We start from the raw sequence: 69513 nt of genomic DNA, 5'->3' as shown, positions 1-69513 counted from the left end.
AAGCACCAAATGGCACAATCAAAAAAGTATGGTAAGGTTACTCATTTAAAAATTGGAATGTTGGATTCTCAAGAAGTTCGTCTGCTGGTTTCATGTCTGAGAAGTCCTTCTCTTGCAGTGATGCAGAGAGGTCATCCACTGAGAAGGGAATGCTGTAAAAAAAAAAACATGTTATATATAAGCATTTATTGATAAAGACTTATGGTATAAGCTCTTAATTAAGTTGTTTATTCATATAGGCTTGTAGCATGTGTTAGTAAAGCACTATCAAGCAGCCTCACCTAAAACTGTCATCCAACAAGAAAGAATCGCTATGAGGATTATTGGAGTCCATCCTCATGCTAGCAAGGACCTGAAGGAAGATTTAAATGCATCAAACATTTGTCATTTCAAGGATACTTTTTGCCATGACTGGAAAAATAGAGACACGAACTTACATGAGGTGATACGCTTTGTGTATTGTAGTTATCATCCCAATAAAGTGTACATATTTTACACAGCTGCTGGACATTCAAAATCTGTAGAAAAACCGGGCAAAATATGAGAAAAAACATATAAACTATAAAAACTATGATGGCAAGAGTTAAAATGTTAAGAGTATAATGGCGAGTATAAATGAGGGATGCAAGTCTCATGCACGGCACATGTGGGGTTTGAGACGTATAGACTTACAGGGCATAAATCATTAACGATTTCTTCGTACGAAATCCTATACTTTTGATGAATAACCTGTTATATAAAATGAGATGTAGAAGTAATTAAAACAAAAAAGTTAGATTTTGATCATTTCATTTAAAAGAAATATACATAGAAAAAACAGAAACTTGATCTAAAAGTAGAAGCAAATGACAAGTCATTTAGCTTTACTGGATTCAAGTTGTAAACAAACCTAATCATCATAGTTTTGGCCTTTCAGGGTATATGAGAATCAGGTAAATAAAATTAAAAGGAATTGGGATGAAAAGATACTATATTATCAAGCGAGACACACTTACCAAGAACCCAACAGCCTGTCTTATGTGTTTGAGTTCATCCCAAGACGTTCCTGCATACTGCAAAGTTAAGGAAGTTATTTTGGAGCTTTAATGAAATTGTGCACACCAGTGCTAAAATGGCATGTCATCACAAATTCAACATACCAAGTAACATGTGTGCGAAATCAAGTTTAAAACATAATAGTAAAAGTGAAAACAAATTACCTCCTCCTTTGCTTGGCAGCACCACAGCTCTAATTCAGCTAGTCCAGCTTTCACATATTCCCCATTGCTGAATGAGCAACAACCGGGACGAACTAGAAGACTAGAAACCATTTTAGGGAGGTAAATTGTTAACTTCACATTTATAAAACAAAAACATTACAATACAACAAAACAAATTATGTTAAAGGAAGTGTATCAAAACCACTTACCTATTGAAGAGTTGCACGTTGATATATGAGAATGTTTGACTGAAGATCTTTCGGATAAGAACTGGAGGCACCTGAAACCCAAAAGATTATTTATCTTCTTTCAGTAATTTTAAAAATTGAATGGACGGGGCTAACATGGAGGTAATTGCATAATATTCAGATGTTAATAATCGCAAAGCTCCTTACAAAGTTCTCTTTCAACGTGCATAAGAGGGCGTTGAGGGATGCGATAATATTCTGCCAATGAGCCATTGGGGAATCTTTACCAATGGACCGGGCAGAGCGTAACACTCCCTTTGATGTTCTTGGTGCCTGTATATCATCAACGAGGTTTGCATAAAGAAGAGAATAAAAAAATCTGACTAAAAGCAAAATGTAGACTCAATCTTTTTGAATTTTTAGAAAAGGGAAAAATGTGCATGGAAACATACTATGAGAACTATATCAGATGAGGCAACTGTTCATTTAAAACCAACATGAGTTTCCAACTAGATTTCAACACACCTGGATACATAGTGCAAGAACCGACGTTAACTCCTTCATCAAGTTATCTCGAATGATGCCATATATTTTCTCCAAATAGGCTGTGAGCTGCTGCTTGAAAAGTAAAGCAGGGTACTTAGCCTCTACCTTGCGTACAACCACTGATGAAGGGGAAACAAAGCTGGCAGATGAAGGGGATGAAAGAAAACTCTGCAATTTACCATTGAAATGAATAAGAGGAATATTTTAATTTTGAAGTGTTTATTGGAAATTAGAAAATATACAATTTAGTAAGAAATATTCATTACCTTAGTCATTCTTCCAAAGAGGGATGTTGGATTAGGCGGTTTTCCAACCGGAGTTGAATTTGTTGAATTCCCAGTATTCAGGCTTTGTTCAAGTAAAAACAATAATGCTGATAAATTTGACATCCAATAGGCCATAAGATCATTGTCATCTTGATCCTGCAAGGTAAAAAGAGAGTATGTTTGAAGAATCCAAATAATTTATTTTAAACAAGTGCTCTAATACTTCTTTATTATACCAGAAAAGAAAAGCACCATAAATATAGATCATCATCAAACATTTCAGTTGTCAACAAAAAAAAAAGGTGAAATACAGTTTAAATTGTCACAATTAATTGGATATTTGCATGGTGTATTTCATAATTAAATGCTCTTGTTCTAAGTTTAATTTATTTCCTATGCTTTTTCCCGGTGTTATCATGTCCCACAAAGTATAACTCAGAATAGTGTAGGAAAGTCACCTCAATTGCGGAACCAATCATCTGGATAAGGCGATCAAATACACTAGATCTTTCATCTTCAAATGATTTCCAGTGGAGAAGACATTTGTAAATGGTAAATGCAGCAATAGGCTTTCCATGGTTGAACCCAATATTTTTACTAACACAGTTGACAAGTGAGTCGAAACTCCCCTGCAGTGAAACAGGATTTTAAGATTGAGAATCGTACCTTTGATGAAAATTCTATGAAAACTAACAGCCAAATTCTTAAGCTTAAGTACATACATGACGTCGTTCACTGCATGATTTCTTCAATTTTGAGTCAGATTCGGTGCCAAGTTGTTTCACTTTCACAGGAGTAACAAATGCATCCTGTAAAGACAAATAATTTTATATTTCACTAGACGCGGTCGCTTGTTAAAAGGGACATAGAAATAATAGCAAACAATGTACTTACAACGTCATTCTGTTCTTCTGCTGCATGGTGACCATTTACCAACTTCTGCATATCACAACGTCAATATTTCAAACATAGGCGTAATAACAGAGAATGAGGACCAACGTAATTTAGCTGCTATAAATTTACCTCAGATACAGGAGTAGAGAAGTTCTCCGCTGTCGTTTTCATAGACGGGTTTAACAGAGGTTGTGTTTGAAGAATATGTTTTGCAAGTTCCATGTCTGCAAATTTCTCTTCAAGCCTATCAATATTAATTGAGAAATTAAAATGGTCATCGAGAAAAGGGTAACTGGATGATTACAGTTAGAACTAGAGGTGTAATGTTCAATCAAATATTTCTCTGATATTAGCAAAACTTAATCATGAACCATACCTTTGCATGGCAGTCTTCATCTGGATTACTTTCGATTCTGCATCCAAAGCTTGCTTCAACCTTTCTTCACTAACTTTAGTTTCCTCTTCATACCTTTTTTCTGTTTCATCAATTTTCTTTTCCAGTGAACTCACCAAGTTCTGTAAAAAATTCCATAAAGCATTATATTAGTAATACAATGCGACAACCTATTTTATGCTAAAATATCTGAAGCATACCATCAAAATACTAATACTTGAATTAAAACACAGATATCTAAGCCCAAAACCACCTCACCTTGAGTTTCTCGTTTTCACTACTTAGCTTCTCCAACAAAGCATGGTCAACAACTGGAACCTCTTGAATGGCAGGAACTTTCTCCTCCAATATTTTTGTAGCCTCCCGCTCCTTTTCAAGAAGTGATTTCGTTTCTTTGAACTTAAATTGCATCTCTAGCAACTCTGACTGTAATCTTTCATTTTCTTTTGTTTTGGCTTCTTCAATGGCCACCTATATTTAATATTAGAAGCTTATTGCAACGTCAGATACTAAATTCTATGCTACCACTTTCTTACATGTTTGACAGATAAAGCAGACAAAAAACTTTTTTATCAGTTAAACAAATCATTGTTGTTCCACTACAATATTTTACTGAATTTGGAGTATTTAATTCATACTATGTGAAATTTTCCAGTATACCACAGTTTAATGATTTATGTTAACAGTTAGTACTAACAAAATCTTAGTCATTGATTTACCCTTAAATGTTTTTCCAGCTGCCACTTCAATGTAAGGTCTTCAACTTGTTTTTCAAGCTTAGTTTTGGCATCTTGGAGAGCCCCTGTTTCTCTCGCAGCCTACAACCAAAATAGCAAAAATCTCAATCATTAAATGAGAAAAGCAAAAGAGGCCGATCGTCAATGCAAAGTCATTTAGAGCATCTCCAATGGTGTAACCCATTTTTGAGTTCTTTATGGGTCCCACTAGCCACATCATCTTAAAATAATTTTTATAATTTTTATTTTAATTGTATAATTCTAAAAAGTTATTATTGGGCCCACAACTTTACCTCATAAACTAATTTGATTGGGTACCACAATTTTTTCATAGTTGCATTGCAATGCAATGGTACTATGATGTGGCATGTCTAGGTGGAGAACTCAAAAGAAAATACCACCATTGAAGATGCTCTTAGTGACAAAACCTAATAATTTTAAATGGTTCCCCCTCCTTACCACAAAAAAAAGTCACATACCTTAAATTCATTCAAAATGTATTTTAATTGCATCTCTAGCAACTCTGACTGTAATCTTTCATTCAAAATGTATTTAAAGCCGCCAACTCTTAATGTTCATAGAATTATAAGCTCATTTTGTATAACTATCATCTCGATTCTCGAGTCATATCAGTAATATGATAATTATAACAATTTTACTTAAAGCTAATATTCATTGACCAATTCAAAGGTTTAACTTCTTAAAAAAAGGTAATTACCATCTTGAGTTTCCGCAATTCTCGCCGGGCAACTTTTCCTCGCCATGCACATTGTGTTGCAATTGCTGCCTTCTTTAATTTCGTGAAATGAAGTTGTGCCAAGTATTTCCTGTAGTGGCTCTGCAAGACACAAATTCATCAGATTTGTAAAAGCTTTTTAAACCAAAACAAATAAACTAAGTTCAGCCATTACAATTTTGCATACAATGGATGAACAACAACAACAGTAGTAAAAAATGTTCAAAATATCTTTTAATGATATCTTTTCCAAATATTCCCTACCTGAATGACAACAGTTGCAGCAGTTCTTCTTCTAAAGTGTAGGTCACATCGAGCACCCATTGCCCGCATACCAGTCTGGATAGAGACAGCAGAGACATACATTTCTTTGTACGCCTTCCTAGCAATATGCATGCGGAGACACCTTTGAATGAGCAGACTAGAAGCCTCCCGCCGTATTCCCTCGAAAACTTGCCTCACAAGTTGTCCTGCAATCAGTATAAAGCAAGCCATTGGACTTCAAAATTCGAAGTTGTTACTGTGAGCTAATATCTCGAGAAGCAAAGAGCGGATACCTCTGCATGCAGCTTGAATCTGCACGGCTGACAAACGAAGTGAAATGAAACTTTGATGTGCCAAATAGGAGCGGACTTTCCTCTGAATAATACTTGCTGACTTTCCTAAGATCTCACTTCTACGGGTATCTAGTTCTGCCATTTGACCAGCTCGAAGAAACACCTTTGTTTTACCAATCTATGCCAATAACCAGTCAAATTAGTCAGAAAAGGATAATATAAACTTGTGTGGCCAATCTGAAATCACTGAATGCAATGGTAATAGTCACCTGATAACCCTCAAGTCCAACATTCTTGAGAATCCTCTTGCAAGCAGTGGCCTCGTCAGAACTAGCATAATTATAATATGTAATAAGTAAACATTTTCAGACTAGCAACCAACATTCCTGATAAGGAGGGTGAACAACATACCTTCTGTCCAATGCTTCGGAAGCAAGAAGGCCAAATCGATCGACAAATTCATCGAAAGTTTTTCTAGTGGGATATCCAGCACAGCTAATCCTAATTGCTTCCATAACTCCCTACAACCAGATAAACTAATCAGCATAAACTTACATAATCTTTTGCTGACTTTCAACTACGACATGAAGTATATGGTAAAAAAACAGGATACAAACTGTTGCAGTCTTACCCCACAGCGCAGTTGCTGCAAAACATTTTTATTCTCAAAAATTGCCGGTTTAAGAAGATTATTAGGTTTCACACATCGAATGTAGTGTGGCTCGCTGGAACTTAGAGTTTCAAGTAGAGATTGCAATTGAAGCTGCAGTGCAAGATATATGAAGAGTTTTAACAATCCCAAAGATTAAGCAAGAAAGATACATTAGTTGTATTTTTATATAAATAAAAACACCTTAAATCCGGAGCCTATTGAAGAGAACTTAGATTGCTTAGAAGTTTCCACAGGTGAAGGGGGAAACAAGCCCGACACAAAGGAGCATTTGGAAGCATTAAGAAGTGCCTGGTGTTCCGCAACAACATAATCTTTGTTCTTGTCAAGGAAAAACTCAGTTTGATAAGTGACCTACAAAAAAGAATACACAAATCACATCAAGCAATCTTGACATGCATTTCGTCACATTATGAATCCTGTTTATTATATTTCTGAACTAAATTTATAATTTTACCAACTTACATCACCAGCATAATGGCATATTGTGAAGTCACTAGGTGATAATTTGGGCTTGCTAAACCTTTTATGGTCTTTGAAGGTCTGATACAACTTTTGGGAAAAAGTTTCATGCGTTGATCTAGGAAACATACTGGATAACACGCATATAACTAATTTATTTAGCATCCATAGAAATTGTTAAAGCGAATAAATATGGGCTCAGTATAAATGTGTACCAAGCTTCGTCCAAAAGCGAAATAATGCCACCAGGTTTCTGAAATGAATGCAAGGCAATTCAAAAGTTAAAAATATTCCAACTGATAAATATATATTCATTAATGAGTAATAATGTTTTCTCAAATAAGCGCTGAAGTTAAAACAAAGTGGTAGTTAAAGTAAAAATGTTTTCTCAATCAAATAAGCCCTGAAGTTAACTTTCCATGGGAGTCCATTGTAAGCAAGGATTTCTCCTTAGAAGGAATGAACATCATAGATAAAAATCATGCAAAGAGAGATAAAGACCAATCAGCTCAAGCATAGCAGAGTTAGAAAGAAAAACCTTTTCAATCAGATCCAGAATATCTTGATTATCCACAAATTCAATGTAACTCCAATCAATTTCTTCTTTTTTGTATTCTTCTTGCTCCATTTTGAAAACATGCTGTAAAACAAAATATTTGAGGGCAAAAATAGCATGTGGAGTAACAAAAAGGTGACGTGATTGTCTGATTCAAATACACAATCAATTATAAGCGGAAAATATATATCTTCCATAAAAATAAAAAAGAAACCTGATTAAAATGCTGCTGAAGCTTTTCATTGGTCAAATTAATACAAAATTGCTCAAAACTGCAGAGTACATGTGACAGACAGGGGATTAATATCAAAATCAGGGAAAAGAATGTCATTTCATAATAATGTAGATTAACAGGAAACCAAACTGGCAAAGCGGTTTTTAACAATACTCAAGTTTATTGGAGCAACTGTTGATTTGAAGAAACTGTTCCGTGCTAATTACACAATAAAAGGTGTACTAGTTACACACCTGTTAGCCTTGAAACTCTCAAAACCATAAATATCCAGCACACCAATTATGGATTTTGACTCGGGATCTTGGCCGATGGAATTATTTATTGTAGCAACCAACCTGCAAAAGAATGACGGAAAATTTACCATATGATACCAATACTTGGGAACGAACTGACCAAATTTGTAAGTACCTCTAACCAAGGTTCAAAAAAGCATATCTGACCAATCTGTTCACAGACTTACCAGTCAAACAGTCTTGTGTATACAATCTTAGCCAACGCATCTCGACTTTGTGCAGCAGCTTCTGGATCCAGCCATCTTGTAACTGTTTCATCACGAGTAACAAGTACACGTTTGCAAAGAGAATCTTCAAGTGCCTTTGCATCACACCTGAATAAAGTTTTTTAGTCAAGGTGGAAACGATATAAAATGTAAATTTTAAAATGGTGCAAATGTTCAATGTTTGCTCACATAAAAAGCTCAGCTGCAGTCTGTAGGTGGAACCGGGATTTATCATCTTTGGGCATAGATGAATCTATCTCCTCCCCTTTCACAAATTCAATGTTCCCAAGATGCAAAATTGCAGCAACAACTTTAAATATTGCATCCTGGAGAGATATGGAATAAATGGCAAAACAAATAATTGAGTTATAGGTCATACTTGAAAAAATTAAACATGAAACTAGAGAAACTCCAAATAAAATACCTGTTCCTCAGAACCTATTCCAACAACATCCATTGCGTTTCTTAAAGCGCTATATTCTTTAGATTCATCAACCCCGGTTAATTCATAGCAATTTGATTGATTCAGATAATGAAACGTTCTTGGATGCCCTAATTTGTACTTCTTAACATCCTGTAAAAATCACAAAAAAAGGTCCGGAAAAATTAAAATGCAAAATCCCAAAATGCCAAGCATGAACTTACCAATAAAGAACTTCCAAATATTCTACAGGTTCATTTGTAGACAGTTTTTTCTACCGTTAAGTAACTGCATTTTAATTTTATGAACCAAATTCCTAGCCTAAAAAACAAATCAATATAAAAAACTAAAGAATCTTGTTACCTCTGTAGGTGCAGTACAGAGCATGTAGAAGCAATGGTAATTCCTCTCAGGATCTGACACTTGGCAAACACGTGATTTTTCCAGAAGATAAGTTCTGATAGCAGCGCCTGATATTCTTCCTTTTTTATCAAATTGAATCTCCACGAACTTACCAAACCGACTGCAGAAGTCACAAGTGAGAAAAAATAAAGCACATAAGATGGTATGGCATAAACATTTGCACTATAGTCACAACCAGAACACTTATTATTTTTCACCTTGAATTATTGTTCCTCACAGTCTTTGCATTGCCAAAAGCTTCTAGGACGGGATTTGACTGTAAATCAAGGAAGAAAGTATGAAAAAAAGGTCTACTTTAGTTTGTTAAGATTGTTAGCAATGATTGAAATTTAACAAAATAAATAGGTTATGTTAATGAAATCAGCTTGCCAAACTAAATTTGTAAAGATATAATTCTCTAACCTCGAGGACTTTTTGCTCGACAGTTCTACCTTCAGCAACAGCCGCTCTCCCTCCCATGTAAGCAAGATATCGCATGAGTAACTTAGTACTTTCTGTTTTACCAGCACCGCTTTCACCACTCACCAATATCGACTGGCTGATTCCATCATTTATCATGAGCCTAAATACACATATAATTTATATAGTCAAACTTTATAAACTAACAGTATACTCTAATTACAGGATATGTATGAAAATTACCTATATGCTGCATCAGCAACAGCGAAGGGATGTGGACTTAACTCACCAAATGCTGCTCCTCTGTATTGCGCCATCATATGGCTATCATATAAATGAGGAAGCTTTATGAACGGGTTCACAGCAATCAATATATTCCCAGTGTAAGTCTGAAAGCAAACAGTTGAAATTGCACAAGTTAATACAGCATGAATGAAAACATGAAAAATCACACAATAGACACCGTTTAAGGAGCGTTGGGAACCAAAATGCGTACATAAATTTCATTGATTTCGTATCTTGATCTCAGATTACTTAGGACTCCAGGTTCATGCAGGTATGCGAGCTTTGTCATATCATCCACTCCACACGGTGGAACTTCGGTATCTTTATGATAAATACTGGAGGCTTTAACAACAACCTGCATATTGCCAATCATACATATGATGGGGACAAAATAAACAAATTCTAAAGCATCTGAAAGTTCAAAATTCTGAGTTAAAAGAAAGAACATATGTACATATTATGCTATCCTTCAAAGAAATCAAAACATTCATGTAAAACCGGTAATTCAAAAAACAGAGAAATGCATTAGTGAAGGCCAAGATTAACTTTGAGCAAATATTACAAAATGCACTCACCGCCTTCCCGGAAGTGCAAAGGACTTTGATTTGTTCTCCTTTAATCTCCAAGACCTCGCCATCTATCCAAGCTACATCAGAATCCTCCAACCAAACATGGGTCCCAACTATAAGATTGGCAGACGCAGCAGCCTACAATCCAAAATTTATGCACAATCAAGCAACTAGGGTAAAGCTCATAAAAACACCGGAAAATGGAAAGGTCAACTTTGGACCAAATTAAAGAACATAGAAAAAGAAGCTATCTATACTTAGATTTGAATAACCAATTCAAAACAGAAGATTCATTAGACAGAAAAAAAATCATAAAATTCAAAGTGAAATAACTGCATATCAATATAAACTATAGTTAAAATGAAAATCCCTAAGACTATAGAGTTGGATTCCTGTCGGCAAATCCTAGCTGAACTGGCAAAAACCGATATTGCTAGGTTGGATGTCAACACCGTGGTTCGAACCCTAGCTGGCTATGTTTGGATTGATGGACTAGAACGGAGTGAAGCGGAATGAAACAGCACGAAATGGAGTGAAGCTGAGCAGAATGTAATAGAGATTCCATTCCATTGTTTGTGTATTTTTTTATAATTTGACAATACAAAATAGAACAAATTAGTTCATTCTATCGCATACACCTCTAAATTGGGGGAAATGAAAACTAAAGAATAGAATGGAATAGGATGGAATGGATTCCATCATGTTCCATTCTATTATTTACAAATCCAAACAATGGAATCTTGATATATACCACTCGATTTCATTGTGATTGTGTGCATGAGTTTCTAGTAATTATGATCAATTCGTCTACAAAATAAAAAATAAAAAAATGGATTCCTACATTGTCAGCTAGCAATAAGAAAGGGCAACATTCATAAAAAAAGAAAAACAACCATTAATAATTGTAACGTTGATCAGTTCTAAGATAAAAAAGAGACCCTAATCTGTTTTCTATCATAATATATATTCGCAGGTGAGTTCAGTAACACAAGGAAAACAGCAGCAACAACTCCATTTGCCTCAACATAACGAACAGCACAACCTCATTATAATCAATACAAGAAAAAACCACACCCCCATTATCCTAAAAAAAATTCAATTCCAACAGACTTGAAATTGACTAAACAACTACCACAAGAAAAACCCAAATGAACAAGAACTAAATACCATATTCCAAGAAAGATCTGACGAAAAACTCAGCTTGCAATTGGATCCACCTCCAATGACAACTCCACCACTTGAAGCTCAAATTTAACGCGGTTTACAACAACTTTCAAATGCAGAAAACGGTGCACACGGAATAAAAAATGGTTATGAAGTGAATAATATAATGATAATGTGGATAGAACAATGAGAAGCTTAAAATGAAAAGCCCTTTAACAAAAATCAAACTTTTGAAGCATACTGCAACTGTAACAGCAAAGTTTGGTGCTGCAATGGCGTAATTTTCGTTTCTGAGAGTTTATAGCGTTCCTTCTATTGGTGCAATTAGACATGGCAATAAAACCCAGACCCACGGGTACCCACCCGAACCCGCCCCGAAGTTGACGGGGAAAACCCGCTTTGACTGGGTTCGGGTTCGGGTTTGGGTTTTCCCCGATTAGAAAACATGGGGATGGGTCGGGTAATGGGGACACTAGTACCCACCCCGAACCCGTCCCCGAACCCGCCCCGTTTATTTCAATATGTACATTATTATTTATATTTCATAATTTATATTATTAAATATGTGGCTAATATTTTAATAATTTGATTTGTATTTATTATTTTAAATATTTGAAATATATGTATGAAATTTTTTGAGATTGTTTTATTTTGTTATTTATAATGTAATTTGATTTTTGAAAAAGTAAATATTTTTATTAAAAAAATTGATTTTACGAAATACATGGTGGCGGGGCGGGGATACCCGAACCCAACCCGAACCCGTTAAGGACGGATTTGGGTTTTAATTCCCCATCCCCGTTTGGGTTTGGGGCGGGTAACGGGGATTGATTGGGGATTCGGGTTTGGGTTTGGGGGAGGTAAAAACCGTCCCCGACCCGCCCCGTTGCCATGCCTAGGTGCAATGTGGTACTAATATATTTTCATTTCCTTTTTTTTTTATACCGATTTTGGCCTTTGAATTTAAAGTAAAAAATAATTATTCATTTATTCTAGATGAAACTCACGTGACACTCAAACTCACACTCACACACATAATTTCATTGATAATTAAATTAAACAAATGAAAAAATTAAATGAAAAATGTTATTATAGGTATAAAGCAATGAAACGGTTCGTTTGTTTAAGCAGTAGATTTCCGTAAATGCCCTTTTCATGACAAATGTCACAATCAGACATGATATTGTTGGAAATTTAACATTAAATTTAAAAAAAATCAAAATATTTGAGGCGCTAAACTGTGTCCATGATCACATCATATATGGTAATGGTACCCACTTAACTCAAAATCTTCTATAATTAATACTTCATCTTTCTCTTAAAAAAGGTTTTGTTTAAACTTTTCTAACGTTTAAGACTAATTTAATGTATTAATAAAATTATTATTTACTTAAATATTTTTAATATAGTTTTAAATAAGAAATACAATGACTTTGACTAAATATTTTTAGTAAGATTTTTTTCTTGAATAAATATACATAAAAAAAAACTAGGGTGACAAGAATTTGAATTAAGAGTCTACGCATATAAAGTATTATTATTTTAATTTATATATTTTAATGCTTTCCTACTTTGTAAATATTTATGAGAGTATGAATTGATGAATAACAAAAATTTAGTTTAAATATTTTAAACAATGATGTCATAAGATGTCTTTGCACTCTAATTTTTTTAATAATATTTTAATAAATATAAATACTATTATTTTATTTGTGAGTCAACTATTGTCATTATTATATTTTTAGTTTTATGCATTATACATTAATTTTATAATTGTATTTTTTTTTCTTCTTTTTCCTTCCTCTCTCTCAAAAAGGGGTGATTTAGGATCAATTTTGATCCAAAATCACCCCTCCAAATCGTTTTTGTTTATCTATTACTTAAATAAGTGATTTTCACACCTTTTCTTTTTGTCTTTTTTATGATTTTGTGGGTCATCGTTTGTTTTGATTTCCCATATTTCTGTGGTGTATTTTGATTTCTCGTCTTTGTGCGGGTATTTTGTTTTTCCGTTTTTGTGCGGTGCTCATTTGTTTCAGGTTGAAAGATTAGTTTCGATCTAGTGCAGATTCAATCAATGACTTTGGTGCCGTCAACGCTACAGATCCGAAAGCATGATTATTTCGGACATCTCAATACAGTCAATACATTAATATTTGTAGGCATATGCAATTTGTCGTTTTATGCTATTAACATGGATGTTGTGGATTTGTTCGCAGATTCATCCTTTTTGTTTTTGGCGATTTTGAATTTGTATTGCAACGATGTACTCTATCGATTTGAATGAATGAATATCATTTATTTTCTGTCCAAAAAAAAAAGGATGTTTTTTTACAAAGGAATGTAATAAATGAAATTAATGTTATGTCATCTTATTTAAAATATTAATACTCCTTTCATCCTATATTATTTGTCACATTTGATCATTTCAAAGATATTAAGAAACAGAAATAAATGAGAGAAAGACAATAGTGATTTTACCAAATTATTTTGATTAACTATTGGTGTATTCAAATTAGCATTAATGTTAAGTGAGAAAAAGTTAAATTATGAGTATTTATTAGAGGGTATAATCGAAAAATTAAATATAAAATTATCTTGGTAATCTAAAGTGACAAGTATTCTGGGACAAATTCTTTTTCTAAATGTGACAATTATTTTGGAACGGAGGGATTTTTTTTTTTTGCTTTCGCACTCTAGTTCCTATGGGAAATGAGCACAAGCAATCCAGAGCTTGTGTCGAGTGGTATGGGCACTGGCCAAGCATTATTCCCAACTAAGAATCGAACCGGTATTCCTCGTATTGCGTCCTTAGCAGGAGCTCCTTTACCACTGGAGCCTAAGTGTTTGGTTAAAAAATTTGCATTTGAGTTTTATAATATGTTTGAAGTTTTGCATCCAACTCAATCGGATTCTTCGAGGAATACTGTTAAAAAGTTGTTCACATAACCTCTAAATCGTCGTCGTTCTTGAGCTCAAAATGGATGAACTTTATTTCTCCTTCAGCGCCAAGTGAAGGTGAACAGTACTGAAGCTTGACCACCTTGCAATTTTCTAGATATTACAAGAGAGAGTTCAGTGTCAGAATCAGCTCGACGAACAATATGTCGTGCGAGAGCCTAAATTGAAGTGGCATCGGGTAACCATTATTGAAGTAGACAAAAGCAAGGTGGGGTAGGTTTGAGTCATTTTTTATTGTGGCTTGAGATGTTGATGAAAATCTATAGAGACCATATTTATAGACTTTTTGGAGTAATATGCACTTTCGAAATAAGCCCTGAATCCTTTTAAATTTTGGATATCCACTTCCGAATTTTGCATAAACAAAATCAACATCAAAACAAAATCAGGGTCAATCTGAATTAATAACATATAAAACAACTAAATCGATAAGAATAAACATTGATTACATTAAATATAGATATATTATATATGTATTGAATCGTATTAGTTTTACATTGGTTACGACAATACATACAAAAAATGATCCGATAAATTATAAAATACAATGTTTTAAAAATCGAACTGGACATCAAACCAGTGAGGGTATTGGGTCACTGGTTTATTGGTTGAACCACTGGGTCACTGGTCGAACCACGTGACTAAACCAGGTTAAACCGGATAACTCAGTTGAATAGACCGGTCATTATAGCAAAATTATATACGTATAAAATTTGTCGAATCGGGTGATTCAGTCTCTACAAAATATAACTAGCACTTAAATTTTTTAAAAACATCATATTATAAAAAAATTTACAAATTCAAATTTTACACATAGGTATCACACACAATAAAATAATACATAATTATAAAATATAATTGCAAACAAAAGTTTAATCGCAAAATAATCTAATTGAATAATTGTTGAAAGTATTTTGGAGTATTTTTAGTTTATCGTTTCCACAGGGATTTGTGTGATATTACCGTCGTTCTACAGTTTAGATTGTCTTGAGTTAGAGTTACTTTGGATTTGGTTTTGTTAAAGATCATTCACAAATTTTAGTAGCAAAGATTTAAATAAGGAAAGTTATAAGGTTATAAAGAAGTAACAAGACTTGATTTCATCAACCTGATTTGTATGACTCCTACTAATCATGCATATGAACTTGTTATTAATCAATATTATCACGTATCGTTCGTCTATACCGTTCGTGTCCAAAACGGTATAGCAAGTTTTTAGTGTATTGTTAAACTAACATTTCTCAATCGATCAAACAACACAAATAACATTTATAAACTGATACAAAGTGAATATCAACCATTAATTTCATGTCTAGACTTAATGTTTGATAGATGATAAAGTTAGGTCAAGATGTAAATATTGTATTTCACAAACATTTAAACCATAGAAATCCAAGAATAAACAAACTATATCATCTATATTGATTCTTAACTTGTTCATACACAATATTCAATAGAAAGACATACAAAATGAAAGGAAGATTCCATCTTGCTTGATAGAAAAGGAATTTAGCTATCCATTGACATGGTAGTTTGCACAAGAAGGAAAGGATGAAGAATAGCAAGCATCTATGGTGATTTCTCGACGATCAATACTCCGATTCTTCGATTCTATGTTACTACAGTGAAATATGCTCTTCTTTTCTCTCAAAATGGTCTAACCCCTCAAAATATCTGATATGTACTTTATATAGAAAAACAAAATATCACAGAGCGCGCGTTGCGCCCTGCAGCGCGCGTCGTGCACATTCATTAAATGATCAAATCGCCCTACAGCGCGCTACGCGCCCTCCTTTCTGCGCGACGCGCACAACATTCTGCCAAAAGGGTCCAAAACAACCCCCAGGCCGCGCGACACGCGCTGATGCCCGCGACGCGCCCTTGAAGCTGACTTTGAATTTTCTTCTTTGAGATTATTTCTACTTTCCAAGTTCCACTTAAAAGATAAAACTTGTACAAAAATCAACTAGAAAATAGATTAATAGAAAACAAAAGCTTAATTAACTAAACTACTAATATTTACTTCGAAATAAACGGGGATCACATAAATATGCGAGAAAATAGTCGAAAGGTACCAAAAACTATACTGTATATTAACAAAATTTGGTACCAAACAACTCTCCCTAACTCAAAACCTTGTTTGTCCTCAAACAAAAACAATGTTAAATTCCAAGGAATACACAACTTCCACAAGAACACAAAGTCAAAACAAGACACAAATGGGTGGTTCAAATTCCAAAAGTATACAAAAATAACATCTTACCATTACCATAATAAAACCATGATTAAGATACTAGTCCTATATACAAAGTATATGTCACATTTCCTAAAGCAAAAGAAGTTCAAAAATGAATCACAACCTACACACTTCTCTTGTGAGAGAACAAAATTTAGGATCCTAACACTTACACAACAATAACGCTAACATCCAGAATTAATTATGCATTCATCTAAGCAAAAATTATATAAAAAGCATAAAAACATGAATCACAAAGGACTTTTATGGTTGTAGCTTGGCTTGGTTAACAATGAAGTGTCATTTCTCTCGGCCATTGAAACGAAAGTGTCAAAACCTGAGAGAGCATTCAATTTCACAATGATTTCATCACACCCTTACCAACCAATTTCATTTTTTTTCTTGCTCAAGAGACCAACTTTTTTATTTTCAAGGTAACTTGTTATTGTTATTCACAAAGCTCTTTGCTTTCAATTTTTTTTTCTTTTTCCTTTTTCTTTTTCTTGTCAACCACTTGAACAAACTACTTCTCTTCCTTCTCAATACCAATATTCATTTTTTATTCTCCCCAACATGAATATTACAATTATACAATTAATAATGCTCCCTATTCTAAGGCAAAAATGAATCAATCCTAACCATATTTCATGGTAACGGTTCAAGGTTAAAAGAAAGTCATTAAGATTCAATCAAAAATCGGTAATGATATACAATTGCAACCAAGGATGTTAAACCGATATGAATCTTGGCACAACGACTCTAAGTGGTTAGCAAATACTCACACACTCACCGAGTATGTTATTTTTGGTAGAGAAGTTATACTCATACTGCGAAACAAAACGCCTTGATCACTCTAATGCTTTACACAATTCAATAAAAAACGCAAGATTAAACATAAGAAAAACGAGTTAAAACGCACATTGTTGGTATCCCTCAAAATTATATATATACAATGGAAAGTCTCCTCACAACTATATTTAAGCACTAAAGTGATTCAACATTGAACTAGTTTTACCAAAGAAATTGTGACATCTAATTTATACAATTAAGAGCATCAAAATCATGGTATCTTAAAGAAACGGTAAAAATGTACCTTGCACGTACAATTTTCACATTATATCATCACCTCCCCATTTGATTGTCACAACTCACTTTCATCAAGGAAGCAAACCACATGTTCCTTCTAATTCAACATTTAGACAGACTTTTTTTAATATATATAAACCAAAAATTTAATAACTAAAATGCAAACTTATAAACTTATAAATTAATAAAACCAAACACCAAACGGTGTACAAAATCCAAAAGGCGTAAACTAGCCTCTATCCAAACAAAGTATCACAAAACTAGGGGTGTTCGCAGTGCGGTTTGGGCGATTTTGACAAAAAAACCAAACTAATGCGGTTTGGCTTGGTTCGGTTTTTTACAAATATTTTATTGAACCATACATATACATATAGATGACAACATAACTTTGTATTTAGACATTCATACACTATCAAATAACAACAAAACTCGTCATATTTTGACAACAACTTTCTATTTAATATGTAAAAATTAAATTAGACAAAAGTGGAATAATAAACATAAAATAATAGTATAAAACAATATAAAAATTATTAAAATGAAACAAAAAAATAGAAGAGACGAGAGATTAGTGAAGGTGAAAAATAAAAAATAAAAAAGTTAAGAGATTAGAGAAGAATATGTGCGATAAAAATGAAACTAAAATAGAGAACATTTGCATAAAAATTAGAAGGTGAAAAAGAAAGAACATAAGAGAGTAAAGATTATAGAAAAGAGGGAAGATGTATGTGGCAAAGAATGCGCGATAATGTCATTAGAGATTTGAGAAGATTGGGACTAAAATCATATGTGTAAGGATGAGAAAATTGTCTGTAATCATAAGGCTAAGGTGTAATAGATTTAAGTTTGGGTTGGATGTGAGTTAAGTAAAAGTTAGGTTGTAACATAATGCGGTTTGATTCGGTTTGGTTCGGTTTACAAAATACAAACCGCACCGAACCGTGCAGTTTTGTTAAAAGATGACCCAAATTAATCCGAACCAAATACGGTTTTTTGCGGTTTCGGTTTGGTTTGGTTTGTTGTTTTCTATTGGGTTGGTTTGGTTTTGAACACCCCTACACAAAACACCTCATCCTATAAAGGATGGCACAAAAGGTCTAAACATAAAAATATGCAAATAATGCGAAGAATACTAAAGTAAATAGTACTCATCCTCAATCCTCATCATTGTCCTCATCATCTGGCATACCATGCCCTGCCCCCTCCTGAGAATTTGGCATGCCTTCATGCCAATGAGCATACGCCGCCAAATCATCTCTGGAACCAACCTGTTGATGAAGAGAAAGCGGCTGAATAGAATCCTGCAAAAACATAAAAGCTTTTTGATGAGCCATGTTCATCTGCCAGTTCCAATCACCAACATTACTTAACTGAGGCACAACAGAAGGTGCAGCAGCCATCGGAACTGCCTCAGCTGCAGGAGCATTTCCTGCAGAACCAGAACCTTACAAACAATATCGGTTAGCAAAAATATCATTCATAACACCATCCATGGAAATGTTTCCTCCCGATGGAAACCGAACACATGCTCTCCTGCATAAACCCATAATTAATCCGGGAAAAATCAACCTGCACTTGTTCCTCTCACCAAATTCAGTACCATTCAACACCACCCTCTTCAGCTCATTAGCAATTATCCTAGCTATGTCTACGTCCTCTCCTTTCAAAATGCAATAAACTAAACTAGAGGTGTCCATAGTGATCGACAAAGTATGACTTTGTGGCCTTAAGTTGTAAAGGACCACGGAAGTCACCAACTGAGCACTGGAGGTAAGATGACGACGGGTGAAAGTCTTAGGCTGGCCGATGGTCGTCAAATCATAAGAATAGCCTTGTATGCATAATTTTTCCTTCGTGGCCTCCGCGTCCCAATTTCCTCGATTCAATCGAGGGTGATACTTACACTCTTCAACTAAAGCAAGAGGGTCATCCAAATAATAAAAAATTGACTCTTTATAGAAATCGATATCCTTACCTCGCACCCAAGTTTTAAAAGGTTAAGGCTCAGATGGTATCCAGTTTCCGAGTGGCAACGCGTTGGCATAGTACTCCCTTAGAATCTCGACCTGATAAAACTTTCCAGGCTGATACAACTTGTCCCAGCACGTATCACCCAGATAACTCTAAGCACCTTGAAAATTTCCATGATCGACTGGTTCCACGTCCTTTCAGACCACACAACACGACCTTTCAAGTCCTCATAACGAGCCTCTTGCTCAAGACCAAGGAATCGAGTCCGATCAAACCATGCTTGAGAAGTGGAGGTACCCTCATTTGTAGCAATCTTCTTTCTTTTACCAGAGGGGGCCATCTGCACAAAGGAATTAAAAAATATGCACAAATTGATCCAAAATTAGCATACACAAAAATTCCAAACATAATCAATTCCAACAGCAGCAGTACCACATAATCATCATCCAAGCTCAGGTTCATCATAACAGAAGCAGTCAAAACAACAGAGAAAAAAATTTCAAAAATCAACATAGCGCGCGACACGCCCTCTGCGAAAACCAAAAAAGTCTTCACCTCTACAACAGAAACGAAAAGCACACCCCATCCTAACGAAACTCAGACTACACAAACTATCTACAACCTAATTAAACCTAGATTCTATTCTAATTTGCGAAATTAACCATCAAAACCTAACATCCCTAATTCTAACTATTAAAACATTACATAGAGAAAGAAAATATGAAGAACATACATTTGATGATGATGAAGGGTGCCTAACAATGGAGAATGCAAGGAAAATGTGGAAGAATAAGTGTGTGGATGGTGATATGCTTGAGAGAGGAAGAGAGAACTTTCAATTAGAAGGGAAAAAGAGGCAATAACCTCAAAACCAAAATCTGATACTAACTAAAAGGGGAAATGGGTCGGGCCCCAGCATGGGCCCAATGAATTTTTTCTTTTTTAGACGCAGCGCGCAACGCGCCCTACCCTCTGCCAGAAAGAACCCAAAATCCTAAACGGTGCGCGACGCGCCCTGATTAGCGCGTTACCCTCTTCCAGAAAGAACCCAAAATCCTAAACGGCACGCGACGCGTGCTAGAGCCCGCCACGCGCGCTATGCCAAAAACAGAAAAAAATTCTTCTACCAGCAAATGTAACTTTACCGGTAGGTCTGTTTTGGCTCGATAAAAACTCAAAATTCAAAAACGATAAAAAACACATAAAATAAGGTGAATATTCACAATTGGGGTGCCTCCCAATAAACGCTTTGTTTAACGTCGGTCAGCTCGACGGTCAAAGGCGATCAAGGATCACCAAGAGAAATAACAGTTTTTTCACGATTAAATTCACTTCCCCGATACACCTTCAACCTCTGACCATTTACCGCCCATTCTTTCTTTGTTTTTGGATCCTCTACCACAATAGCACCAAAGTGCTTAACTTCTTTGACTAAAAACGGTTCGGGCCACTTAGATTTCAACTTTCTCGAGAAAAGCTTCAAATGGGAATTGGAGAGAAGCACTAATTGCCCAACCTTAAAGTCTTTCATACGAATTTTGCTATCATGGTAAATTTTCACTTTTTCCTTGTAAATCGAATTTGAATGGTAAGCATTTAGACGCAACTCGTCTAACTCATTCAATTGAACCTTTCTTTTCTCTCCACCGACTGAGGATCAAAATTCAATAATTTCAAAGCCCAAAAGGCCTTATGCTTTAATTCCACCGGTAGGTGATAACTTTTTCTGTAAGCCATCTGAAACGGTGTGAGACCAATCAGAGCTTTAAAAGCGGTCTGATAGGTCCACAAAGCTTCATCAAGCTTAAGGGACCAATCTTTCCTAAAGCTCGAAACTGTTTTCTCTAAAATTCTTTACACCTCTCGATTCGACGCCTCAGTTTGACCATTTGTTTGCGGATAGTATGGAGTAGCAACCTTATGCTCGACTCCATGTTGCTCCAAGTGGTGCATTGCAAAAATGCAAACCACCATCACTAATCAACACCCTTAGTGTACCAAAACGCGAAAGAATATTCTTTTTCAAGAATTTGAGTCATTCTATTCTATATTCATTGTTTTTTTTTTTGTTTAGTTCTTTTTATGAGTAACGTTAACTTGTGCCTGCACAATATAAGAAACACACTGATAGAAAATCTACTATCTAGCCATTAATGGAAGATACCACCATTCTACCAAAAATGACCTTCATTCATTTAAAATTTACAAAGCAAAAAGGGTTATTTTGTCTTTTCATAATCAAGCAAATATTCTAATATTTCAAACAAATGCCCAAGTGACATGTGTATTGACCATTGGATTTTACTTTGTCTCACCTTTATTTCACATTTTCTCTCTCCAATATTTTTATTTGCATTTTAATTTTTCCCACTCAATTTCTTTTTTCCTTTTTATTTTTCTAAACATAAATAAATTAACAAATTGAAACTTTCTTAATTGACGAAAAAGAACACGTAAAAATTCACTCAACGAAAACATAATTATTTTATGATTATTAAAGTATTATCCATAATTATTAAAAAAAATTCAAATTTTTACTTTACTGACGGGTCACTATCAACAAAATACATTTTTCATTTTAGCTAACAATTGTCTTTATTTGAGACACAAAATTCTTATTTTCAAATATCAAAATTTTTATTTTTCTCACGGGGCATTATCAGCAAAATATCTATATTATTTTAATTACCAATTGTCTTTATTTGAGATACAAAATTCTTATTTCTAAATGTCAAATTTTCTATTTTTATTACGGGCACTATCAACACGATACCTATTTTATTTTTATTAACAATTCTATATAAATACACAAATGAATAACAATTCTATATATATTCATTGCTACATAAGATTATTAATTAATTTTATTATGATTTTTATAATATCTATTTCAAAATCATATTATATAAAGTGTCATGGGACACAACTAATTAAATTCTAAACAGCTAAACATACATAAATCTAACTCTTAATTTGCAGTATAATTTTACACTACTAAATAATTTTTACCTGTGCAGACGCACGGGTATGTTACTAGTTTGTAAGAAAAAAAGTAATAAAAAATTTAATTTTATACTTTTATTAAAACAAGTGCATAATTTTCAATACAATATTTTTCATTTAACTTGTGTCCCTAAGACACAAGTTAACATTACCCCTTTTTTTTCTTCTTTTCATTAGTATGCATCAACCCATCTATGATCTATAAGTAAAATTTCTAAGGTGAATCTTTGGTTCAAATGTAACAATAAATAAAGTTAAATATGTTTTTTCATGTAAAATACTATCTCTTATCCCTATTATAAGAAAACATTTAGGTGTGTTTGGATTAGAAGAGAAGTTGTGAAGAGAGAAATAGATAAGAGAGTGTAAGAAGAGAGAAAAAGATGAGAAATAAAGTAGATTTGAGGTATTGTTTGGTTTAAGAGAAAGAGAGAAGAAATAGAGAAGAGAGAAGTGTTGCATATTTTTAAAAGTACTATAATACCCTTATAAAAAATAATATATTTAATTAACATAAAATATTTTTGTTGGATAAGAAAGGATATAAATGGAAAAGTTCCTCTATCTTCTCCTTTCTTCGCATTAGGGAGAGAACTTGAAAACGTGTGGGTCCCACAAGTTTTTATTCTCTCTTCACTAATTCTCTCCTATTCCAAGCTGAAGAAATGCCTGGTCTCTCTTGTACTTCTCTCTCTGGCATTTCTCTCGCATCATCTTCTCTTATTCCAAACGAACCATAAGTGTATATTTTTTTCTCGTCTTAATCAAAAGAAAAGTAAACACACTTTAAGACAAGTATTTATTACCTGCGATAAATTAAAATTAAAATCATGTACTCACATTCTGTACAAACTATAGGACATTTTAGAAGACATGAATAAAGAACCACAAAGTAAACATGAGCACTACAACAGAACTTCCTTCTCAGGATAAAAAGGATGCTAAGCATGGATCTGTTCGGTGAGGAAGACCGGTTCGAGCTCCCAAAGCTCTACACTTAGCAGCTGCCTGCAGTTATCGCAATGAAATGAGTAAAAAATTCTCCAACATTCTATTTTCTTACTTCTGTTTGAAATAATATGAATAAATTGCCTTGAGCAACTTACTACTTGTGCAGCAAAGGGTAACATTATCTCTGGTACCATGTTTGAGCAAATGGCTATAAATAAAACAAGTCAGAGCAAAATCAATTACTCTGAAAATAAATAATGCCAAAATAAACTTCCAAAAAAATGTAAACATGCAGAGTCGGAAAGTGTGTCATTCATGTAACTTCACAACTATCCTTATAGGACTTAGTTTGAGCTATTGGTTTTGTATACTGCTACTCCAAGCTTAGTCTTTGACTAGATACTGATAGGAGAGTATCTACTTGCAAGTTGCAACCATGCAAAACAGCCAAACAAATGTGTAACCATAGAGATTTTGAGAGTTCTACTTCTGTTAAGTTCTCACGAGTGAACTGACTCAGCATGGGACTCTAGGTAAGAAAATAATGCCGAATAGATACTACTGCAAAGATTCTGGAACAAATAAAGTTGCATGTCTACTTGATTAAGATTTTATAGGAAAATGTTGGACGGAGGACCAGTTTAAAACCTCAGGAAACTAGCAGATATATGGAAACAATGCAAGCTTTGACCTAGACAAACAATCATGAATGGAACACCCCATAATTTTTTGGGGTTCAGGCAAGGGCTGCATCACTACCCACTGCCACTAGGATGATCCCATCCATAAGGATGAAAAGGGCAAAGTCTATGTACCACATCATGGAGGTGTTTTTGTTTCTTTTTGTTACTCTATTGTAAATGGACACAAGTAAACAAACCAAAAATGAATATCCAGGTGAAGGCTCGAGTAACTACACCTACCATACATAATTGCTCCAATAAACGCATCCCCGGCACCAGTTGTATCAATAAGCTCAGAATCTGGTATCTTCTCTGCTGTTCCAATAAAGAATCTCCCACAAACTGTGCCTATTCCATTTGATCTGAACTTTCTCACCACCTAAGAAAATACATGGGTGAAGATAAGAGGAGAAAATCTATTTTATAAGAATTTATCATGATCATCTATTTGACAAAGAATTGAACTAATCTAGGTTTATCTATGATGTTGTTATCCCCCAACTTATGTTGGCAGTTTTAACGTCAAACTTGAGTAGGCATACAAATGCAAATTCTATACGAAGTAATCATTTATTAATCAATATGAATATACCTTGTCTAATTTAAATGAATTGAAACACAGAATTGAATCCTAACAAATGTGGTATAGATGTAGATTCTCGATTAATATTATAATCATAAAAAGATGTTTCACTCAATTGCTTTAACTTTTATATTGATATGATTTTTGGTATCAATTTACAGTGACGCAGACAGCCGACCCGAAGATAAATTTGGTTGTCATTGATCAGTTGATGTAATATTGAAAATGTCAATAACAAAACGGGACAATAATACTTTTCACACGCCAATGCAGTGATATTCCTTCCAATTTAACTAATGCTTATGAACCAAAAGACATAATTTGCAAGACTCGCCCATACTCGTATTTAAGCATGTGGTTATACATCCATGATTGCTTTTCATGGCCTGTAATTCCACGCTAAACAGAAGCCTAGTGACAGAATTTGACAAGATTCTTTTGAATTAGCCATATAATTCTCCTCTCTTTGCAAATTATTGTCTCCGCCTTCAAATTTTCTTCTTTTGTTCAAACAAAAAATATATTTTTAAACTCAATCTGGAATTACAGAATGTATCTCCACATTAAAATAAAAGTTATACAAGTTATAGGTTCATCAATATTTTACCGATGATATGCAGGTTGGAATAGCCAAGCTATCATCTTTCTCTTTGTACAAGAGTTCTAAGAAGCTCTCTACATTCCTTTCTTCTACGCCGACATCCTCTGCCCACAAGAGCATTAAACTTGTAAGTTACATTTGTTCAAAGAAATGCGTGTGATTCAAAGCAATGATACTTTAGAACATTCTACTCCTTCGAGAAGTAAAATTAAAAATGAGAAATGAAAAAGTCATTCGTGTGTTCACCATTTGTACTTCTTTCCAACATTAGACAGCCATCTTCACCCAGAGTCACAATCACAAACTTGACATTTGGCAATCTTATAAGCATGGAAACCAATGCACTCGGGATAGATGGTGCCTGTGTCCAAGCCTAAGACATCAAGAACCAACCAAATGAACACCAAGAAAGATTAATCATGAACAGAAGCATATGGACAGTTGGACACCTTATATATGCAATTGGAGGTGTGCCCTACCTAAAAACCAATTCAAGCTAACCATGACATGATAGAAGAGTTAAAAAGTAAATTTATAATGATAACTGCCAAAATTGAAGAAACTTCTTTTTGTTTTGGGAGTACTGAAATTCTGAAAACACCATGAAGTGTTGAAAATTGAATTAATTGTCTCCCTCTTAATGGAATCCGAGAAGATAAACATTTTGATATAGTTCCAAATTCATGGAAAAATGCATGTAAGCCCCTCATTACCAGTGGAAACTTTGCTGAACATAGAACAAAATCAGCAAGCTTCAATAGCTCATCCAACCCTTCCCTTGGCGATTCTGCCTCAACTAAAATAGGAATATTATTGCGAGCTGCCTGTACAAGGTTGTCAAATTCTAACGATTAAACCAGAACAAACAAGTATTAATGGACAAATTTACATGACAGGAAATAGGTTCACAGCCCACTAAAGAAAAAGAGCTTTACATATTCAAAATCGATGGACAAATTAAAAAATCACAGTTTAAAATTACAAATGAATGAAAGATGAAGGGACTGGGCTCCCCCTCATTGGGGCTGGATTCAACTCGGTAGACCTAGGTTTCAGCCCAGATTTAGGTTCTTTCACCTACCAATTATGGTGTACTCTCATTCAATCGTCCTCAAAATCACAGGTCTATACAAGTTTTTGTAAGTCTACATAAGTTGACACAAAGGATCCTGTAAGCGAGTTAATTCGATTTTGATGCCTAGAATCATAAGATTGTATGAGTTAACTTGAGAGTTTGAGAAACATGTTCATGCATACAAAGTGTAGTAGGTATTCTTTCAATCATACTATTATAGTTCGCATACACGTAGCTGGGAAACAAAAAGAAACCTCGCCAACAAGACAAATCACAGCCCCAACAAGTAAGTTTTATGTCTGACCTTTTTGTTTTCTTGAGTAATTTTGAAATGACAACCTACAACTAAAAGTAATTTATAGCTTACCAGTATGTATGCCTTAAAAAGTCATCCAGCCATAGTGGAAAAGGTGTGAGCACAAGTGAGATGATGATTACCTCTTGTCCCACAAATAGAGCAGTTTCGATAGACATTCCATCAAAATAAACTAATCTTGCTCCATCAAATGCAGATAATAACATTGACCGAGACAAATCATCTGGCATTAAGGGAGGATCTCCAGGGGTGTAGATACTTGTGCGAGTTTTTCTGAGAGCATAACTTGTATTTAGTTGACTCAACTAAACTATGGATATCCTAGGTAGATTGCCTCAAATATATTTAATCATATACTTCGATTTTAATCAACTCCAATATTGCATAATAAAATTGATGTAGAAGTATTGTTAATACAGATTTACTTCTAGAGATTACAGCTGCAGAGATTACAGCTGCATAACCAGGAGAGTCACAATTAGCTAATAACAATAGTGTCATGACATGATGAGATGAAAAAAATTATAATGATATACATTATAAACGAGGATTGAGAACTTGGACGTTTATGCATAATTTTAAACGGAGGACGTGTTGTGTTAAATAAATGGGAGACTGACTGAAATACAATAGAGCTCCACTCCACCATAAGTTCATGAGAGTGCATTTTCAGAAAATATTTTCCTATCATACCATTGTAAGCTTTGGGTCAACAGGTTGCATGATATTGTTAATGAAAGTCATGCTAATACTAATCATAGAAACAAATCCTTACGTTTGGCTGTCTACTAGTACATATGAAAATGTAGAACTACCACCCTTGGATACCTGAAAAAGGAAAACAATAAACTCTCAACTCAGAAAGTTATAACTAATTAGAAGAAAACGAAGAAGATTCTTCCACTGTGCCTACAAAACACACAAGCTGAATCTTACAACAATAAAGGAAGTATCGACGCCATCAGCTTCAAGTTCCTCCAATATGCTCTTTCCTCGAGGATCATCAGCAACCTAATTAAAAATATACACAAACAAACAACTCAATCAAAATTCAACACTCCCAATCAGATATACCAGATCAGAAAAAACTAAACAGAAAGAAAATTGAAAAACCTTGGAAATAAGCTTGGGTTTCAAACCGAGTCGAGCCGCACATGTTAAAGCATTACCGGCATTTCCGCCTCCTTGCACCTTGGAGGAGGTTGTTCGGATCTTATCGTCCGGTTTCGGATATCCGTCCACAGTAGCTAAGATATCCACCGTCGTCATTCCGCATCCGATCTGTAGAGAAAAAGAAAGCTATGTAACTACACACGCGCACGGAGAGAGTGGGAGAGATAGATAGAGAGAGAGAGAGAGAGAGGGAACGAACGATGATTTGGTTTTGGGGGAGAGGAGGAACGGCGTGGGATGAGATATTGATGCTTTTTGTGGAGCGGAATGAGTTTGAGTGAAAAAAAGAGTGTACATTAGAATGGAGGCGGGATGGAAATGGAGGGAAAGGGGATGAATGAGTGTGGAAAACGGTGGCACTGAATGGTTTCGAAATGCATGTCATTGGAGATTCTACGGCTGTTAGTTGCGGTTCTGTTCTACCTTCAGCAATGGAAGTTGATCGAACAAAATTGTAAAAAATGAAATAAATACTAGTAAAATTGAACAAATCTACTAGTACCAAAATTACATTATAACCCTAATTAAAACTAATTAAACAAGGTTATTCATCATTTTATATCTTTAATCATTCCTATTAAATTATTATCATTTTTACCGTTTAACTCTTTTCATGTATGACAAATATTTGGGATTTTTACCGAAAATAGTAAGGTAAATTATTTGGTATCCATCCATTTAAGTTGGGTATCAGTATGTTATGTAATTTGTGTTAAAATTTTAATTTATTTTAAAAATAAAATAAAAAGTGATGTGGTGTTGAATTATAGTACTACTATTTGATTGACTAAGGGTACCGATTGTCACCGACAATCCAGATCCACCGCAAACCCGTTATAAAAGCCCACTACGCTGGTAAATCTCACGACCACCTCCCTGCCGGCCATCGCGGATTGCCCTCTCCGATGCATTCATTTTCGGTCGTGGTCTCTATTAACACTACAAGAAAAGTGCTTCCTAGCCACGTGAAATAGTGACGTGATTTTCACGTGTGTAAATAAACCAGTTGTGACGTGAAAATCACGTCGCAACATGTTTATAATATTTAAAAATAAAAAGTAACGTTCATTAAGGGGGGAGTCAGGAATTTAATAAAAAAAATGTTGTGACGTGTAAATCACGTCGTAACTTAAAATAAAAAAATTGAAAAACAATTGGAGTCAGAAATGCACAGGGGGGAAGTTTGAATTTTTCAAAATTCAGTTGTGACGTGTAAATCACGTCGCAACTAAAAATTACAAAAACCAAAAAACTTTAATGCCAGAGTTGACTGACAAGGAGCACGTGGGTTGGGAATGTGCATTTGTTGCGACGTGATTTTCATTTCGCAACGTGGCGATGTGAAAATCACGTCGCTAAAGTCTTAATACCTTTTCCCAAAACGCTTCTCCCTCTCCCTTCGTTCCAGAAGAATATTTTCTTCTTCTTTCCCCATTTCTTCTTCCTCTCAACCCTTCTTCTTTCCCCATTTTCTGCAAGACGACTTTCTGACATGCTACGACGTGTTAGAAAGCGTTGGGAACTTCATGGCATCCGTCCTAGTTGGATAGGAGAAGAAATCTTTCGGGAACTTCTTAAATATTGGGAGAGTGATGAGTTTGCGGCCAAATCTGAAAATGCAAAGAAGATGAGAGCATCTGAAAAGGGTGGTTGCCTTAATGCTGTTGGAAGTATAAGCACTGCTGAGCATGTTCGTCGCATGGTAATAATTATTACCACTTCTTAAAGTTATAATTTCAATTAATAATTGATATTATTAATTATAGTTTATTTTGTTATTTAGACTAAGGAATTAAATAGACCTCCACTTATGACCGAGCTGGTTGCGAGGACTCGGAAAAAGAAAACAGGAGCTTTTGTTGACAGTCGTACACAAAAAGCTATGGTAAGTTATTTAAGCTATCGGTATTATTTTTTTAAGCTATCTGTATTATTTGGTTAAGCTATCAGTATTATTTGGTTAAGTTGGGTATTATATTTGGTTAAGTTATCGGTATTATATTTGGTTAAGCTATCGGTATTATTTGGTTAAGTTGAGTATTATATTTGGTTAAGCTATCCGTATTATATTTGGTTAAGCTATCGGTATTATTTGGTTAAAGTTGGGTATTATATTTGGTTAAGCTATCGGTATTATTTGGTTAAGTTGGGTATTATATTTGGCTAAGATATCCGTATTATTTTTTTAAGGTATCGGTATTTCTTTAAGCGATGAATTGTGATGTATTTGGTGGTGATTGTGAAGTGCCGATAAAGTGTTGATATATATGAATCAAATTGGTGATCAAAGTTAGAATGTATGTGTTATAATGTATGAATTAAATCGGGATTATTATTCTGATTTATTAATTAATTCCGACAGGTAGAATGTATGTGTTATAATGTATGAATTAAATCGGTATTATTATTCTGATTTATTAATTAATTCTGACAGGTAGAATGTATGTGTTATAATTTTCATGTGGCATGTGACATGTTGTGGCGTGAAAATCATGTGGCAACTAAATTTGTGGCGTGAAATTCATGTGGAAACTAAATTATATTTAACTTTTTTTTTTGTATGTGTAGGATGATTATCAGGCATTGCTTGTACAATTTCTGACTTCTAATCCTCGGTATACTCCAAGACCGGGAGAGCCGCTTCATCCAGATGTAGATTTTTATCTTTGGAGTAAAGTCATTGGCGGCAAGGGGCCTAACGGGTGTTTTTTTGGTGGTGGAAATTTGGCAGGCACCTTGAGATCTGATGATAGAACTCTATATCAAAGAGTTCTCGACGGGGAAGGAGGTTCACGTCTTGTAACTTTAACAGATGAACAGAGAGACACTGTAAGACAATTGGCGATAAATGAGGTGAGGCGTGAGGCGGCGGAACGTGAAGCGACACTGAAAGCTCAAATGGAGGCCCAAATGATGGCAATGCGGAGTGAGCATCAGCGGGAAATGGAGGTCATGGCGAAAAGACAATCGGATATGGAGGCACAAATGCGACAATTTATGCAATCCTTTGGTGGAAACCAAAATATGGGGGGTTCTGCGCCGACTGATAAGGAAAATCTAAATGAGGATGAGTTTCCCGACCCGGATTAATTGTTGATTTAGTTTAGTTTTTATTTTGTTGTTATAACTTTTAATTTTGAATTTGTGTAAGCTATTAATTAAATTATAATTATATTATTTAGTAATATTAGATTTATAATTTTACTTTCTTAATTTTAGTATATTTAGTTTATTGAATTAATTTATAAATTTTAATATATTTAGTTTATTAATTTAATTATATATATATATATATATATATATATATATATATTTGGTTTTTTGCAAAAAAAAAAATATTAGTGACGTGATTTCCATGTCACTAAGTAGTGACATGAAAATCACGTCGCAACATTAGACATTAAATGCGCTTTTCATTTACTCCTAGGCAAATTTAGTGACGTGATTGCCATGTCACTAAGTAGTGACATGTAAATCACGTCGCAACTAAAGATGCTTTTCTGACCCAAACGCTGCTACACCTGCTCTAACTGAATATGCATTAATCTCTGACCCAAATTTTGCGACGTGATTTTCACTTCACTAAATAGTGAAGTGAAAATCACGTCACTAAAAGTTGCCACCTTGCCTTTTGCGACGTGAATTTTTACTTCGCAAATATTGGTTTGTGATGTGTTTTTTTGGTTTGTGGCGTAATATTCACGTCACTACTGAGGCTTTTTTTTTTGTAGTGTAAGGTGTGTATCTATTCCCATGTGAAGCTATGATTTTGTTGTGTTTCTTCTTTTTACATATTTGAGTTGGTGTATGAGTTTTGTTTGAAATTGAAATACACAAACGTCAAATTCGTACAATACGTCCTTGCAGTAATGAAGAAGATGATGTACTATTGTACCATATTGCTTCTACTGCAAGTTTATGATCATTCTTCTTTGAGATGTACTTTTGTTATGAAGTAGAGAAAGCATGGAAGAGATCAGGTAATGTAGACGTCGGAAGAGAGTTGAGTCTTCAGAGTCAGAATGAAGTCTTCAGAGTTGAAGCAACAACTTATCTGAATGACGCATCTTGATTTCTGAGTTGGAAGCAAAAGTTTATCTGAGTATTGATATCTTGATTTCTGATATGATAGAAGTTTATCTTTAGAGACACTTTCAAGTAATCTTTTCTGATGAGCATTCAACATTCTTCAAAACTACAGATGTAACTTCAGAAATTGAATGATTAATAGTTCTTCTAATGTGTGTTGACGCTGATTTTGATGATTTTTTGGACAACAATCCTTAATCAACCAAAATAGTAAATCTGCACACTTAAGAAACTATTAGAGTACAAAATTGTTACATAAAAAATATATGTGTTGTTATCATCAAAACTTAAAGATTGAATGTAGAACCAAATCTCGTTTTAGCACATTATTAGAGTGATTGAAGTACTTGACAAAAGATACATCCCAAAGGTTAAAAGTACTTGGACATAAGAATAAATGTGGAAGAATGAGTTTTCCTCTTAATAGACAAATATCATATATTTGCTGGAATGCATAATTTTGGGTGCATTTCTGATATTGTCTACCTAAACGAGAATGGAGTGGGGCCGCTTCATAGAGTTAAAGGACTTTACTCTTAAATTCTTCGTTAAAAGGATAAGTGGAACAAGGCCATGTTAAATGTGTCAATAATTATAATTCTTTTCATAGTATCTAGATTTCATGTATGAATTATACACGCTTGTTCTGGTGAAAAATTGGTTCAAAACTTGTCTACCAATTTATTCGGGGATGAGTAAAAACTTAATTTACTAAGTAATGTTGAAATCGTAAGATACCATTATCTGAAAATCATGATATTTCTAGAAATATGAGATTTAATTATATTTTGAAAATGGTGGGGGATTGTGAGAGATTTTCAAAAAAAAATTGGCAGTTTAAATTATTATTAGTTGGAAGCAAAAATAAACATGTTAGAATATATGACTTGGTGGTTAGAAGTTGTGTCATTCAACCTAAATGTCCACGGTTTGAATACTCCTTTTGTCAATTTTTGAATGTTTATTTTCGAATACGCAACCGTTAGATTATAGACGCAAAGCAAAGGTTTATTTTCAATTACGCAACCGTTAGATTATAGGCGCAAAGCATTACCAACTGAGCCATTGCATCGATTCGAATACTCCTTTTGCCAATTTTTGAATGTTTATTTTACTCACGGTAACAAAACAAATTCAAAATGAAGCAATGCCAAAGGTCGAATACACATCTGTTAGATTATAGGCGCAAAGCATTACCAACTGAGTCACTGCATCGATTGTGAAGAGTTATGAACGTTATAACATTATATTTGTTCTTTAACTGGTGTAGAATTTATATTTCAAAAGATTTTCTTCTTTATCAAGTGGCGTGAACTTCTCCATAAATAGAGACACTTGAGAAATAGAAAACACACGAAAATAGAAATATACACACCCTTTTTTTCATCATTTCAATTATTCTAAAATCATCTTTTACTTTATTAATGCATGAGTAAAATGTAGGAAACATTTTTTTTTAACAAATTATCAAAAGATACGCTTAGTGTGTTTGTGCAATTCATATTAAGGAATTTAAAGTATCCTGAAGGAAATTCACTATTAGTCTTAATTGCATCCTGTCATACCCCAATTTTTGACCCTAAGATCACACATCATTTGCATTCAATCGTCAATCAAGAGCACCATTGTGAAGCTTTATCTTTGATACTGTGATTATCTCTGAGGGGAATTATCGAGCATTTATAGCCTTTTATTTGTTTATACTAACCAAAAATCAAAAAAAATATATGTTTTGTCTCTTTTGTTTATATTTTGCAGGTGAAAGATCGGGCAAAAATCAAAACAGTGCAAGAAAACAGTTTTTGAAAATTTGAAGGTGGAAATCGATTTACCCCTGTGGGAAATCGATTTTCTGTGCGCAAAATTCAAAAAAATATAAGAGGGAAGCTTGACATCATTTTGGCATCTTTTTATTTGATCATTTTATCAATTTTCCACCTCATCAAAATTAACTCATTCATTAAACCCACTTTAACCTCATTTTACCAATTTTACCATTTAATTGCCACTTTAATCACCAATTAAACACAAGCTAATTACCAAGTGCAAAAAGACCAAATTACCACTACTCTTGCTCTCATCCTATAAATAGAGCCCACTACTCTCTCATTTCTCAAGCTTTTGATAGCCAAAAAAGTTCTTGCAAATTCATTTCTCAAGCTTTGAGAGCCAAAAAACCCCTTGCAATTTCTCTCCTCATCCCTACCAAATTCACCAAAGCTCTTTGTTCTTTCATAAAGTTTGTGAGTCACACCTTGAACCTCACAAACTTTGAGCTAAACCACCATCTATTTCACTCTTTTTTCTTCAATTGTTGAGAGATCAAGATTTGTGTTGGTGATTCTTGAAGTAGATCTAAGTTTTGTTCAAGATTTGGTAATTTTCTTCATCTTTATTCATCCATCATGATGTGATTCTTTTGTGTTTGTGTGTGATGCATCTTTGATGCTATATTGGTCCTATTTGATGGTGAATTGATGAAAAATTCGTGCTCCAATTGATGTGTGATCATAAGGTGTTTGTATGTTTGCTTAAGTCAAGTTTTATGCCTCCTAATGCTGATTTTTTGAATGCTGTGTGCAGGAAATCGATTTCCCTCTGTAGGAAATCGATTTCCACCTTATTTTTTTTCAAAATTTGAACTCTGCACTCAGGAAATCGATTTCCTACAGAGGTAAATCGATTTCCTGCTGGCAGAATGTGTTTTTTTGCCTTTTTTATGCTTGTTTTGGCTTCCTACTTCCTCCACTTCATTAATATCATTGGTTCTAGGATGTTGATAGGTTTGAAATGACCTAATCCATAATATTAGATGAATGATATTAATGATAGTGTGAGTTGATTATCTTTTGTGAATTTTATTCTTCTTCCTCCATTTCATTAATATCATTGGATCTAGGATGTTGATAGGTTTGAAAGAACCAAATCCATAATATTAGATGAATGATATTAATGATAGTGTGAGTTGATTATCTTTATGCATTTTATCTTCTCCTTCTCCTTTTTTTCTTTTGATCGATGAAAGTCTTAATACTTTGAGAATTCTTATGGATTCTTAGTAAAGACTAGATCGTTACCTATTTTCTTTTCGTGCGGTATTGCTTTCAGAAGGCGATCTACATATCGTTCTTCTCGCATGCATTAGCACATAAAGTTTTGACCGGCCTCGTTGTAGGGTGATTTCTACATAAATCACTTGGTGATCTGCTTAACATAGCGCAATATTTCGTGTCCCGAATAAAAAAAGATCAAACATGGAAGAGAATTGTATGCGGTTGATTTAAGACTTGTGGAGGTTTTTATCGTGTAGTCGCTATGATTTTATCAAGCTTCTGATAAGCCCCATTGACTTTAAATCCGAGTACATCATTCACTCACCATAGATCTTCCTACTAACTTTGATAACATACTTGACAAGTTTCAAGATGGTTATCTTTAACATTTAACAACTAACTTTAATTTCCGCACCTTTTATATTACCGTTCTTTATATTACCGCTCTTTATATTTCTCGCCTTATCGCTTTACTTTATCATTTCATCATATTTACTTTCCGCCATTTTTCCTTTGTCCACTTGGACCATACTTTATCTTTTCTTGCTAAAACACTAATAAATAACCAAAATCTAAAAAATACATAAGGCTCTCTTTGGACTATCAGTTACTATCCATAGCGCTTTGGAGATTCGGACTTATGGACCTAGTACCTCTGGACTCATTCTATTGCTATCCTGTGATTGTTCTGTCTGTATGGCATTGTTCTGTTGTATGTTTATGTGTGCAGGTATTTCCTTGAAAGCCCTTGATGGTTAATTCCAAGGCACTGATATAAGGATTTTACCCGAAAACAGCCGTTACTCTGCCCGATTTTCGTCAGAATTCTTAATGTGCTTAATGAAAAGTGGTTCTAAGACAATAAGTTCATATGGATCCCCAAGTGTTAATGTGTTGGTATTGATAAATCCAAAGGATGGGAAAACTACCTTGGCTCTTAATGTCAAGTGTTGGCTTCTTATTTGGTTAGACCGTTTCTTTCCTTAGCTTTTATTTTATGCATTAGGTTAGCCTCTTCATCTCCTCCCATTCTTAAATTTTCAAAATCTTCTCCCTTTTTCCAAAATATTCTTATGTTTGCAATCTTTTCAAAACCTTTTTCTTAAAAATATCTTTCGCCCTTAGTGGCTTTTCTTCAAAAGTTTAGACACCGTTAATTGTCGAAACGAGTGGTTATACCCCACGATTTTGAAATTGATTGATAATAACGAGATCTTTTCCGCGTGAGAGAGCTAGTGGCATACTCGTCGATTTTATCCGAGTTGGAGCCCTTCTTTCATTTGCGATGCAAAGAACTTGTTTGTTCTCATGCTCAAGATCAATGGCTGAGTATTTCTCTCTAACGACAACAAAGTGTTTATTCGTTTTAAAAAAGTTTTTTTCCCAAAAGCGGAACTACATTAGCTCTGACTTCTCCATTGCACCGAGGAGGTATGTAGGCCCAAAGCTTAACGCTTTGCCGAGCTTATTTTAAAAATAAAACAAACTCTTTTTTAGCACACACAACACAGATTTTCAAAAAGGTTCCCGTGGAGTACCACGGATATGAGGGGTGCTTTAAACCTTCCCCTCATATAATCAACACCCGAACCTGAGTTCTCTTTCTTGTTTTTTTTAAAAACAAAACTTTGGGTTTTACGTTCTTTTCCCTTTTCCTTTGAAAAAATAAAGCGCGGTGGCGATTTCAAAACGGAATATTGATTCGAGTCAATCCCATGGCTTCGATGTCAGATTTTCCCCGCTACACATCCAATATATTATAATTGGTGGGGGCGAATTGATCCTAAAAGTTAGTGTGAAGTTCATACGCTTTGAATTTTTCAAGTACGATATTCATCAATACCTTCTTTGTTCTAATGCTGCCACATATCCACCAACAACAACAAATATCCAACATAGATATGTTTGCATCCATGAGTCTATCTTTTTAATCCACAAACAGTTGTAGGTGACCTTCCCATATTAGTTTCTCGATTAATATCTCCAACCCAAAATAATCATTCATGGAATGACCATGAACCAAGTGATATTCAACTTATGTGCGATTGTAGGGTTATGATATACTTATTTGCTTCTATTATGCTCCTTCTTTGAGTGGAGTAGTTCAAACCACCTTTTATAAGATTGCACATTTATTCTATTAAAACTTTTTTATAATATTTAAAACTAAAGAAATTCAGAGGTTGGTATGTTGGTGAATGTCTGAGATATGAGAATGTACTCCTCTAAAAATCTCAGTGTCGAATCCCATTAAATGCTAACAATTTTAGTTTTGACTTTAAATGATCTCTGCTAATAAACGGTGAAATTACTTTTATTGAATTAATTGATCTCAAGGCCGAATACCAAATTTAAAATAAAAAACAAAATTCTAACCAACAATGGGAAGTTATAATCACCTACTATCATTTATCTTATTTATATTTTCACTTAAAAAAATCGTGTTCTAAAGTATACGTTTACCTTTCTTAGGCAATGCATCCATATTAATTGAAATATAACATTTTTAAAACCAAATTAAAATATTTAATAACTTCATACATAATAATCAAATTTCTTTGGTTAATGAATCATATTTGCCGTCAAAAATAAATAAATTAAATTTATAACAACTGTGATACTAATCACAAAATGACAAACTAATTAATAATGCTGTGTACAATAGTTTCCACTTCTAATATATATATATTATGAATATATCGACAATTAGATATACTACAGCACATGTTTTGTGAAGAAATCAAATATGTGAAAATGGAACCTACTATATACCTAAACTAGTAACAAACCCGTGCATTCGCACGGGTTCTCGTATGGGACGCACATTTGTTTCTGATATACTTTTTTTAATAGAAAAATGTATCGTATCTGTAAAAAATTAATAATTAAATGTATAGAAAAATATTTGGTACCCGTAAAAAAAATAATTAAATGTATAGAAAAATGTCTGGTACTCGTGAAAAAAAATTGAATGTACAAAAAAATATCTGGTACCCGTGAAAAAATAATAATTAAATATATTAATCAATAACTTCATGTTCTCATTAATGTTTAATATTTTGATCAATAATTTAACAGTCCCGTTAATATTTAATATTTTGAACAGTCACTTCACGTTCCCGTTATAATTATTTTAATTTAGTGTTATAAAAAAAATTGGTGAACAGAAAAATTAATCAATAATTTGACAGTCCCGTTAATATTCAATATCTTGTTTTTCTTTTACTTTCTCTTTTTCTCTTTGATATAAGTATTGATTGGTGAACATAAAACTATAAGATTGATCTACAACTTTCAAGTATTGATTGGTGAACAGAAAACTAATCGGTGAATCAATTTTCACTATATTATAATAAGATTGATCTACATCAATTTGGACTATGATTTAAAATATTTAAAAAAATTCAATAGTCAGTATAACTCAAAAGTTTTTTTTTTTTAATTTTACAAAAAATATTAAAACATGTGCGTTCGCACGGATACTGGTATGATTATCCGTGCGTTCACACGGTACTGATGTGTTACCCGTACCTTCATACGATATTGGTGTGTTACTCGTGCGTTCACACGGGTACTGGCGTGAGACAAACTTTTGTCAAATAAATTTATTTTATCAAAAGAGTTCATTATTTTTAAAAGAAAAAAAATATTTATCAAAAAATCAAAATTGTTTTATCAAATTTTTTTCCAAATATTTTTTTTTTTTAGTATCATAAATAAAACAATAATTTCAGAATTATTCATTTTTCTCATCTTTAATCATATGAGCTATTCCATTTTGACAATTTTAATAACCTCATATTCGTGTTAATATTCAATAACTTTCTTAAGTTTTGTCAACATCATTCATAAGTTTCCAACAAGTCAAATATAACAATGGGTCACTGTCAATAATTTATCAATTTGAGAATATTATTTATGAGCCCAATACACCACAGTAGGATTGAAAAAGGACTTTGAATCAACATTAGTTAAAGAGAAATTTACACTATATTTATTCCAACTTCAAATTAAAATAAATCATATAATGCTGCACATGTAACAGACTGAAACCATACACTCAAATTAAACTCATAAAGGTCTTAAAAAGGAGAAATCATATATATAAGCTGAAACTAAAAATATGTTATGCGACTTTTTTATTTGCTTAATTAAATGTTGACGTCTGAAGCTTTGAAACATTCCACAGAATATTTTTGTTCAATTTTATGTTAGACAAAAAACCCGAGTATTTATGTGCATTAAGGAAAGTTTGTAGAGTGATACAATATTTCTCCCTACAGTTTGATAGATAGTTTGTTAAACTGATTGTTAATCGAAGTTGTTGAATGAAATCTTGGGATAAGAATAACAAAATTGAACAAATAACTCAAATATACATTCTTAATTAAAAATAGAAAAGAATTAAATTTGCATCATTTTAAAGAAGAGTCAGTATCACCAGGAAAATTACCATTTCGCTATATTTGACCACTAATTTTTCATAACAGAATCAAAAGAATACTAATGTCACGCCTGCATCATAGAGAGATTGAAACATAAGTTGCACTCTCAATATCTCATTTATGATTGAAAGATGAAATGAAAAATCAGTTTCACAAATGTTGCACTCATACGGAACACATAAAAGTGTGAGATATTAATCATCCAAACATGTAAAACACATAACATTAATCAAAAGCCAAATGTTAAAGATAAGCTCATTCAAGAACAATAATACATCATGACCATAAATAATAAGAAGTTCAATAAAAATTTAAATGAAACCATCTTCAATCTCCCACACCAATTTCATTTCTTCGCCTCTACTCTCTTGTGTGGTCTTATGGAAATATGATATTCGATCATGCTTTCCGATAATTTTGTTGCAACATTTCTTATATTCTGAAGCAACATTCATCCAGCTAAAATTTATAGCATACCACAGCAACACAAACAAAATCAACCTCTTTCGTAAAGTTTTCTTTTCGTTTCTCCAACTCCGCAACAGACTGTAATGAACGCGAATAAATCGAAGCATAATATCTCAACAACAATACATTGTTAACAGGAACAACTCTAATAGTAACAACAACAAATAACACCACACAAACGAAACAGAAGCAAAAGAAAGAAGGAGAATCAAAAATGAAATCAAAAGGGAAGAGTTAAGAACATGATAAAGCTATATGGTTCAATAAAAACAATTCAGCCAAACCATTAACAAAAGAATTACCCATCAGCACAGCCACATTGTTCAGGTCGAAAAGAAATGCATGCAAGCAATCTTCCACCTCCAAACTGCTCTTCAATGTGTGGTGATCCTTCTGCTGTTGTTCCGATTTCCTCTGCACAATGCTGGCTACTCTTCTTTACTTGTTCAGTAACTGCCTCTGCCTCCTGCAAATCATAATAAAAGTAAAATAACATCAGTAATTAATGAGAATGTAACCATTCAAGTGCAATTATGTACCAACCTTGAATAAATCAAGTTGTAATTACAAACATTAAAATGACATAAAAGCAAGCATAAATTTTTAAAAGCGATGGTGTCAGTAGATGATCAATGAATTACAACACATGATATAACTATTAAGCAAATCTAACACTTTATTAATATTGCCATTCACTCACCATGTTGGAATTGATGTGTTACTTGAGAGACACATCAATGATGAACTTCATAATGCATGAACCTATCTTTGGCCTCCTTTCAAATAGGTCTGTTGCATGTGTGAACACAAATTTAATAAGAAAACACAAAGAATCCAAATATATTATTGCTATAACACATTGTAGTTTACTCAAAATACCAAAGAATTAAATCATTTGTAATGTGATAAATTAACTTATTATTTACAACATGAAGCTGATTGTCTATTGGATAATATTTCTTCTGAACATAACATAATAGCTAGTTTTTAAATAAGAAAGTTGTTGGACAATTTAAGTTTTAGCATCAGTACCAACCATATTTCTACTGATAGGATTTAAGTTGTAGCATCATATAGATAGCTTATTATTATTTATTGGTAGTACATCATTTGCTGTGCAACATCAACATTTTGGAACTCGCCGTCATATATCGCCTGGTTTGCTCCAATCGTCAGAATCAAAGGAAAAGAAAAGGATTCTACACTTTCAGATAAAATAGACGAAGCTCAGAATCAAAGATGTCTGCAATGAGACAAGGAATAATTCACTTTCCACTTAGAAATTGTGTATTCACAACATATATAACTACCTTAGGCTTCACATGCATTTTAAGAATTTTATCCTTACTAATGTCAGACAATTTGTAAGTGGGGATTTTCTGGAACCCACAGAAAACTCGAAGGGCTTGATCTAGTCCTTGAAGACAGAGTAGGTTGTATCTGAGCAAAATAAAAAGTTCATAGTAAAACCATTTATGTTCACCCAAAACTATTTATTTCAATCGCACCGTCTGTTTCCTGTAAGACATAGTCATCAAAATTCACTCAATCTGCACATTTTACGCAATATGTGAACTGAACAACCAATGTCATTTTCATGTTGCTAGACAAGCAGAAAATCAATAAAATACAGTTTTGTTAGTTACAAATGTTCTATTTAACACCTTACTCTCCTTTTTAATCCTTCTTACATACCACAACGATTGCATCACCACATCCCCACCTTGATTGAATCACCTTAAGCTCCTTTTGGATTAACGAAGTTTTTCCTATTAGCCAAAATCCTGAAATAACCAAAAAACATAACACTTATTAAGTTTCGAACTCATCGGTATATACATCGATCAAGCATTCAACCATTAATGCCAAAAAAAAATGTTTGCATACAATTTATTAAGCATACATGATAACAAATATCTACTTCATGTTTGTAATAAACTGCTATGTATCAATACGTAAAACACACACACATATTTTTTGAAGTTGCATATCGTGCATCTTTCACTAAGGTGGGGGAATTCTTGTTCAAAAGCTCAACCACAATAGCATATGTTTCTTATATTTCATGAATATCATGATTTTCAACCCACATATTGATTAAACTGTGAAATCGATGATGCAGATCAATCCTACAACACAAACAAAAATAAATGCAAATAATCAAACATCTTATTTATATTTTTCACTTACTGCTGTTGAAACATAGCCAGAAAAGCAGACAAAGAAACATGTAAACACATTTATATCTTAGTTAAACCCAAATTTCCTTTCTTTAGATCTAAAAGATGTTTTAGATCTTGAGCTCTGGCATATATTGGAACCTTAGGAATTTCACCATATAGTAAGCAATTAAAACAAGATTTGATAATAGTAATAAAGAAAGATAAAATATATCAAACAGTAAATAAAATTATCAACCAAGTTAGCTACATCATGTTGTATACAAGTTCTTTATGTTTTTAAATAAAATTATCAACCATCACTGCATAAATAATTAATCCAAAACAACTCAAATAATCTAGTATAAAAGAACAGAACCCCAAATGTGGAATGAAAAGATTATCTTCACTGCCATATGAATCACCTTTCCTCGCAACACCGATAAACTTGTAGTTCTCACTAAGCATCGTCAACATCCATGGCCCTGCATTATTCTGCTTTAACAAAAGTCAGAAATCTATTTCATAGTTGAATGTTACTTGCTCAGCCTCGTGCCTGTAGCATAATTGAGTCCAAACCGCCAACGTATCAAAACATGATTGGTCACCGACGAGAGATATTCGATTGCAACATTATATGAAGAATGAGAAAGAGAAAATCCGAGAGGTTTAAAATGCTACCACGAGGTTTAAAACCCGTATTCAAAAACAGTTTGAGGTCTAAAAAACAAAAACTTAACATTTAGATACCGAACGATATCACCTGCCTCCATGAATAATTTGTAGTTGATTAAACCGGACTCGCCGCTGCAAAACCAGAAAATTTTGGTGAAGTTCAAAACAATAACAGAGTAGAAACGAAAACAAAACTTCATTTGGCGAATCTAAAACAGAAAACTAAGAAAGTGATTGGTTTGGAACTTTCATCGAACATTTTGCAGGCAACCTGTTTAAACTCGAATATGCCACAATACTAAAAGAAACCATTCCCAAACATGAACATAAATCTCTACCACAAATTTCATTATATATATATACACCATTAAACACGGTTAAACAATAAAATACTTACATGAAGAGGAAGAAACCCTAAAGTATAATTCCACGGTAAGAAATCCTAAAATCTGCACATATAAATAAAGTTTGTAAGAACTTACACATATAAACAAACATCACAAGAAAAAAAATAGAAAGTTGAACCAAAACTCTTTCAGATGCTTAATCGTCCTTGAGATAAAATCTCGAAACAGTTTAAAACAATTAGACCCAGATCTAAAATATAAAAAGTGAAGCTTTTCTTACCAAACCGCCGCGAATCTCCCCCTTTTTCGCTTGAGCCAACACCATTAAACCTGAAACAACAAAAACTAAATCAAAATATAAATATAAATCACCAAATCAAAATCATCAAAATAAAATGTAATAACAATTTATGGGTATGCAGAAGAAGAAGATTTGTCATGTAAAATCAAATATTTGTGAGTAATAACAGAAGTTGACGACGAAGAACAGATACCATCGAAATCCACTTCGTCTGAAAGTAGAAACCATCACATCAAAATTGCCGAAACAGTTTGGAGAAGAAGCAGAACGATAGGATGTAGGAGGAGAGAAAAATAAGGTCAAATTTTTTGATTAGAGAAATTAGGGTTTGTCGTAGAAAAAGAGATGAAGAAAGAGAAGGGAGAGATGAATCCAGACGGTGAGAAAAAGAGAAGAGAGTTATGGGAAATGATTGAAGCAAAGCAGATAAAAATTAGTATAATAATACTTAGGGAAAAGGTATATGAAAAAGCAGATGAAAAGTTGAGAAAGAAATGTGATAGAAGGAAGTTTAGTTTGAGTAAAGAAAGAAGAAGCTATCCACGTGGATAGTGTTAGTGTTGAGTATTTGTAAAAAGGGCAAAAAAGTAATTGGTAGAACATCAAATTTTCTTATATGATAGATAAGAAAGTGTTTTTACTTTTTTTAATGCTAAATATTACTACTATTGTATTTTATGATTTTATCAGAATGGAAGCGTTAAGTTTTATATAAACGTTTAACTAGTCAACAAACATCAGTGGCTGTAGTTTAGTGGTAAGAATTCCACGTTGTGGCCGTGGAGACCTGGGCTCGAATCCCAGCAGCCACATTTTTTTGCTTTATTTACTTTTTCAAACTATAAAAATCTACCAAACATTCAGGAGCACACTTTTGCGGGGTAACAATTTCCAAACTATAAAAATCTACCAAACATTCAGGAGCACACTTTTGCGGGGTAACAATTTCAGATTTCATGAAAATTCATGGAAATAAGTCTTTTTAGCTTTTCATAATTGCATCAAATTACCAACTAAAAGTAAAACAGTACTCAGCATCTCACTACAAATTTAAAACTACTGCATGAAGGTTGCTAGGCGCGGATCATTGCAGCGGGCCAGCATCTCACTACAAATTTAAAACTACTGCATGAAGGTTGCTAGGCGCGGATCATTGCAGCGCGGAAGACCACTTCTCGCCCCGAGAGCTCTGCACTTGGCAGCTGCCTGCATTTGTCAAAACAATTCATAAGCTTCTATCCATCTAATTTCCACTTGAGTGCAAGATTATTGTATTTACCACATTGGCAGCAAAGCATAGCATTTTCTCTGTTGCAAAGTTGGCGCAGATTGCTGAAAGTAATCAAGGAAATCTTGTATAAACAATAAAGCTGTGGTGATTCAAGGATAAGACATCGAATAAAGCGGTATTACCGTAGAGAATAGCTCCCGTGAATGCATCACCGGCACCAGTGGTATCGATAAGCTCTGATGGTGGTATGTTTTCCGCCGTTCCAATGTACAACCTACCACAGATTGTTCCTATACCTTCTGCTCTCAACTTTGTCGCTGACTGTAAGTAACACAAAAAATTCAGTTCAGCTACAATCCATTTTATAAATTCATACAAGAAAGGGCGACTAATTTTTTATGTGCAAAATACGACTTCTGACAAAAAAGGTGTTGCGAGTTTCGTTACAATTACTGATGATATGCAGGTTCGGGTGCATATGCTCCCATTCTTTCTTGTTTCCAGAGATTCCAGTAATTTGTCAACATCCATTTCTTCTTCTGTGGATCGAACCTCTACCAGAAAAGCAAAATAAGTGAAAAGAGCATGTTTAGTGTATACAATAAGAGCATACAAAATACAATTAATATTTCACGCAAACGTAAAAAAAAGTTGTATGGACTACTAACCATTAGCACTTCTCTCAAGCATTACGCAACCATCTTTTCCCAAAGTTACAATCACAAATTTGACTTTCGGCAACTTAAGAAGCATAGAAACAAGTGCTTTTGGAATAGTTGCTGCCTCTGTCCATGCCTATTACCAATAGTTGAACAAAACAAAGCTTATGCAAGAACCTTAGAATTATAATTCTGTTACAAAATATAATTTATAATGAAAACAACGAACTTGCCTGTGGAAACTGTGCAGCACAAACAACATAATCAGTTACTTTCAAGAGTTCATCCAAACCCTCTCTTAGCCTTTCCGCATCCATTAAGATAGGTATATTCATCTTCACTGCCTGTACTGAAAAATATAAGATTTTGTTTATATGCTAAAACATGCTAATTGGATACATTTAGCATATATTACAACTAAAAGACATAACCGTGAATATCAGGAAGCTTCAGAAGTGATGTAAATAACAACCTCGTTTGCAAGAACTAGAGCAGTTTCATGCAATCTCCCATCAAAATAAGCAATTCTCGTTCCATTCAATGCAGATAACACACTTGATTCAGGAAGATCTTCTCGTTTCATTGGAGGAAAACCTGGTGTATGTATACATGTGCGCGACTTGCTGAAACATTACAATAAAAACTACTCAAGTTACACATAAAATTTTCAATTGCCGCATTAACATCAGATCTTTGAAGATCTTATTTTAAAACAAATCATGATAGAGCATAGTTTTTAAGATTAAAAGGAGGACTAGACCAATGATTCTTACGTTTGACTGTCAACAATGATATAGGTAAATGGTGAGGTGCCTTCCTTAGAAACCTGCAAATAAGAAGCTCCATAAATAACAACAAAAGGTAGCATACATATGCATTAAAAATATTTTGAAGAAACAAATATAAAATAGTCGGCACCGAAGTCCTATGACAGTATGCTTAAAAATCCAAGATCACACTCAATCTTGAAGTCAGCACCGAAATGCTACATAGTTATTACGAAAAAACAAAGCATCATTAAGATTCCGAACATAATATAAAATTACCACCATAAAGGAGGTATCTACACCATCAGCCTGCAGCTCGTCTAATATGCCCCTTCCTTGAGTGTCATCTGCTACCTAATGAGTATCACAGTATTTTTGAAGTCATAACACAAGATTTATGAAGAGAATATAGATGCATAGAGTGTGTGCGGTAGTGAAAAACCTTGGAGATGATCCTTGGCTTGAGGCCTAAGCGAGCTGCGCAGGTTAAGGCATTGCCTGCGTTGCCACCTCCTTCAGTCTACAGAAAACAATGCAGACTCGACTCACAAGAGTCTCTAAGAAAATGTATTTTTCTATTACGTGAAAAAACAAAGTTTTGTTTGTTTTTAAACTCATAATTTTTTTCTAAAGGTCACCCAACAAACTCATTAAATTGGAAACACACAAAATAAGAAAAGTTCAATTACTCTCAAGACCCGAATACTATCTGGAGATTTTAAAATAGGTTTATGAAATTAAAAAACTATAATTAGGTCTCTAAACTTGTTAACAATTTATAATTAGGCCCCTAAGTTTTAAAAGTAAATTAATTGAATATATGAACTTTCAAATAAGAGGAATATTTGCCATTAAAAAAATTGACACAAAAACCGACATTCAGTATATATTTAAATGATTTTTCTCTCCCTCCACTCTCTTGTCCATACTCGTTCGGAGCTTCAATGTCGTATTGCAAGAGCCCCGGTTCAAACACGCGATTTCCCAATGCTTGAGTCTGGGTTCGAACACGAGATTCTCCACTTGTCTACTTTTAAGGTGTATGAGATTAGCTACGAGGCTACTTGACCAAAAAAAATTATTTTGATCAAGGACTTAATTACAGATTATTTCCAAATTCATAATCCAATTATTACTATTTTTAGCCCCGAAACCTAAAAAACACACTAAAAGTAATTGTTGAGAGTAGGGGTGCTCGCGGTGCGGTTTGGGCGGTTTTGACGAAAAAAATCATCCGAACCGCAAGAGAAAAAATAGTGCGGTTTGGTTTGGTTCGGTTGGCTTTTTAAAAAAATCCGAACCAAACCAAACCAAACTAATGCGGTTTGGTTCGGTGCGGTTGGTTCGGTTTTTTACAAATATTTTATTGAGCCATACATACACATATAGATGATAACATAATTTTGTATTTATACATTCATACACTATCAAATAACAACAAAACTCGTCATATTTTGACAACAATTTTCCATTTAATATGTAAAAATTTAATTATACAAAAGTGGAATATTAAACATAAAATAATAGCATAAAACAATATAAAAATTATTATAATGAAACAAAAAAATAGAAGAGACGAAAGATTAGTGAAAGTGAAAAAGAAAAAAAGTGTTGAGAGATTAGAGAAGAAGATATGCGATAAAAACGAAACTGAAATACGGAACATTTACATAAAAATGAGAAGGTGAAAAAGAAAGAATATAAGAGAGTAGAGATTATAGAAGAAGAGGGAAGATGTATGTGGCAAAGAAGGTGCGATAATGTTATTAGAGATTTTAGAAGATCGGGACTGAAATTATATGTGTAAGAATGATAAAATTGTTCGTAATCATAATGCTAATGTATAATAAGTTTAATTTTGGGTTGGATGTGAGTTAGTAAAATTTAGGTTGTAACATAGTGCGGTTTGATTCGGTTTGGTTCGGTTTACAAAATACAAACCGCAAACCGAACCGTGCGGTTTTGTAAAAACTGACCCAAACTAATCCGAACCAAATGCGGTTTTTTGCGGTTTCGGTTTGGTTTGGTTTGGTTTGCGGTTTTCTATTGGATTGGTTTGGTTTTGATCACCCCTAGTTGAGAGTGCTTCTGATGGAAGGAAGAAAAAAACATGAATGAATATAAGTTGAAAAGAAAAGGAAATACTTTGAAGGAAGTGCTTCTGATTTTTTGATCTGGCTTGGGATAAGCAGCAACAGTGGCCAAGAAATCCAAGCCCACCGCTCCACACCCCACCTGCACAAACACGATAAAGGTTCCATTTTTAAACTTCAAAGATGAAAAGGGAGAGATTGAATCAAAGAAGACGCACCATAATTGAGTTTTCTGGAAGGAAATCACCAGACATAGTGCTCACTCTACGTCAAACCCAAAGAGGGTGAAAATTATAAGGACATACTAGCTTAAAGTTATTTGTAAAATTACAAGTATATCCATTATCACACACATATTTTAAGGACAAAATGAGAATTTGGTTTGTCTTATTATAGTAAAAAACTGTGTCTTTTATTGCAGCAGAATTGTCTAACTTTTCTATGCTATTCAATTTTATAATCTGGTTATAATAATAATGTTATATGTTGTTCAAAAAATTGAATCCAATTTATCATTGTTAAATAAACATACAGAAGACTTCAAAATTTTCTTTGAAACTGGTATAAAACTAGCATCGATCTTAAAGTGATGTACCATAGAAACTCCATTTTCCACATTGATGGCATTATAGAGGATAAAGTGAAAAACTATAATCATGGTTCATTTTAAGTTGGAGTTTCGTTGATGCAAATTAAGTATTAGAACCAGTTCCCAAATATGGAATTCAATTGATTATACGGTCTGCATACAAATCTGTAAAATCTCTAAAGAACTGTACATACTATGCTGAAGAAACACAAAGCTACACATCAATTTGTTGTTTCAGTTATTATAGAATACAGTGTGCTTGTTTCTCTCAACAAAAGCTTCTTCATCAATTCATTGTATCATATCTCTTCTAAGCACCGGTAGTAGCCATTTCTCCAAAATGAAAATGTTGAGGGAAACATTGTGAGTCATTGCAACCTGTGCCCTCATCTTCCTCTGTGTCCCAAAGGAAACTTGCATATGCTGCTTGTACATGGCTGATATCATGAAACCAAAAGCTATTGTTAGAATGATTTTCAAGTATGTAAAATGACAACTTAATGTAAACAGAAAAAAAATAATCTTAACATAATGTTATGAGTGAAGCAGATGATATTGTATTTGTACCTGTCTTGAGGAGAGGCTTGTACTGCTCGTTCGAAATAGCTTGAAGCTCTTTCTTCGTCATGGTGTAGCTCCCAAATTAGCTTCCCATACTGTGATAAAACTTCTCCATCATTTGGATCTGCTAATATGGCTCTGGAATAATACTCCTCTGCTCCTTCAAGGTCTTGTTTGCACTGTCAAATCAAAACAAAATCAATTTTCCAATCATCACCAATAATATAGTATCCATTAATAAAGCCATGTTTGTGTATTTGTATGACACCCGTATGACACGTGCCGGAATAGTCAGACACAAGTGTCGGAAAAGTCAGACAAGGATCGTAGAAAATGGTTTTTTCTTTGATTTGACACTCTTTGAATTGGTGTCTGACACTAATATGACACTTATACAACACTTGTGTCGGACAATTATGAGAGGTGTTCATTAAAATTCTATTATTTTCTTTGCTTCAACACACCTATATATTTCTTGAAAAAATTTCTCACGTATCTAAAAGGGTTAAACATGTAATATGTCAACGTCCTGTCCGGTCCCGATGTTCGTGTCATCCGTACTTCATAAGTTGAAAAATAATATGGTTTGTGTAAGATATTATTATGAAAAAAGTTATGAACATAGCATGGTAGTAATACACAACTAGTAGGCTACCAGAATCAGATTTACAACAATTGAGAGCTACAGGCCTGTTTGGATTGACTTGGCATAAGCAACAGCTTATAATATGTTTATAAGTTGTTTTCACAGCTTATTTTCATCAGTTTATCTAGTGAATTTTTAATCAAGTTGTTTATGCAAACAGAAGGAAATAGAGGTTACCTCATACAAGTATTGAGCATAATTCCTCAGGAACAATGGATTCCCAGGATTTTGCTGCACCATTTTCTTGTAATATTCTTCCACCCCATGATTATTATTATCACCATCATTTCTGTCAGAATCCATAGAATTATAATCACCACCTCCATTGCCTCCTCCTCCTCTGCAGCCACCACCTATGCCATCACCACCACCACAGATATCAATACCAAGCCCCTTTGCAAGATACATTTCTCTATTACCAACCTCTCCCTCATCACCAAAACTCACCCTGCAAACTCTATCCTCCACTTCTTCACTCACCATCATCCTATTCATCACACTAAACTCATCATACCCTTCCTCTTCCATATCAGATTCTTCATCTTCCTCTTCTTCCCGCAAGCCTGTTTGTTTAGAAAGAGAGAAAGATGGAATTGTCTCAAGTGGCAAGCCTCTTTGTTTCCCTGAATACCTCTTAGAAGGATCCATATGATTGTATCTCTCTTCATTATTGCAAGTAGCATAGGCTAAGTCCTCCAAGTTTCCCTCAGATTGAACCCTTCTAATCAACCCTTTGTTTTGCCTTTCAAGATCAGCAATGGAGGGGGAAATTGGAGAAGAACTGCATGAAAGTCTGTGAGTGGTTGGTGGTGGTAGATGATTAAGCATATGACAGGATTCAAGGTGAAGACTATGAGTATGATTAGGACTGTCTGTGAAAGAAGATATCAGAGAACCAAGAATTGGTGTTGAAGAGCTTCTTAGCAACATGTTTTCTGATTGGTTGTCCTTGTCCCTTGATTCTTTGCTTTTGATGTAGAAATCTAAAACACAAAAAAAAAAAAAAACTAGAAGTTAGAAAAACAAAAAAAGACTAATTGGCATAAAAACAGCATAAAGGAGAAGAAAGAAGCAATACCCTTTTAATATAAAAAAGAAAAAGGCAATACCTTTTTAGATAGTGGAGAGTTAACAGATGAAAGAAAAGAATTTTAGAGAAAATGTGAACATTTTTTTTTAAATATATGAAACTAGGGTTATCTCTTATTCTATATATAGGGAAAAAAAACTAAAGCTAAACCCTAATATTCTTATGCATTATTTTGAGGAAAAAAACAAAACTTTAATTAATTTTGACCGAAAATATAATAAATAAAAGGTTCAAAAGGGTAGTAATTGAGTGGTGGACAAAGTTTGGATGAATTTTTTTATGTCTCAATTGGTTGAGACAAAACATCAAACATTTGGTGAGGTGTTTTACTTGGCTCAAACATAAAGTACATTGAAAAAATCACTGTCATTATCTTTTCCACATGAAACAAAAACATGATAAAATGAAAACATGAGGTTAAGAAAAACTACGCCAAGCATTACATGATGAGGGAATTTTCTCCACAAGGTTATGGTAGCAGAGAAAATTGTTCATGAAACCGAAATAGTAGATGTTTTAAGCCACGAAAAAAACATCTTCTGTTTTTGTAACTACACGTGCCACTTATAATGTTTCGTGGAATATTATTATTATTATTCTGTTGTGACCAAAATTGAATTGTTCACGCTTATTATTGTTCTGGAAATTTTGCATGAGGGAATTGAGTTGTAAAATTCCTTACGAAATTCATTTAACATGACAAAAATTGTACTTGTTTTTCTTTAAGAAAGTAATATGAAATATAATCATGAGATATTTAACATAACAAAAAGGAAATAATGTAAAAAATATATATGAAATAATGGTCAAGACTATTTTTATGAGTGTTTTATTTCGAGATTGTAATTGAATATGCGAATTTGCAATCTATTGAATAATTTTTAATTAAATCATTTGTAATAGTATCTTCTAAATAATTCAATCATAAACATACTTATAATTAGTGCCGGCAAAACAGGTCCGACACATTGGACATGTCCGTTTTACCCGCATTTTTTTACGGGGTAGACTAAAATTTTAGACTCGCAACCTCTAATATGTCTGTCCCGCTTCGTCCCCTTTTTTTGCGGGCTTTTGCAGGCACCGACATTTACATGAAAATTTACATTTTTACGTCTAAAAAGTACAAGGCCTGGAACATTCCCCGCTCCGCTCTCACTTTTTTGCGGGAAGGGCCAAAGTTTTAGGCCTGCACCCTCAACTATGCCGCCCCGCTCCGTTTTTTTGCGAGCTTTTGCAAGGCGGGCCTAAACGGTGCGGGCATGCCCGTTTGCCATTCTACTTATAATAGAGAATATCTTATTATACCCCTTAATTCTCTCAGCCACCTGACGAAGTTCCAATTATGCTTCGTAGATATACATCCAGAAGCAAATTTTTTTGAAAAAAAAACTTAGTTTATTTCGTAGGTACATTTACGGAACATTTACAACATAAACAGAGTATTCCGTAGATGTAGCTACGGAACATTCTAAATTCCAATTTTCTTAACAAATATGGAACATCAAATTATAGTGCAATTTTATACTATGTATTCTTTTGTTGTACTATTTTCCGTTACCTTAGGGTTTAAAAAAATGGAACATCAAATTATAGTGCAATTTATGCTATGTATAAGATATATTTTTTTGTGTACTATTTTTCATTGTCTTAGAGGTTAGGGTTTATGGTTTATGATTTAAAAAATGGAACATCAAAATATAACACAAATATAACACTCTGTATTTAACACGTTTCGTAGATACATCTCCGGAAGATCTATTGAACTAAAATAATTTGAATTTTCTCAATGTTTACTATGTTTTTTACGCTTCTGTAGATGTACCTACGAAAAAATCAATTTTTTTAAAAAAAAAGTGTTCTAGGTGTACATCTACGAAAGCATATGGACATTTTTTGCAACTCTTATGGTGGATGAGAGAACCAATGAGTGGGGTAAGAGTTTCTCATAATATAAAGAAAATACTAATGAGTGTTCCCAAAATATTGATTAAGAGATTAAAAAGATAAATTTGACATTTTTAAAAAAATTAAAAAGATTAAAAGATAAGTTTTATAAAAAAAATTGTGTATTAATTCAATGCATTAAAAATATAAATAATTACCTTTTTTAAGAATATTATTTGTATTCAATACATGATCATAAAGTACTTTCTTTATTTAGAATTCTTAACTAATGCATTGGAGTACAGATTAACATGACCCATAATATAAAAATATTATACACAAAAAGTGACAACTATCACCGTGATACGGTTTTAGTTTTTTTTTAATATATCTAAATTTTTTTCCACTTTTTTTCAAATACTGAATCACAAACACACATTTGTATTTGATACGGTGTAGCATATGGTATAGAGTTTTTAGTGTAAAAATAGCAACCCTCTAAATAGAAAAGAAATATGTCGTATAAAAAGAATATGAACAATAAATATACACTAAAATTAATTTAAAAAGTTGTTAAAATTACTAAATGAAAATAAGTTATCATTATTAATTAAAAAATATTTAGAAATCACACTATATAACAATAAATCTATAACAATGATGTAGCTTATTATTTTTCTTCTTTTCTACCTTTTAAAACTGTTTCAAAATTGTACTTTCATTCATGCAGATGTGGCTTGAAACGTTCGTAATATCTCTATTAACGAAATAGAGACTTTAGCTCTGAAAGAGGCTATAAAGGACTTTATAACTCTTCAGCTTCATCGAATTATTTTTGAAAGTGATTCTCTCAGTGTGGTTAATGTTTTGTATTCTAATTTTAGTGGGATGTAAGAATTTTATTTTATTATCCGTACCATTAGTTGGTTTTATCTTATTTTCACAACTTTGAGGTAAAGTTTGTTAAACGTCAAACAAATAGGTTGTCCATTTCTTAGCAAATGCGGCCAATTTCTAAATTAGGCGTAGTTCTATGCACTGTGTTCCTCCTTGTATTGCGATGGTTATTACTAATGATATGAGATAGTTTTGTTCTTGTAAAAAAAAGTTTTGAAATTAAATCTAATTTTTTTTATTTTATTAAATTAATTATTAATATTTTTAATTTAATATCAAATTAATTTTTATTTATATTTTGTCATATTTAATTTTTTATTTTAAATTATATTTTATAGGGGTAAATTAGTAAATCATTTTCTTATCCTATCCTGCCGAATTCTAACCAAGCTCATATTCAGGATAACAATTTGAATTATGAGGCAAGATAGGATAAGTTTCAGGATTAACTTATCATATCCTGTTGTGTCAGCAAACACTGAATTGAGATAGGATATAATACACATATCCATCATGTCTTTTATCAAGCGCACCAAACAAGTCCTAAGGGATATGATACAAAAATAAAACTTAACTTTTTCTCCTATTTTATATTTGAATATTGTGTACATAAGAGCAATGTCGACTTAATTAAACTAAAGGTCTCTACTAATTTAAAAAATGAGTTCAAATTTTTTTTAAAAAATAATTATAATAATTAAAAATAATATATCAAAAATATAATTATATATTAATAAAATATTTAATAATAATTAATTTGATTTTGATCACTTTTATTATTTAATGTATTATCATACCATTTTCTTGATTTATTGGATTTTTATAATATTTTTATGTTTATTAATATTAAAGTGAAAAATTAAACTTTTTAAGATTCGGAACCCTCCAAAATTAGAAGCTACGTGTTGTAGAGCATGTTGCTCCTGCACAGGGTCGAACTTGCACAAGAGAAAAGTAAGACGCTGTTTGGCAAGATATTTTTGAAGCTTATAACTAATAAGCTTGTATAATAATAAAAGGTTTGTTTGGTGACAATACTCCCTCTCTCCCAAAATAAATGTCACATTTGGACAAAAAATTTATCCCAAAATACTTCTCACTCTAAATTACCAATGCAATTTTATATTTAATCTTCCAATTGTACCCTCTATTAAATACTTTCAATTTATTGTTTTCTCACTTAATATTAATATTATTTCGAATACATCAATAGTTAATCAGGATAATTGGGTAAAGTCACCATTCTCTCTTTCATTTATTACTGTTTCTTAATCTGTGTGAAGTGAGTCATTGCGACATATAATTTGGGACGGAGGGATTATTTGATATATTAAACTCTTTAAAGAGTTTTAGTAAATGTCACTATTAAGTGAGTCGTATAAATAAAATGCCACAACATCCATCATGTTTAAATTAAGCCTTTCATTTTTTTAAAAGGCTAATTAATTTAAATATAAAAAATTAATTGAAACCACTACATGTGGAAATGTTTCATCAAATTTATCTTACGTCTTTGTGAAAATCATTGAGCAACGAATTAAGTTTTATACCATTCGTATTTTGTTTTTTCACAAATACTCATTTATATCCCATTGGTTTCACACTTTGACGTGTTCGGACTACATGTCCAAAATCAAGTCACTTGTGAAGTGCTACATTAGGAAGTTTGTATTTTGAATTTGAAAATAGGTAACACTTCGTGAAGTGTTGCACTAGGCAGTTTGAATTTTGAATTTAGAAATTGGCAACACTTGATGAAGTGTTGCAGAACGCGGAACAATACAACCTTTGAAAATTATTGTTGTAGGCAAAATAATGCGAGGTTTGAAAAGTGTTGCAGTAGGTGAAACAATGCAACATTTAACAAAAATGTTGTTGAAAGTGTGTGTTTCATCAAGGATCGCATCGCAACCTTATGAAACAACATTAGTTTGGCCTATAAATTGAGCATTCCAGATTCGGAAAAAACATAATAAAAATTTAACATCTTCACAAAAAATTATAGATTTCATCTTCCATACTACCGAGTTTTCATCGGTTGTGCAAACTTGAATATAGGTTGAACTATCTAAGATATTCCTGATAACAGACCAATACGAATTAGAATCATGCCCAAGTGGATGCAAGACTTTGTTCCAAAATGGCATAATTTAATTTTTATTTGTTATGTTTATTTAATATTCCTTCAAGTGGACTAGGCCCATTAGTCCAATCCAATAGGATTCAGCTTGTATTTAAGGAACTTTTGACTTAATAAATGGTAGAAAATTATACAGAATTTTTATTTTATCTTCTTTCTTAGTTTTAGGTTTATCCCATGGTGAAACCTAGATCTATAACAAATAGGTGCTGAATATTTTATCAATTCTCACATTCTAACTCTAAAACATTTAAAAGTACTAGATTGCGAACCTGTGCTTCGCACAGGTATATTAGAGATAAAACTACAATTTTTTAAATTATATAGTTAATATTTAATTTTATTTGCATATAAAATTATTTTTTGACCATTTAGATAATGCTTTAAAAAAAATTAGAATTTTCAAATTAAAAATATTAAAGGATATCCAAAAAATATATATAAATTAAATAAAATAATAATAACATTATAATGTATTGCGTAGATGACTTAATACATATATGTTCAATTACAAAAAGAAAAAGATTAACACTATATATTTTTCGGAGAATTTTACAAATTTTAAGAAGTTACAGTATGAAAACAAAGTATTTAAATACAATATAGTAAAGTAACTTGAATCTTTAGCCGATATCATAAATCAAATTTTATTTCAAACTTACATGATAAATTAGAAAATGAAATAGGAATTACAATACAAAATCAAAAAGTATATACCATATAAGAGCTAATATAAAATATATAAAAAATATGTGTACTATCATATAAGAGGGGTTAGGAGTAAGGTCAAAGGAGAAGAAGACCTATAACAAAATTGTATATTACAATTTACAACTATGTAAAACCCATGCACCGATTATGTATTTATATATGGGATCATTATTATTAATAGGACAATTAAAAATTATAAGTCTTAATTTTAGTAATTAAAAACAATTATTAAATTGTAACTCTTAATTTTAGTAATTAAAAACGGTTATTAACTAATATTTGTATTGAGTGATAAAATAGTTAAGAAATAGAAAAAAAATAGTAAATTGTATAATAAAGCATAATAAATTTTATAATTGTTATAAATTGTTTTTAAATAATGATATTAAAATATAATAGAGAGATTATATATATATATATATATATATATATATATATATATATATATATTAACTTGATTAGTTGGACGTAAATATTTTAAGTTATATAAGTAATTGAAGAAAATATTGATGTATGTTCATGAATTTAAAATATAACTCATATAAAAAAATATATTTGGAGATAATGTTTTTGTAAAATAATAAGTCATGGATGTTTTTGTAAAATAATAAATCATGGCTTTTATAATAATTGTATCATTACATTTTTAGGCACTACGTATCATGAATAACAGTACTAATGATTTTCTTTAAACATATGTTCAGTATTGGTACAAATCAACATGTATGTATTTCAATTGATTTTTATAAAAGAATATAGATCCGAGTTAAAATTTAAATAAAATAAAATTATACCATATGTTTCAAAATAACTTTACTAACATCAACAAAGCATGATAGGTCAAATATATATTTTACCTCATTTTTCTCATTGGAGACAAAAATATAACAAATATCTCTTCATACAAATTTTAAATTGTTTAAACATACCTGATTTTTTATTTAATTTTATAATATTTTGACAATTAGTTGTCATAGTAAAAAATTGACATGGTTTTCTTAAGTAAAATCACTTGTTTTGAAATAGTGAATGATTGAAATGTATGAAGTTATTTGTAACATAAATATAGTATATTACACATGGAACGATTAATAAGTTGGGCGAATCTCAAACACCAAAGTATATAAAATTACCTGCGACGTAGAAGTTTATATGTTAAACTTGGAACAACATGTTCGAGATATGAGAAAACCAACAATTATGTATAACTAAGATCTCATTGCGTATGAAAATTTTATTTTTTATGACTCTATAATTCATAAATCTAAAAATAAATAAAAAATCAAAAACTTACAATTTGGGTGATAGGAGGATCTCCTAAACTCCATAATCTACGATTTATTAAATGAAATAGTGCAATTAAAAGAATCTATTTGTTGAAAGAAGGTGAATATGACCATGAAAAATAATATCTTGATGATATTTTGTGTTATAAGTACGTTATTTATGTGTAAAGGAATATTTCAAAGAAAATTGGAATGGGCAAGTGAAAGAGTTTCTGTTATAAATTGAAAAATATTTAGTGTAATAATTAAGAATGAAATTATAACGTTACATGAATAAATTTCGGTTACAAAAGTGAAATGTTAAAAGAATGAATTTATGAGCATGCTTAGTGAAAAAGATTCTGTTACAATAACTAAAAAAATAATTTAAAATACTTATATTTTATTATATACAAATAGAATAAATAGAATTGTAATTTTTTATTCATATTAAAAAATTATTACTATTTTTTTTAAACATATGTTCAGTATTGGTACAAATCAACATGTATGTATTTCAATTGATTTTTATAAAAGAATATAGATCCGAGTTAAAATTTAAATAAAATAAAATTATACCATATGTTTCAAAATAACTTTACTAACATCAACAAAGCATGATAGGTCAAATATATATTTTTCCTCATTTTTCTCATTGGAGAAAAAAATATAACCAATATATCTTCATACAAATTTTAAATTGTTTAAACATACCTGATTTTTTATTTAATTTTATAATATTTTGACAATTAGTTGTCATAGTAAAAAATTGACATGGTTTTCTATAAGTAAAATCACTTGTTTTGAAATAGTGAATGATTGAAATGTATGAAGTTATTTGTAACATAAATGTACTATATTACACATGGAACGATTAATAAGTTGGGCGAATCTCAAACACCAAAAGTATATAAAATTACCTGCGTTAGGCGAATCTCAAACACCAAAAGTATATAAAATTACCTGCGACGTAGAAGTTTTATGTTAGACTTGGAACAACATGTTCGAGATATGAGAAAACCAACAATTATGTATAACTAAGATCTCATTACGTATCAAAATTTTATTTTTTATGACTCTATAATTCATAAATCTAAAAATAAATAAAAAATCAAAAACTTACAATTTGGGTGATAGGAGGATCTCCTAAACTCCATAATCTACGATTTATTAGATGAAATAGTGCAATTAAAAGAATCTATTTGTTGAAAGAAGGTGAATATGACCATGAAAAATAATATCTTGATGATATTTTGTGTTATAATTACGTTATTCATGTGTAAAGGAATATTTCAAAGAAAATTGGAATGGGCAAGTGAAAGAGTTTCTATTTTAACTATTCATTTCTAAATATTATATACAAATATTTATTTTATATATTTAGATATTATATTATTATTATTAGTTAAATATTATATATTACATATTTATATAATTATTATTAATATTTGTGGCTGAATATTATACTATATTATTATTATGATTATTATATTTATTTATTTTTAATATAGTGGTAAATTAGTAAATGTCAAAATTAGGATTTTTGTTTAGATTTACTATCAAGGTGACATGTGGCTAAACTTTGTTTAGAGATACTACCAAGGTGACATGTGGCTAGGGTTGCCATCATGACAACCTTGGATTTATATATAAGATTTGAAATACTTAAAAAAAAGTGACGTCGTCATAATTCTATTCTCCATCCATTTAATTTACAATTAATTTTCTAACAAATATGTGGTGTCTCTCATAAATTATAATGTTCATAAATAAAAGCTCAAATGTAAAAATACTCCATAATAATAACCCCAAAATTAATGACCTAAAAGATATCTTCACCATCTCTTCCATTTATGAAATTCTTTTTTAAATCGGTTTATATTCTAATATTTATTATATTGATTCAAATATTCTCTTTCACAAATATTTTTACATCAACATTTTTCTATATATTCAATAATTGTGTATATCTTTTATTTTTTTTATTATAGAAGACAATTTAAATATTATAAAATAAGTGTGTATATCTTTTAATCAATCAATTGTGGTTTTAGTAAAATCAACTATTATTATAAAAAACTAAATTATAACAATGTTATAGATAATTGATTCGTTAAATATATTTAATTGTTGAAAGTAAACATATTTTCTCATAGTACCATTTAATTTTAAGTCTGCCTAATATATTTTAATTGAAATTTTTTCAAGACTATTGTATTGTTGCTAAGTTGATAATTTTTACATTTTTAAAAAAAAATTTAATGGTCTTTTTTCAGCAAATTAATCTATATTTAATTTTTAATTTAAAGAATTTTTAAAAAATATATAACAAACTATTAGAGAAAAATATAAATTAATGGTCTATTTTGAAACGCTTCCACAAATATTTTTTAGTTTGGTGGGACGACCTTGATGTGGTCTCATCAAAACGGGTGAGATAGTCCCTCAGTGATTTTGATTAGGGGTGGGAATAGGCCAGACCGACTAACAGGGGCCTACGGTCCAGCTTACATAGGCCTATGTCAGGCCAGACTTTTTATATAAATAGAAAAGGTCTAGGCTTTTTTATAAGCCCATTTAGCTAAAAAGGCTAGGCACAGGCCATATAAAAAGCCTTTTAAGCCCATGAGACCGGCCTATTTAAATAAATATGAATAATTTTATTATTATTATATTGTGTTTTGTACTTTGAATTAAAATATAAAAATAAATCTTAGTTATCTTGAAGAAATTATGAAAATAAGATGAAAAAAAACCTTATGAACAATGTCATAAGTTGCTTCCATAAGTTCTCTCAAACAAATAGTATCACAAAATTTATGCTACTAGATAAACTCAAATAAGTCAATGCAAACAAACATTTAATCTCACTAATCTTTTAATTTGTTAGTCTATATAAAGTTGAGTTGAATGACTTATTTACAAATTTTTAAATGAAATAGACTTTTAAGTAGGCTAATAGGTCAATCATGCCTTCAAAAAGGCCAGACTCAGGCCAAAAAATAAGCATACGATAGGCTACAGGCCATGCTTAGGCTTTGAATTTTTTAGCAGGCCAGGCTGAGGCTTGGCAAAGTCTAGCTCAGCCTATTCCCACCCCTAACTCTGATGGACCTTGATGTATATTAATCAGGATTGTGGAGGACATCTTCCTATGGCGGTTGGCGGCGAACTGTTATACCCGTTTCTTTACTAGTTCTAGATAACGATTGATGGAGGCACGAGGTAAACTCATATACTATTTGAGGGCGACATCCCTAAAAGTGCTAGAGACCAGCTTGAACTTCAGGGAGTCGGGTTCTCCTATGATGGTCATCTGTGTAGTGATGAAGGCAACATGTTCATAGGGATTGTTGTGCACATCAAACTTAGCCAATGAGGAAGACTTGAAACCCTTTGGGACAGGTACCCCCATACCCCGTCTGAGAGTGGTTGGGGGGTCTTGCAGTTGCATCTCCTCTAAAGGATTAGACTCCTATTGGCGCTATCTGATGTTGTAGACGTCATCCTCTAGTGCGTGGTTATGGCGGCGTAACTCGTCCATGGCAGCACACATCTTTGCCAAGGCATCAACATCACCGCTACCGTTGGTACCTTCTGGTGTAGGGGATTGAGCACTCATGTTAACCATGACTAAAAATGGCTAGGTGTATGAGTGAAGGGTAACAGCGGGCACAATGATGGTGATGAGGACGATTTGCCCTATGTTAGCTTTATCGGGGTCCCACGTTGGGTGTCACTGTACTGGTCAAAAAGTACAAGTGTGTGTGTTCCTCTTGCAAGGGTAGGGGAACTCAAAGGCCTTTGTAGGTATATTATCCTATATAGTGATTAGGGTTTGCCAATGATGGGGAGAAGTCTTGTATGATGATGTTTTGTGGGGGTTCTATGAGTCATGCTCACGTGAGGTGAGATGCTCTATTGATGAAAAATTTGCTTATGAATAAGCTTCTGAGGTTTGTGATCGGTATGAGTTATGGTATAGTTATGCTTTGGGGTGTAATGATTTGTCTCTCTTCCTATAGAGGGAGGAGTATTTATAGAGACCTTTTGGCCATAGGTTTTAGGTAACCCTAAGGGACGACAACCGCTCATCCATTTGTGAAAGGCATGTTACTCCTACCAGTATTGGCTCCACACATGCCAATGGATGAAAAGACAGTCATGCAAACCCATGTGGTTTTATTGAGTATAGAAAGAGTATCAATGCACTAACTATAGACGTTGTCACGCGGTCACCCTACGTAGAACATATAGTGCATCAAAAGTTTGATGACACTTCCTTTTTTCTAGTTATCTACGATGGGAGACCTTAGTGACTATACACTTACCTAATAGGTGTTTACGCTAGTTTGGGCATGTTCAAGACATCCCAGACCTGCCCCTTCTATTCCAACTGAGAGAATAGATAGATGGTTTGTGCCTAATGTTGTCAGCTCTACCCATTCCATTGCAGATCATGCAGTGGAGGTTCAATTCTCTACGCAGTGTGTGAATGATTACTTAGAGTGGTAGCTTAGTGTATCACACCCTTGCATCATCCCACAAGTTGAGCATGCATGTGATGATTGACCTTCTGATGCTGGGGGGGACCTTCTAATGATGTGTCACCGCGTCCACCACCTCCACATGCTCTAGCTTACTAGTAGCATCTGCAGATGATAATAGTCATTATGGATAACCTCATGGGTTTGGTAAACCCAAATGGTGACATTTATACTTTGGCATCGCATGCATCACACATAGCCCGCATGAGACATGTGTAGATTTTATTATTTTTTATATTATTCATATATTATTTGTATTATTACTCAAAAAAATTGATCTGTATATTTTATTAGATAACAAATGATCATTTTCAAGATTGCATGATTAACATAAGTTAGCATATAACGATTAACATAACTTAACACGTGAGTGTTAACATAAATTAACACAGACAATTACATAACTTACCAAAACAATAATAAATAACAAAACTAAGACACTGCTAAATGATTCTAGACGTTTCAACATCTTGATTATGTCTTCGACAAATCTAGGAAACCTAGTTTAAGGCATCTTCTTGTTTGGGAATGCCAAGCTGAAGTAATAGCGTATAATCCACATGAAAAAAAGCTTGATGCAAGAACAATTAGTGGTCTTTTCATTGGGTATCTTGAAAAATCAAAAGGGTATAGATTTTATTGTCTTGATCATAGTACGAGAATAATTGAGTTTGTTAATACTCGATTTATTGAAAATGACCAATTCAACAGGAGTGAGAAATCACGTAAAGTGGATATTATGGAGACTCGTGAAGAACCTTCTTCATCTAAAGAGTCTTTCCATGTTTTTGTCACTTTGGTTTTACTACCGTCATGCAATACACATAAACAACAAATCAACATCCAAAACCCGCGAAATAAACAAATAGTAGATGAACTAGTTGACAATGTACAAGTTGCAAATGTGCAAGAACAAGTGATAGAACAAACACAAGAAATAGCAGTAAGAAGGTCTGAAAAGCAAACCAAACCAGCTATTTCAAAAGATTATATTATATATTCACTTGAATATGAATGTGACTTGAGCATTGATGAGAATCTAGTCTTGTTCACAGTTTACACAAGTCATAGAAAGTGACAATTTTGAGAAATGGATCAATACTATGAAAGAAGAGTTAAAATCGAAGGATGACAATTTGTTATAGTAAGAATTAAATAGTTTAAACTTATTACTAACCTATAGGATGTAGAAATAAGATACTCCCTCCGTCTCATAATGAGTGACTCATTTGGAATAAAATAGTGTCCAAAAATGAATGATCCATTTCAATTTTCAATGCATTTTTTCCAATTCTACCCTCTAATTAATAAAGATTTCATCATTTTCAATAGATGATAAGGGTACTATAGTAAAAACCATATTCTTTCTCTTCTTTTTATGCACTTTTCTTAAACTGTGTGAAATGGTGTGTTGGGTGGACGGAGGGAGTAAATGACTTGATTGCATTAAATTATTTGAGTTTATTGAAACAACTTATGACATAGTCATAACTATTTTTCAAATTAATTATGTTTGCTTATGAAAATAGCTTATAACTAATATGATAACAGTTTGATTTAATTTAATTTTTGTTCTAAGATAATTATCCAAATAAGGTCAAAGTAACACTTTCTTCTTGTAAAATAATCTGCCACAGCATTCCTCTCAAGGCATATGAAAGTTGAAACCCATTGAAGTAAAAAAATCAAGCACATGCTCACAAGAACCCTGATACACAATATTCGCCGCAGAATGTCGTCGAAAAGATCGTAAGTCTCAGGTGGTGGCTGCAAGAGTGAGATCACAGCAGTTCCCTTGAGAAGTTAGAGCCCTACCTGGTCCAACCAACAACTCCCCTGTATCTATAGATTCGAAACATTTTCTCATTGTTACTTTAATTTGCTACTCAAGTTACCTAAACTTAAACTTCATATTTTTCATGTCAAAATATTAAGGTTGTGGGCAGCCTACAGATATACGTTTATAAATATCACATTTTAGAAATAATTAATACAACAATTTGAATAGTCTAGCTCCACATTCATCATTAACAGAAACATATTATATGAGATGAGAATATACTATACTGTAAAGTAATATACAAATCACAGCCAACAACACACCAATCAATTATTTTATAGCTAATTACAACTGTAGAGGAAAGTTGAACATAGAAAAGGACCCAACCAAGTGATTATTTTTGTACCATCCTGAAAAGGCCATGCAGATGCATGCTGCTTAATCTTTTTTAGAAATGTCTCTAGAAGTAGCGGTTGAACCAGGACCAAAAGGAACACTAGGACGGTGAAAAGATTTGTAAATTGTACTATAAAAATTTCTTTTCTTCCAGGTTTGGCGACGGGGAATACTTTCAACAATGCATGCAAGCGTTTTATCGGTCAAGGGTGCCTCGTTATCAATGCAACCGTCTAGCCCTGCACTGAAAAATTCTTCCCGTTGTACTTCTGTAAGGAAACGCGTCACGCCAACAATCGTTGTAGGGTACTCCATGTCTCGCAGCATCTTCGTCATCTGCATAAAACACGTGAATGAATCGCATTATCAATATATATTAGCCATATGCCACAAGAAATTAATATATAGAGACAAATGTAGTTACCTGAACCCCATCAATGACAGGTAAATACCTACCAAGGAGAATTAAGTCATAGACTTCCTCAATACAAATTATTTTTATAGCTTCTTGGCTAGTTTTCACTGAACGAGTTTCCACACCAAGTCTATTCAACGTAACTTCATGAACCTTTCCAATGTGGTCATCATGGTGCACAACAAGTGCTCTTATTATTTTTCGATGGGGGCTTGGTGAAAGATCATCATCTTCACTATCTTCACTATCAGATAACATTATTTGTTTACCTTTATGATCACTTATACTGACCATCTTTCTACACAATTGATGATATATCAATTCAATTAATTATACCACTTGGATCTGTTACATATATAAAAAGAAAATCATTATTTTCTTTTCTATACAAGAAAGATATATAATTTGAAATAGCACAATTTCACAACATATTGAAATAGAGCTAACCTTGCTCAATGTGAGACAGAGAATTTGGTTTCTTTCTTCTTCTTCTTCTTCTTCTTCTTCTTCTTCTTCTTCTTCTTCTTCTTCTTCTTCTTCTCCCTGACAATTCTCACACTCTAAAAGAGGGATGAATGGATGGCTGTGTAAAGAAATAAAAGAAAGTGAGTTATTCATGATAAAGATGCTTCACTTTATAAAGCTATATATGTAATTAGAAGAACTCAAGATGATGATGAAGCTTGCAGTAGCACTTGCCTTGTGGAAAAGTATTGATTCTGTGTGAGTGAGTGAGTGAGTGAGTGAGTGAAGAAACAAAGTAACTGTGTGTTGAATGAATATGAATGCTGAGACTGTAATTGTAAGAATTCTTAAGCCATGATATCTAAATATATATGAATGATAATGAATATGAAAAGGAAGAAAAAAAGTTAGTTAGTTAGTTAGAAAGTTTGTTTGGATTCTGTTGAACCAATTAACTGCTAAACTAACTCATGTTTTGTTTGTTACTGATACATTCTAATTCTATTGAAACTGATTGTGTATCAGCTACTCTATGGGGCTTTTCTTGACTATAAATTATATTATGTTTACAACAACAAAAAATCAATTAGAATTTAATTTAAAAACTGGCTATCCACAGTATGTGAATTACAATGGTTAACATATCTATTATGTGACTTAAACGTCGACTTCATCTCTCCTGCAGTCTTATATTGTGATAACCAGTCTGCACATCATATTGCCGCTAATGCAACATTTCATGAACGATCAAAACATATTGAGATTGATTGTCATGTCGTACGAGAAAACTCATCGCCAAACTCTTTCAACTACTACATATCCCGAGCTCTGCACAACTTGTAGATATTTTGACTAAGCCTCTTGATCCTCATCTTTTTTCTCTCATACTTTCCAAGCTGGGAGTTCTGATTAAATACGCTTCAGCTTGAGGGGGTTATCAAGTTTAATAACTGTTTTAACAGTTGACTATTAGGGCTTTTAGTCGTTAGGTTAGTTTGATAGTTTGTTACGTATTTCTATTTGCTTGCACTGCAAGTTATCTATTGTTATATATACCTTATCAATATAATTTAGAGCTAAACTCATTAATGCCTTTCCACAAATCCTATTAAGATTTGAAAAAAATACTTAGATCTAATAAGCAACCACTTCAATTTTTTAAGTCACATATATGATATGAGTACATGTACTATATTAGGTCCAAACCCAACCCATTGTTATGCCATATGATATCAATATGATGTGTTATAAAATTTTATTTGGAAAGTCTTTCCCGCTGCCTAAAAAGATCATTGCGTATGTGGAAAGTCTTTGCAGGAATTTTTTGTGGTCAGGACAGGAGGCTGCCAGCAGGAAAAATCCTATATCGTGGGAGCACATATGTGATCCGGTGGCTGCTGGTGGGCTTAATGTTACAGCCCTGGGTGTGGGGAACCGTGCTCCTCTAGGGAAGATGCTGTGGAACATTAGTCAGAAGGAAGACCGTCTTTGGATTCAATGGGTGAGCCACTACTATATGAAGAAGGAAGACATTACTACCTACATGCCTAAGCAGTCTGCTGCATGGACCATGAAAGCTTTGTTCAAGCATAAGATCCTTCTCATGAATTCTGATGCTTGGAAGAGTTTTGTAGGTACGGGCATATATAGAACCAGCACTATGTATAAGGAACTAAGAGGTGATAGGACGAGAGTGCCTTGGAAGAATCTGATTATGGGGAGCACAGCGAGACCTCGTACTACCTTCGTACTTTGGATAGCCTGTCAGTGCAGGCTGCTCACGAAAGATAGACTCAACAGGTTTGGAACTCTTAATGACGGCAGATGCATGTTCTGCAGTGATCCTGAAACATGTGACCATCTGTTTTTTGCTTGTAAGGAGACTAGTAAGATTTGGACTATGATGTTGGAATGGATGCAGTTGATACATACCCCGCAAGAGAGGAGTATGGAGTTGAAATGGATCATTGAGAACAGTGGAGGAAAAAGCCATCGTGCAAAGCTGTTAAAGATATGTGTGGCTGAAACAGTTTATCATATATTTGGTGCGTGAGGAATAAGAAAGTGCTCCAACCTAACAATACGCAAGAATTGAATTGTCATGAGATAAAGAACTTGGTGCTAGAGCGGGCAAGTCTGGATAGGAAACTGGAGGCGTATTGTAGATCCCTTTAGAGTTTCTGTTTTTGTGTTTGCTTTTGTATTCTTGAGGCTTAGATCCTAGGATCAGCGTGTATCAAACTGTTTTTTTGGAATATATATATATATATATATATATATATATATATATATATATATATATATATATATATATATTCATTATTTGCTCAAAAAAAAAGTTTATTTGGCTTAAAAAAGACACTGCACGTGCATAGTATTATGGTTAAAATAATATGGATAAGGCATATAACACGTCTATTTTTCGTTATTATAGACCAACAACTGACAGTTAATCAGTTGAAAAATCTTATTTTAGAGATAACAAGCTTCGTTTTGAGATCATAGCTAATCTCAGTGAGAGAAAAATAGTTGAATAAGGTGATATTGTCAACTAAAGAAAAGGGAAAATGTCTGAAGCCGAAAATTTAAACTTATTCGTTCCATGTCACTGCTTTGCACAACATATTCACACATTGTCTTTCTACATATTCACTTGACACAATTGCACACCTTTTTTTCTTTTCTTTTTTTACTATTTCAACTTTAACTTTAACTTAATCTTCACATTTTTCAGTCAAAAGTTTAAGGCTGTGATCAGCCTACACATATCTAACAACTTGTATATAGTCTCTGTATTCATCATTAACACTAACATACAACGATACTGTAAAGTAACATAGATCATGTTTCTGGAAACACGCGTCTGACTTTATTGATACAATTCACATTGCTAACAATACAGACAATCAACTATTTGTGAGATTTGCGAGATTTGCAAGAACTTGAACCTGAACCAGGACCAGAACTTGAATGATAAATCTGGCCGAAACGAAAAGGAGAATCAGGACGGAAAAAAGAATTGTATTCTACATTATAATTAACTCTTTTCTGCCAGGGTTGGGGAGGTGGAATACTGCTAACCAGTGATTCAACCGTTTTATCTCTCAACGGTGTCTCATAATCAATGCAACCATCTAGCCCTGCTCTATAAAATTCTTTCGCTTGTTCTTCTGTAAGGGGATAATGTGACACACCAATAATAGTTCCAGGGTACTCCATGCTTCGCAGCATCTTTGTCACCTGCATAAAACACATGAATGAATCATATTATGCATATGCCACATAAAATTAATATAATATATAGAGACAAATGTAGTTACCTCAATTCCATCTTTGACGGGCAAAGTCCTACGAATGAGGATTAGGTCATAGATCCGATCATAAGAAATTATTTCTAAGGCTTCTTGGCCAGTTTTCACTGAACGAGTTTCCACACCAAGTGTTTTCAAAATATCTTCATGAGTCTTTCGAATGTGGTCATCATTGTCCACAACAAGTGCTCTTATTATTCGAGGGCCCGTTTGACGATCAGCGTCAATATCAGTGAACGTTATGACTTCGGATCCGTCTTTCATTGCATTGTCCATCTTTCTTAATTACCACTTCAGTCTGTTAGATATATAAAAAAGAAAATCATTATTTCATCATATGTAGAAGAAAGAAATATAAACATATATGTGCACATTTCATAATATTGTGTGGTAGCACTAACCTTGCTCAATGTGAGATTGAGATTTTGCTTTCTTTCTTCTTCTTCTTCTTCTTCTTCTTCTTCTTCTTCTTCTCCCGGAAAATTCTGAGACGAATAGAGGGAAATATGGATGGCTGTGTAAAGAAATAAAAGAAACTGATTTATTCATGATAAAGATGCTTCACTTGCTAAAGCTATACATGTAATTAGAAGAAGTCGAGATGATGAAGTAGTTTGCAGTAGCACTTGCCCTGTGGAGAAGTCTTGATTCTGTAGGAGTGAGTGAGTGAGTGAAGAAACAAAGTAG

General features: G+C 33.0%; 8 protein-coding genes and 1 non-coding gene across 11 annotated transcripts in view; 2 read left to right on the top strand and 7 right to left on the bottom strand.

Moving 5' to 3' along the window:
• LOC131622328 (myosin-6-like) overlaps positions 1-12001 on the bottom strand; it is a 13327-nt gene extending 1326 nt beyond the window's left edge. The window contains exons 1-39 of the mRNA XM_058893357.1: positions 11204-12001; positions 10043-10174; positions 9679-9822; positions 9426-9571; positions 9186-9345; positions 8981-9039; positions 8724-8883; positions 8364-8513; positions 8129-8265; positions 7901-8047; positions 7674-7775; positions 7420-7477; positions 7188-7289; positions 6865-6902; positions 6653-6779; positions 6371-6541; positions 6149-6280; positions 5929-6038; positions 5787-5847; positions 5518-5695; positions 5225-5430; positions 4943-5062; positions 4207-4305; positions 3746-3958; positions 3470-3609; positions 3223-3337; positions 3094-3138; positions 2922-3008; positions 2658-2828; positions 2200-2355; positions 1913-2101; positions 1595-1720; positions 1409-1479; positions 1200-1299; positions 996-1052; positions 673-729; positions 438-518; positions 282-352; positions 1-152 (exon numbers count right to left, since the gene is read on the bottom strand). The exon at positions 1-152 is cut by the window's left edge and continues 1326 nt beyond it. Of these exons, the coding sequence (XP_058749340.1) occupies positions 38-152; positions 282-352; positions 438-518; positions 673-729; positions 996-1052; positions 1200-1299; positions 1409-1479; positions 1595-1720; positions 1913-2101; positions 2200-2355; positions 2658-2828; positions 2922-3008; positions 3094-3138; positions 3223-3337; positions 3470-3609; positions 3746-3958; positions 4207-4305; positions 4943-5062; positions 5225-5430; positions 5518-5695; positions 5787-5847; positions 5929-6038; positions 6149-6280; positions 6371-6541; positions 6653-6779; positions 6865-6902; positions 7188-7289; positions 7420-7477; positions 7674-7775; positions 7901-8047; positions 8129-8265; positions 8364-8513; positions 8724-8883; positions 8981-9039; positions 9186-9345; positions 9426-9571; positions 9679-9822; positions 10043-10174; positions 11204-11206 (4536 nt within the window). The 5' untranslated portion in view covers positions 11207-12001 and the 3' untranslated portion in view covers positions 1-37. The remainder of the gene's footprint in view (positions 153-281; positions 353-437; positions 519-672; positions 730-995; positions 1053-1199; positions 1300-1408; positions 1480-1594; positions 1721-1912; positions 2102-2199; positions 2356-2657; positions 2829-2921; positions 3009-3093; positions 3139-3222; positions 3338-3469; positions 3610-3745; positions 3959-4206; positions 4306-4942; positions 5063-5224; positions 5431-5517; positions 5696-5786; positions 5848-5928; positions 6039-6148; positions 6281-6370; positions 6542-6652; positions 6780-6864; positions 6903-7187; positions 7290-7419; positions 7478-7673; positions 7776-7900; positions 8048-8128; positions 8266-8363; positions 8514-8723; positions 8884-8980; positions 9040-9185; positions 9346-9425; positions 9572-9678; positions 9823-10042; positions 10175-11203) is intronic.
• Positions 12002-23242: 11241 nt separating this feature from the next.
• Positions 23243-28287, bottom strand: LOC131622327 (uncharacterized). Its single transcript, XM_058893356.1, has 11 exons — positions 28039-28287; positions 27780-27947; positions 27603-27677; positions 27442-27494; positions 26789-26939; positions 25989-26099; positions 25522-25648; positions 25282-25379; positions 24332-24470; positions 23564-23616; positions 23243-23465 (listed from the first exon to the last, which is right to left on the bottom strand). The coding sequence occupies exons 1-11, from the start codon at positions 28222-28224 to the stop codon at positions 23382-23384; spliced, it is 1245 nt and encodes a 414-aa protein (XP_058749339.1). The 5' UTR covers positions 28225-28287; the 3' UTR covers positions 23243-23381.
• A 1033-nt stretch (positions 28288-29320) lies between these two features.
• On the top strand, positions 29321-33267 carry LOC131622275 (uncharacterized). The gene is made up of 4 exons (XM_058893299.1): positions 29321-29541; positions 29623-29724; positions 30408-30491; positions 33199-33267. The coding sequence occupies exons 1-4, from the start codon at positions 29332-29334 to the stop codon at positions 33265-33267; spliced, it is 465 nt and encodes a 154-aa protein (XP_058749282.1). The 5' UTR covers positions 29321-29331.
• A 6384-nt stretch (positions 33268-39651) lies between these two features.
• LOC131622302 (uncharacterized) lies at positions 39652-40667 on the bottom strand. The gene is made up of 3 exons (XM_058893329.1): positions 40595-40667; positions 40197-40360; positions 39652-39972 (listed from the first exon to the last, which is right to left on the bottom strand). The coding sequence occupies exons 1-3, from the start codon at positions 40595-40597 to the stop codon at positions 39738-39740; spliced, it is 402 nt and encodes a 133-aa protein (XP_058749312.1). The 5' UTR covers positions 40598-40667; the 3' UTR covers positions 39652-39737.
• A 3449-nt stretch (positions 40668-44116) lies between these two features.
• On the top strand, positions 44117-44188 carry TRNAH-GUG (transfer RNA histidin (anticodon GUG)). The gene has a single exon. It is a non-coding gene; the product is annotated as a tRNA-His (tRNA).
• Positions 44189-44305: 117 nt separating this feature from the next.
• LOC131622300 (uncharacterized) lies at positions 44306-48489 on the bottom strand. 3 transcript variants are annotated; one of them, XM_058893326.1, is made up of 12 exons: positions 48345-48488; positions 48179-48268; positions 46476-46553; positions 46313-46387; positions 46040-46092; positions 45739-45889; positions 45500-45610; positions 45276-45402; positions 45055-45161; positions 44790-44928; positions 44656-44708; positions 44306-44582 (listed from the first exon to the last, which is right to left on the bottom strand). In XM_058893326.1, exons 1-12 carry the CDS (start codon positions 48378-48380, stop codon positions 44499-44501), a joined length of 1104 nt encoding a protein of 367 aa, XP_058749309.1. In that variant the 5' UTR covers positions 48381-48488; the 3' UTR covers positions 44306-44498. The 3 variants fall into 3 exon arrangements, with proteins under 3 accessions (XP_058749309.1, XP_058749310.1, XP_058749311.1); XM_058893327.1 differs by having other exon boundaries at positions 45061-45161; XM_058893328.1 differs by lacking the exon at positions 46476-46553 and having other exon boundaries at positions 48345-48489.
• Positions 48490-48835: 346 nt separating this feature from the next.
• On the bottom strand, positions 48836-51176 carry LOC131622299 (uncharacterized). Its single transcript, XM_058893325.1, has 4 exons — positions 51032-51176; positions 50100-50905; positions 49283-49455; positions 48836-49152 (listed from the first exon to the last, which is right to left on the bottom strand). Exons 2-4 carry the CDS (start codon positions 50850-50852, stop codon positions 49026-49028), a joined length of 1053 nt encoding a protein of 350 aa, XP_058749308.1. The 5' UTR covers positions 50853-50905; positions 51032-51176; the 3' UTR covers positions 48836-49025.
• A 13501-nt stretch (positions 51177-64677) lies between these two features.
• Positions 64678-65344, bottom strand: LOC131622273 (two-component response regulator 24-like). The gene is made up of 2 exons (XM_058893298.1): positions 65060-65344; positions 64678-64971 (listed from the first exon to the last, which is right to left on the bottom strand). The coding sequence occupies exons 1-2, from the start codon at positions 65342-65344 to the stop codon at positions 64678-64680; spliced, it is 579 nt and encodes a 192-aa protein (XP_058749281.1).
• Positions 65345-68425: 3081 nt separating this feature from the next.
• On the bottom strand, positions 68426-69102 carry LOC131622272 (two-component response regulator ARR22-like). Its single transcript, XM_058893297.1, has 2 exons — positions 68836-69102; positions 68426-68755 (listed from the first exon to the last, which is right to left on the bottom strand). The coding sequence occupies exons 1-2, from the start codon at positions 69100-69102 to the stop codon at positions 68426-68428; spliced, it is 597 nt and encodes a 198-aa protein (XP_058749280.1).
• Between the last annotated feature and the right edge of the window lie 411 nt (positions 69103-69513).

Source organism: Vicia villosa, unplaced genomic scaffold, assembly GCF_029867415.1.
Source record: "Vicia villosa cultivar HV-30 ecotype Madison, WI unplaced genomic scaffold, Vvil1.0 ctg.000029F_1_1_1, whole genome shotgun sequence".
Taxonomy (NCBI): domain Eukaryota; kingdom Viridiplantae; phylum Streptophyta; class Magnoliopsida; order Fabales; family Fabaceae; genus Vicia; species Vicia villosa.
The sequence above is the reverse complement of the archived record's forward strand: the minus strand, read 5'-3'. Positions and strand labels throughout refer to the sequence as shown.

Excerpts from the sequence above, each read along its gene's own strand:
- LOC131622275 (XM_058893299.1), top strand. The coding sequence starts at position 29,332 with ATGCTACGACGTGTTAGAAAGCGTTGGGAACTTCATGGCATCCGTCCT. Across the intron at positions 29,542-29,622 it reads CTGAGCATGTTCGTCGCATG|ACTAAGGAATTAAATAGACC; the intron begins GTAATAATTATT and ends TTTGTTATTTAG. Across the intron at positions 30,492-33,198 it reads GAGAGCCGCTTCATCCAGAT|AATTTATATTTCAAAAGATT; the intron begins GTAGATTTTTAT and ends TAACTGGTGTAG.
- LOC131622272 (XM_058893297.1), bottom strand. The coding sequence starts at position 69,102 with ATGGACAATGCAATGAAAGACGGATCCGAAGTCATAACGTTCACTGAT. Across the intron at positions 68,756-68,835 it reads CCGTCAAAGATGGAATTGAG|GTGACAAAGATGCTGCGAAG; the intron begins GTAACTACATTT and ends TGTTTTATGCAG.
- LOC131622299 (XM_058893325.1), bottom strand. The coding sequence starts at position 50,852 with ATGTTGCTAAGAAGCTCTTCAACACCAATTCTTGGTTCTCTGATATCT. Across the intron at positions 49,456-50,099 it reads ATGCTCAATACTTGTATGAG|TGCAAACAAGACCTTGAAGG; the intron begins GTAACCTCTATT and ends TTGATTTGACAG. Across the intron at positions 49,153-49,282 it reads CAAGCCTCTCCTCAAGACAG|CCATGTACAAGCAGCATATG; the intron begins GTACAAATACAA and ends TCATGATATCAG.
- LOC131622327 (XM_058893356.1), bottom strand. The coding sequence starts at position 28,224 with ATGACATGCATTTCGAAACCATTCAGTGCCACCGTTTTCCACACTCAT. Across the intron at positions 24,471-25,281 it reads TTCCAACCTGCATATCATCG|GTGGTGAGAAAGTTCAGATC; the intron begins GTAAAATATTGA and ends GTATTTTCTTAG. Across the intron at positions 23,617-24,331 it reads TATTGGAGCAATTATGTATG|CCATTTGCTCAAACATGGTA; the intron begins GTAGGTGTAGTT and ends TTTTATTTATAG.
- LOC131622273 (XM_058893298.1), bottom strand. The coding sequence starts at position 65,344 with ATGGTCAGTATAAGTGATCATAAAGGTAAACAAATAATGTTATCTGAT. Across the intron at positions 64,972-65,059 it reads CTGTCATTGATGGGGTTCAG|ATGACGAAGATGCTGCGAGA; the intron begins GTAACTACATTT and ends TGTTTTATGCAG.
- LOC131622302 (XM_058893329.1), bottom strand. Across the intron at positions 39,973-40,196 it reads CAATGTGGCTGTGCTGATGG|TCTGTTGCGGAGTTGGAGAA; the intron begins GTAATTCTTTTG and ends CGTTCATTACAG.
- LOC131622300 (XM_058893326.1), bottom strand. The coding sequence starts at position 48,380 with ATGTCTGGTGATTTCCTTCCAGAAAACTCAATTATG. Across the intron at positions 46,554-48,178 it reads TCAGAAGCACTTCCTTCAAA|ACTGAAGGAGGTGGCAACGC; the intron begins GTATTTCCTTTT and ends TGTTTTCTGTAG. Across the intron at positions 45,611-45,738 it reads CTCTAGTTCTTGCAAACGAG|GCAGTGAAGATGAATATACC; the intron begins GTTGTTATTTAC and ends TTTTCAGTACAG.